At 35.5% G+C, this 72,089-nt stretch overlaps 5 protein-coding genes across 6 annotated transcripts; 1 reads left to right on the top strand and 4 right to left on the bottom strand.

Annotated features, from left to right (window-relative positions):
* Positions 1–16,453: 16,453 nt before the first annotated feature.
* Positions 16,454–18,030, bottom strand: LOC137005342 (protein FAM181B). The gene has a single exon (XM_067366188.1). It carries the CDS (start codon positions 17,906–17,908, stop codon positions 16,946–16,948), a length of 963 nt encoding a protein of 320 aa, XP_067222289.1. The 5' UTR covers positions 17,909–18,030; the 3' UTR covers positions 16,454–16,945.
* A 4,725-nt stretch (positions 18,031–22,755) lies between these two features.
* On the bottom strand, positions 22,756–46,140 carry prcp (prolylcarboxypeptidase (angiotensinase C)). Of its 2 annotated transcripts, XM_067365387.1 has the most exons (10): positions 46,053–46,140; positions 45,575–45,758; positions 37,605–37,745; positions 35,789–35,890; positions 35,516–35,697; positions 34,660–34,811; positions 32,755–32,927; positions 26,989–27,156; positions 26,199–26,386; positions 22,756–25,236 (listed from the first exon to the last, which is right to left on the bottom strand). In XM_067365387.1, exons 2-10 carry the CDS (start codon positions 45,722–45,724, stop codon positions 25,035–25,037), a joined length of 1,458 nt encoding a protein of 485 aa, XP_067221488.1. In that variant the 5' UTR covers positions 45,725–45,758; positions 46,053–46,140; the 3' UTR covers positions 22,756–25,034. The 2 variants fall into 2 exon arrangements, with proteins under 2 accessions (XP_067221488.1, XP_067221489.1); XM_067365388.1 differs by lacking the exon at positions 46,053–46,140 and having other exon boundaries at positions 45,575–46,033.
* Positions 46,141–46,598: 458 nt separating this feature from the next.
* rab30 (RAB30, member RAS oncogene family) lies at positions 46,599–61,288 on the bottom strand. The gene is made up of 5 exons (XM_067365452.1): positions 61,152–61,288; positions 59,837–59,935; positions 59,622–59,705; positions 55,932–56,115; positions 46,599–51,059 (listed from the first exon to the last, which is right to left on the bottom strand). The coding sequence occupies exons 2-5, from the start codon at positions 59,927–59,929 to the stop codon at positions 50,809–50,811; spliced, it is 612 nt and encodes a 203-aa protein (XP_067221553.1). The 5' UTR covers positions 59,930–59,935; positions 61,152–61,288; the 3' UTR covers positions 46,599–50,808.
* A 2,182-nt stretch (positions 61,289–63,470) lies between these two features.
* On the top strand, positions 63,471–64,928 carry ndufc2 (NADH:ubiquinone oxidoreductase subunit C2). The gene is made up of 3 exons (XM_067365654.1): positions 63,471–63,718; positions 64,452–64,595; positions 64,739–64,928. The coding sequence occupies exons 1-3, from the start codon at positions 63,580–63,582 to the stop codon at positions 64,786–64,788; spliced, it is 333 nt and encodes a 110-aa protein (XP_067221755.1). The 5' UTR covers positions 63,471–63,579; the 3' UTR covers positions 64,789–64,928.
* Positions 64,929–67,369: 2,441 nt separating this feature from the next.
* On the bottom strand, positions 67,370–67,979 carry thrsp (thyroid hormone responsive). The gene has a single exon (XM_067365254.1). It carries the CDS (start codon positions 67,897–67,899, stop codon positions 67,483–67,485), a length of 417 nt encoding a protein of 138 aa, XP_067221355.1. The 5' UTR covers positions 67,900–67,979; the 3' UTR covers positions 67,370–67,482.
* Between the last annotated feature and the right edge of the window lie 4,110 nt (positions 67,980–72,089).

The raw sequence follows: 72,089 nt of genomic DNA, 5'->3' as shown, positions 1-72,089 counted from the left end.
TTCAATGTTAATGTATGCTTTTTTTTGCCTGTTTTTGTACAAAAATAGGAATACAAAAATTGTGATTTTGATCATTTAGAAAAGTAATAACACACTTCTCAATTCAAGGTATCATTCATGTCTACAGCATAAACACTGCAGGAACAGTAATAGTGATACAAAGGCAAGTGTCGCTATGAACTGCAAAGGCACTGAACAGGGTTTTTAAAATTGAGGACTCAGAACTCTTTTCTCTCCAGATACATTATGGCAGATACATAATGAAGTGAATGCCGCTCACCTTCCTTTTGTCCTTGCTCCACTCTCGGCCACACTATGGGGTCCACTGAGCTCGAGCGCTCCACTTGCTGTCCGTCTCCCATTGTGCCGCCTCTGAACGGATGGATTTATCTCTATTTGATTAATACGCTTCTCTCTGCATTGTCAATATTGTTTCTCTCTGCATGTTATCTCTGGTCCAGAATGTGCATATCACCAGGCATGGTGAATATGATGAAATACATTCAGAGGATTTGCTGTGTACTAGTGCATATTGGTTTGAGATTCTTTTGAGGGCAAATAGATTCAGCCTTGATTGATTTTACAAGCAAAACCATTCAGATGGTATGCTTGCATTTGCTTTATGGAAAGTAAAAAGTTTCTGTCTTTATGAGCATTGTGTGGGTGCATTGTTTTGATACAATAAAGAATGAATTTTAGTACAGAACTGATGCCGCACATGCACAAAATGTTTGTGGGCAATTCCAGCGTTATGGACGTGACATTTGGAGTCAAAACTTGAAATATAAATGCTCAAAGAATGCATTTAATAGCAACATATTGAACCGTCTATTTATATATTCATAATCCCTTACCAAAGGAGTCCAGACATTAGAAAAATGTCAGTCTACTCAACTGTTTTATTTTTTAGATGAGGGAAATATACAGCGTTACGGACGTGACAAAAAAAGTCACTAAGTTTTGGGTGACAACATATTTTTTAAGAATTCTGTGAATTACATTGCGCAAACCAAAAGTAATACTGCCCACCGAATAAAGAAGGGTTGGCTCTCCACAGAGCATAAAATAATAATTTTATTTCATTTTTCGTGTTCGCATTAATGAGGAAAAAACAACGTTACGGATGTGACAGTTTTCCGTTACGGATGTGACCGGTCTGAAAGCGGCACAGAAGACTGCTTTAAAACTGCTTTAAAACTTTCACAGAGACCTCAAGCAAGCATGTACACCACCAAATATTGAAATCTGGGATACCAGTATGGTAAGACTCCACAATTGATCAACTTTTTACTAAACTTTATACAAATGTAACGTTATACTCTGTATTGCAAAAGGTTATAGATTAGACCTATTTCTCATGTTGACAAGCATGTGCGTTGTTCAAGAATCAATTTAGAGACCATGATTTTCCTTCTTACAGAACTGCATGCTAAAATACATTGACAAATATTAATGTTTATCATAAAGCAGTTTAAAATCGCATGTTTTCCCCACAGTCAGGTGAACCGATTGACACTATTGCCAATCGCAATCATGTCAGTTTTATGTTTTGTGTATGAATGACCACACGGTTTTTTTCGTCTAGTTTTCAGAGTTTAAAGCGGAGTCTTGAGTCAAAATGATCAAACTTTATTTCAAGTCAAAATTATTGCAATCGTATTATTTTCATTTTGTTTGATCGCGCGGATTGTGATCATTATAGGCTAGGCTATTCATTTTTAACCAACAGGTAACGCGACATCCCAATTCCCGAGGGAAGTGTCCTATGAGACACAATGCTCTTCTATAAGTTGTACTGTATCATATAGGCCTACCTTTTGATGTTCATATTTCGTTCTCTGGCAAGAGGAAGAGAAGATCGGTTCATGTGCGCCTGATCCGCCGCTTACAGGCGCTGCAGAAGCTAATCTGTCACACGCCGTAGGCTATTAAAGAGCGACATCTATTGTTTAATTTTTGAAAAAAAAAAAAATAATAAAATCGACTGAATTTGAAAGTTAAACCTTTTTCATATTAAAACTAACAAAGCACAAAGAGTATTGCGATTATTGGGTATGTTCTGATATGGTAAGCCTGAAACAGATGATAGCAATATAAAGAAGCAAACTCATAGGATTTAATATGAAGCGTCCGTAACGGTCACGTCCGTAACGCTTATTATGGTTGTTCACAGCAACGTAGTGAAATGAATTGTTGATCCTAATAAGCATAAACATAATTTAGCTTTGCATATAAAGTTTCAAGTTATTTGCATTTATAATTGTTATATGACATAAACTTAATCATTAAAACGTTACGGACGTGACAGAGCACTGAAGCGTCCTGACCTCTTTATTCTAGCCCTTATAAATTCATCAGGCAGTGCTGTTATGACTAAATGAGTGTATTTATTTCTCAGGCATGTATCCATCTTTCTACACAATGCTTACTGCTAAAATTAAAGTTTAAAAAATGGGGTCTTTGATCCCTTTTTTGAAAGCATGAAATATGGTTGGTTGAAAATTTAATTTAAGCATTGTTACTTACCACATATATTGTGGATAAACAAGGCAATTTTCTTAAAATTTCTGTTAGAGCACATTAATACAGTATATTACAGACCTAAATGGACAATTTAAAAAGGGTTTTGTTCTTTTGGTTAAAACTTTTTTTTTTCATAGTAAAGATGACCTTTGCGTGGAATTGCCCTTGTTTTTCTGCCTTAGATATATAATCTATCATTAACACTAAATTTACCATTATGTATGCGGGCATATCCTCAGAGACGAAGATGCAAATGTAGGAGAAATTTCCATAAAATTTGCATCTTTGCAAGGACATGAAAAGGTATTGTGTCTGTTCAACAAAGCAATGTATTTCGGTTCAATCACTTTAGGAGCAAAAATTAAATATGTCTTTGGAAGTCTTTGAAACTCTCTGCCTTTACAATTTAAGGACAAATACTAATCAGTAAAAGTATTTAAATACAAATATATGATAATTATAAAAATATCACCATATTAGTCATTTTCAATTAATAAATAAATGTATAAATTAATCATAATGGACCACAAAACCAGTCATAAGTCACATGGGTATATTTGTAGCAATAACCAACAATACATTGATTCTTCTTTTATGACAAAAATCATTAGGATATTAAGTAAAAATCATGTTCCATGAAGGTATTTTTTGTGAGTGGATATACATTGCTAAGGAGTTCATCTGGACAACTTTAAAGGCGGTTTTCTCAATTTTTTTTTGCACCCTCAGATTCAAAATTTTCAAATAATTGTATCTCGGCCAAATATTTTCCTATCCTAACAAACCATATATCAATGGGAAGCTTATTTGTTCAGCTTTTAGCTGATGTATAAATCCCAATTTCAAAAAAGTGACCCTTATGGTATATATATATATATATATATATATATATATATATATATATATATATATGTATATATATATATATATATATATATATTTATATATATATATATACAACTAATACATTTAAAGACAGATAGTGTTAGCAAAGACTAATCAAGTTGTCAATGTTAAACTAGTTCCCATGCATGACTCTTTGCAGCTGTGTCTTGTAACTGTCCTCAAAAAGAGAATTTTACAAGATGAGGTCACTTTGTTATAAAGTTTTACCACCGTCATTTACACTCGGCTTTAGTTTACAAGCCTCTTTGGTGTCTAACCTGATTAGAATGAAATCTAAATGCCAATCTGAGATCATTTTCCACTTCAGTGTAGCTCTTCCCATGAGAATAAATCTCCCTTTAATGTCACTGCTTATTAAAATGGACTATTTATAATTTCCAATTTATTAAGAAATTATGCACCTACTGTCAAGTGGATATAGACACATCTGATATTTCTAAAGTTTGTTGCGGTGAGGACATATTTACAGTAAGCTTAACATTTTATTAAAAGTCTTTTTGCACATTTTTTGATACATGTGATAACTTTGTATGTTCAGATTTGAAATTTAGTACAGAGCTTTATAATTAATGTGTTATTTGGCATAATGAAATGTATTAATGCCTGTTCCCTAAGAAACAAGGGCAGCGAGTTCACAAGACTCAAGACTGATTATGCATATGAAGAGACAAGCATTAATTCTGATTACAATGAGATACTTATTGCTGTCTAGCTCACCTTTTGGGAAAAAGTGGGCCTTTTCATTTAAAAAATGAACAAATTTGGTACTTTCAGTCTCAGAGAAGTCATGAAACTCTAGATGGCGCAGGCTGATAGGTCTTTTACATGCAATCTACAAGCAATCACATCATTACCACATGACACAAGCTCATTGGCCTCTGCTGATACTGTAGCCAGTGAGATTACTTGCTCAACATTTAAACAGTCTGGTTCATTGTTTGCTGTAAGCTAGCTCTGCAGAACGCTATCAGAGTTCCTCTGATCCCACCTCCTCCCCAGCTCCACCTGCCTAGATCTGCTAGGGGATTTATGTATGTCTATTTATGCAGCAGCAGCAGATCATACATGCTCACAGCAGAGTATCTGCATATGTATTAGCAGTAGCAAGTCCATACTTGCTCTACAGTAACAGCAGCAAAAACCAACAGCAGCAGCAGCATAGCAGATCTACTCTGCCAAGACCAATTATCACCGCCATATTCAATAACATACAAAAACTATTACAAGAGTTTTCATGATTGAAATCAATCAAAAATTTTGTTCAACAAAACTATGCAAAAAGGTCATCACAAATGAAGTTCTATTTCGTATCTGTCATACAATCAAATCACAAACATATTTCCAGTATTGTAACATTTCTGATATTCGGCTACTAAATTAACTTACTTTTCACCCAATCATTCAAATACTCAGTTCAGTTCATTCCAAAAACATTTTACTTTCTGCTCAGTTATCGGTTCTGATTCAGTAAGTCAGAGAGGTTCTGACTTGAGAACCACAGTATAAAAAAAATTATAATTTTCAAAGCTATGAATAGAACAAAGATAACTGGAGTACGTAGAAAATACTATTTTGGTCTTTCTACTTTCATTTCATGTAATAATTCAATGTGTTACTTGCTGTTTCTTTATGATTTTTTGTTAAATTTACTATTAATTTCTGAGTGAAAACTGTTTCTACACCAATGTTTTTTTTTTTTCTTTCTTTTTTCAGTGCACTTAGAACGATTCCGATTCATTGAAACTAGACAAATTGGACATCATCACTACTTTCCATAATTGTCAATGCCAGAAATCCCATTTCCGGCCAACTCACCCACCTGGTGACTAATCATTTGCAATGTCATGGTTAAAACCTGCTGTGATGTCTCGTTATTCATAGGCATCTTTCCATATTTCATTAGAAATAAGGCAAAGAAATGCATGTGCTAATGAGGACGGATTACACTATTCAGTATCAACGTCTTGGAAGGATTACCTTGAGCAGACAAAACGACATCTAGAGGTTGCACCCGGGGAAATTAATCTGTTTCAGACGATTGCACACATAAAGTGCCAGAGCATTATCAAAAAAATGAACTGGGAGCGAATTAAATGCTTCCCACTTTTTTGAATGTCATATTAGTGGAATGACGCAAAGGCAAATCCATTGCGGTCTGTGACATTCTTTCCTTCAAAATGAATACTGGCTAAATATCTGAGGCAGATGATGACAGCCATGTGATATGTGCCAGCCGTCGGGATGAGAGCCGAGAATCGCTGTCTTTGAATTAAGGAAGGCTCATACAGTTTTAAAGCGATAGTTCACCCTAAAATGGAAAGTCTGTCATCATTTTCTCAACCTCATATCATTTCAAACCTGTATGCTGTTTTTTCCCTCCCATGGAACACAAAAATAGAATTTTAGAAGAATTGTCAAACAGCCCTATTTCACACAACAAGATGTTTATACTGACCAATCAGCTCCAAATTGGACAAAAAACATCATAAAAGTGATCCAATGACTATGATAGTGAATAATTATGACAGAATTCTCCTTTATCAGTATTTTCTTATCTAGAACTATAAAGCCACATACATCTTGTCTTGAAGCTCAATAGGCAGTTTGATTCCAGAAAATGAGATTATCCTGACTATTATTTCATATGTCAGGTTTTACAGGGTTAAAGTTAGGAGACATAAAGCCACTGTAGATTTGCTACTTTATAAAATAATGAGGAAATAGCTTGACAATATTACCTGACAGGTGATCCAAACATTTAGTGAGGAAAAGCTGGCAACATCTCCAAGGGTTTTAAATATTTAGTTCAAAAAGCCATCAAAGATATTTGATTCATCCCACATATTTCATCTTGATTTCTGGAGTCTCACTGTTTCTGTTTTATGTTCACGATTACAAGAAACCTGGACTGAAACAAAACAGGCAGCTTTCAGATTTCTCTGTCAGCTTTCAGCAAACATCAAAAGCAATGTGCAACAAGGCGAGCTAGGTAAACAATTCATTAAAAGTGGAGGCTGCCCCCAATCCACAAACATGGGGTGGTTCAATGCCCCCGACAGGAAATGCAGAAATGGTGCCACAAACAGGCACTCCCATCTAATAGGTTCTATTCTTTTGAACATCAGCCAGATCAAGCTGAGTGATGTGAAAAATGCAGCAAATTTATGTTTTAAAGCTTGAGATTCACAGTGTTTGCACATGAATAATTAAAGCATTGCAATTACATCTTTATGGTGCAGCACCAGAGAATGTATAAGACCATAAACTGTGTTAAAATATATTAAATCTTACAACTTAAAGGTACACTATGTAGCCCCCTAGCAGTTGCACAGAACTGCATGCATTTTATGGAAGGACATTGTTTTGGTTGTGCTTCGGCTCCGCGTGACTGTGCAGATGAATAGGTTATCATACTGCTCAAAAAACATTCACTACAAAGCTTACAAGATATAACCAGTTTAGATGGAAAGGATCTCAAGCTGACTAGCTGAAGACGTTACTGTAGCTTTACCCATTAATAGACATGGTACTTCCTTGAAAATAAATTCCAGCACATAATGAAATGAGCCTTCACAACAGATATAATTAACTCTGTTCGAGAGCTACATATGGCAATTTATCTGTTCAATAAAATACCTTACTCTCCTGTTGAGCAATAAAAATGGCATCATCTCCGCATCGCTTTTACAACATTTGAAATCCCTCAGTTCTCGCCATCTTTGAAAAGCCAAGCCAATGTTGATTCATGTTTTATTACTAGCTCTTTTTTGCCAGAAGACTCTCCTCTGTTCTGTGTTTTTTAAAGGTCCACTGAAGTGCCTTGCATCTTTATTCATAATTTCCAATAAAAACAGGAAGACAGAGCAGGATATATCTTGAAGCTCCTCCCCTTTTTCAAAACAGCCAATGGTGTTTCGCCTAGATCACAGCTCAGCCAAAGCCGTTGATTAAACCGTTTTAATATAGCATTGTTTGTAGAAATTAAACGTGTCCGAATGTTTTGGGGTCTGTGTCGACTTGCGCGTATTGTTCTCATGACTGTGTTCGTTCTGCGGCGGTTCACGTGACACTAACGCGACAACGGACTTCATTCATGTCAATGGAAAGCATATTTACACTGAATCATTCCCTATCCTCTACATAGTGCACTATGTGCCATTCACCATATAGAAACTAGTAAATGTGTGAACAAATGACCGATTTCAGACGTAGCTTCAGTGTAGGAGGAGGTGGGACTTAAGATTCTAGAGAGCATTTGATTGGACAGAAGATCTGATGAGTCCGCAGTGATGTCACGAAAATCCATGATCCATTTTAACGGAAGTAAGAGACTAAGTTTTGAATGCTTTATCTCCTAAATATGAATTTTGTCATTGTTTTGGAATACACCAGTTTATTCATAACATTATGGCTAACATATTCATAAAAGCTAAAAACTTTTGACTTTATAGTGGGAGATTTGGCTTCTCCATGTCAACCTTTCTCACTCATTGTGACAACTAGGCTAACCTATGTCACTCCCAAACCATGCACGTCAAGTATATTTACAGATATGACGAGTCACACACAGGCGAGTGGCGTTATGTTCGCAATTTCCCATGAAAACAATCCTGCTAGGTCTAAAATATAAACAATTATAACAGGCTTACCATAGTGCATCAGGGTGAGACAAAAACAGGTTTTGAAAGAAGGATTTATGATGTATCGACACAATTAAATGTTGTTAATTTTGAACAAAAGTTACATAGTGTACCTTTAAAATAATATACAACTAAACCACAAAACCTAAAATGGTTTTACCAAAATCCCATAGGCTTACATCTGCCATGTTCAGACTGCCAGTCCAAATCCGATTTTTTGTGCATATCCACATGAAATCCTATTCCAATCACATTTCTGTAAATCTGCTTCTGTCTGACTGCTCTGATCGGATTTCGGTTTATCACTTTCTCACGCCACGTAAAATGTAAACATCAGACATTGTTATATGCTGAAAGTCACTGCAGAAAAAAGGTTGTGTAAAAATCCTTAATGGAATAAATATTTCTTCCAAATACAGACAGTATTTCTTTCACACAGGTGTACATCATTTTTTGATCATTAAATCACAATTGCATGTAAAGATTTATTAAGTAACAGCAATAATGGTAAAAAACAATTGTTAAAAAAAAAAAACATTATAAACAGAATAAACTATACTTCCTCAAAGAAGGAATAGATAAGATTTATATTTCATAAGCTACAGTCACACTATATCAGAATTCCAGATGCAAACTGTTTGTTGACTCTATGAATATACAAAATGACATACAGTATATTATAAAATGTGTGTCATTATCTTTAACTGCTGCCATTTTGGTTATTTTTACATGATGTCACAGCAGTCAAGTATTCAAACATGATTTATCCAGTCATGTTTTAGAGCTAAAAGCATATCTTTTCTTATAATTAATAATTAACTATGACTGTGAGAAGTGAGGGGTGAAGAAACTTACAAGTGTTTGACCACTGCTACTTTTTAAATTACATCTTTTTATCACGCTCACCTTTTAACCATCTTTTTCCGTTTAGTCTCACGCAGTGGATAATAAGAAGGTCTGAATTAATCCAATTAGTCATTAAAGATTATTAATACACACAGAATGACCATAAAATAGTTTTGAAGGACTTTAAGCTGAAAGTGAACTGGCCCACATTGAGTATTGTTGAGAAGAGAGCGTCCTTCACCTTTGAGAAGGGGCAGATCTGGTAATTACGAAGGAGAGGTCTATGATGGGGAATGGGATTTTCTGCACTTTTATAAGATCTTATTCCTCTCTAAGGACTCTTCAGGGTTATTAAAGCCCCTTTTCCAGAGGAGATCAGGACATCGTTTGCAATTTTAGATTGGATCTCGCTTTAAGCATGTACCGCAAGGAGGATGTGGACAATTTGCATTACATAAGAGCCAACACAGACTCAAAGTTGTTTATCATTCAAACCTAAAAGTCAATGTGAATAAGCTGTTCACAACTTATTTTAATTGTGTAATGTGACATTTTCAAGTGGCACATGACATTCATTGCTTTATTTTATCTATTGGGAATTGATTGGATTGTAAAAGAGGATTCAGAGCCATGAATTAAAACGATACCTTGTGGCATAATGTTGATTACCACTAAAATAAATTGGCATTTCTTTTAAAAAACACAGGTCTGAATTACAGTAGAAGTGAGAATAGAACTGTAAACGTTAAAATACTCACTGTATTAATAACCACACAATGTAAACAATATGTGTTAATGGAAAAAAAATAGTTTATTAACCATTTCTTGGAGTGTTTTTTTTTTTTTTTTTCTAATTTTACAACTTCACTGACAATACAATGGCTTAAACCCTAAAACTATCAAAAGACTGACAAGAACTTAACAGCTCAACTAATTCACAAATTTTAATAAAAGAATTAATGCAAGTTATTTTATAACATTTTGTATTTTATATGTCACATTTCTTTTAAATAATCCATAGATTGGCCCCTTCACTGCCATTATAAATGCCTCACTTTTTGTAACAAAAAATCTAACTTAGTAACTAGCAATGAACCTGGAATATTCCTTCAAGATATGTCTAGAAGAAGCAAGTGATTTTATAAAAATATTCCAAAACAACTGCCCACTTAACTTTAATTGAAATGCGTCTCTTTAACCTCGATTAACCTGAAAGTGAGTTTTTTTTTTTTTTTTTGGTAATCAACGTTATGTCATATCTTGCCAATTGAACTTGTATTGAACCTAGAAAATTCCTTCAAGTGATGTCAGCAGAAAGTAATTTCAGAGGCAAAGCAAGTTATTACATTATGATTAATGGTTACAAAGATATTTTAGAATATTGGGTAATTTGTATTATTTGGATTGTGCCACCAAATTGTTCACAATTAGACCAGAAATATGCATTAAAAATTTACATTTTGTTGTCACGTTGAACTTAAAATTTTTAAGATGCACATAATGTTCTTTGAAATAATCAGGATGACTTATTTCCTAACATTATTGTTAGGGCACATAATTTTTCTACACTACAATGGCTCTGTGGCACTGTGACACATGCAGTATATGATGATTTGAAGCACTGACTCTCTAATTTATAAACACACTGGAGAAATTTCTCATTTCTGCTGTTCTCACATAATGATATCCTTGACATTTATCTTACACCATGACCTTCCAGCATCGGGGCAGAAATTCGGCGTTCATTAAAGGTGTCATCTGAATCCACTGCCAGTTGTTAACAGCAAACAGGCAGCTTGTTACAATTACTTTCACTCCTCAGCAAATTAAACCGAAAGACAGATGCAGTAGATTGTTTATTTATCATTGCGCAACACTGCGGACAACTTGAAATAGAATTGGGAGACAATGCATTTAGGCATGAGGGTTTTTTTTGTCTTAAAAACCTGATTCAAACACATAGGAACATATTTTAATGTGAAATATTAGGTGTTCAGTAATGAATTAGAGGGCTCCAAATGGTGTCCAAATTTCACTGCTGTAAGAGCAAATCTCTCGCAAAGAAGCATTATGTATGTGTAAGAATGAAACAGAGTTTCCTCTATCTATGTTCTCTTATTTCTTTATGCTTTAGGATAGAAAAAGAAATCTGGCAGCTAGACAGGAAGAAGTATTTAGAGCAAGATTTATTAGTGTGATTTAGCCTGGAGGGTTGTGCCAGGCAGTTTAAAGGGGATTTGCTATTCCTGCTGTTTAGCAACATTTTCCTTTGATTGAGACAAAATTGCGGCAACAATAAAGACTTAAGGCCCTGTTTACACCTGGTATTAAGATGTGTTTTGGTCGATCGGATCACAAGTAGACGAGGGAGACAAATACCTGTTTACATCTGGTGTTTTAATCTGTCTCTTTTGTCCACTTCTAGCCTGATTTCTTCGAGGGGAGGTTCTATGGGCGGGTAAATGTATTAGTTTTTTCCAGATCGAATGGACAAAATAAGCTTGTGCAATTTACATATGAACACGGCAGGAGACGATGGAAAGACATACGGAGAGCATCAGCTTTCATTTTTGCTGTAACAGACACAAGACCACGCCGAACGCGGTGAGTGTGTGTTAAATATCAGGAATGGTGAGAGAACATTGTGCTTGGTACATTTTTCATCTTCAAACCAAACTTGCGCCTTCACCTGACAAAGTTTAAACCCCATCTGGCTAGCACGGTTCCCATAATGTTTACACATTAGGTCAGTAGGCGGAGAGTAGGTGGTCTTTTGTGGCTGTTCGAATGCATTTGACTACATGAGTGTCTACGCTATGAAAGCGATCTGGTCGAATGCGTTTTCGACTACCTCTGGAAGTGGTTGAAAGTGGACAAGCTCAAAATGTTTTGACCAAAACGCATCTTAATACCAGGTAGGGTTGGGCGATATATCGAATGCTTTTGTCACGCGCATTTCGTCAGTAAAGCCGGTTCCCCGATTGCCGCTAAATCGCCATCACCTGCTTTCAAATGAAGCGGCATTTAATAGACAGAGCCGTAGTTCACTGATAAGCCACGCAATATCGCGTTCAATATCGACGGCGATTCATATCGATATTGAACGCGATATTGCGTGGCTAATACCAGGTGTAAACAGAGCCTAAGATTGTTTCTACATGTAAAAATGCAAGCCCACAGCATTTATAAGTGCAATCACACCAGATAAGCCTGATTTGTGGTGGTCGTTAAACACTACTTAATCTTAAATTAAGGATTTATTAAAAAGTGTTAGTATTACACTTTGTACTGTGTTATTTGTCCGGACATGAATGATACCACAAGTCAAGAGATGTTACAAAGCTATCTGACTTAAGACGGGCCAATCCCATAGACTTATGGAATCAGGTGTTTTTATTTATGTTTGGGCTCACTGCATTTACACCATTTTGTTCAGCAGGCATCATCAGCATGTGATGTTTTTAGCACTTTGAAACAGAATCATTTTGAAAAGCAATTGGTTCAATTGATTCAAAGTTTCTAAAAGCTTGATTTCTCACATCACTACCGAGCAATGTTCAAACATCACCAAAGACTTTATATCTTAAAAGGATTTTGGTTTCACCCTGTAAAACCACACAACAACCAGAAATTATTATTGGGAGATAGGGTCCGTGGCTCTACCATTGGAGAAAGCGTAACAGATAATTTGGATCACCTGTACCTTGATAAGCAATCACCTTACAGCACTGACGTCAGCAAATTTCGTTCACAGTTGTGGGACCATCAATCACGGTTTGCGGATAACATAAAACTGAATGATTAGTGCTGTAAATTGAACCATACGTGTTGTCTGTGACTTCTCTTATAAAACAGCATTTTTTCAGTGTAAACTGTGTAAAAAAAGATCAATCCAAAATGAATGTTTAGGACGAAACACGTTGAGGATTAGGCTGTCGATTCATAAAATGATAAACCGTTTTCCCACAAAAGCAGCTTCACATAGTGAAGCCTCTCCTCCATTGACATCCATTAAAACAAATGAACCACAAAAAAAAACAAAAAACACCTCATCTCCTTCCCTGCTTACCGCAGCATTAGCAGGCATTACACTTTTTTTGCTAACCTTGCAGGCTTGCCTTCAAGTGGCTTTGCAACAACATCCCAGCAAGCAGCTAGAAAACTTTAACCATCCATAATAACCTACAGCAAATGCCTAACACGCAGACCAACCTAGCAATGCCTAAAAACAACAAAAACTCTATCAACAATGCCTTAGTAACCACTTAGCAATGTTCTAGCAACTAGCCACAACACCCAAGACAGTACGGAACCCCTGAAGGGACATGATAGTTGGGGCAAAAATTAGATGGAAGGAAAAAATACATTTGAATGCATTTGTGTTCTCTCGCAGAAGTTTTGTCTTACCCCAAGAAACTTTGCATTCGCAAAACTTTTGTGACGTGAATAATATATTCATCAAAAACATTAAATAGCAAATCATTTAATCATTCAAGCAAACTTAATTAGCAATGAATAACTTATTTAGCTTTTTTTTTTTTTTTTGCTATGTGTTCCACTATGCTAAATATCACATATGGAATAGCGAACTGTGGGTAGGCTATCACATGTGAGCTGTTGGAAACAAGTGAATGAGGTTTGTGGGGAAAAAAACTGTGAATGTCATGCTGTAAGACACATTGCAAACCACAAAATACAAACACTGCGGGTCAACAGGAGGTGAAGTGTGAAGACTGTCACTATAATTATGTCATATCAATGGAAAGGCGCTGATATCAGAATAGATCTTGGTGTTAAACAGCTCACCTGTGAATGTTTATGTGATTTTCTTTTCTCTCAGGGGAAATAAGTGAAGAGCAGCATCAAGTTTCTGTCATGTTTATGATAATCATCTTCATATGAGGCAGACAGAAATGAATACTTGTGTGGATATCCATAAAACTGGTACAGTTTCTTTGTTCTTGGATATTTTTTTTGCTGAAACTTCCTCCACTGTAACCCAGTCAAAATGGTGTATATTTGAGACTTTTTCAAACCAGATGAATTGAATCCGATTTCATATTGTAAAAGTACTGTTTATGTACCCTAAACTTTGGTATGCGATTCAAATATTAGTTTACGCGTCAGCGCATGCGCACTGCGTCAGTCGACACGTTCAGAAACGGAAAGAAAAAAAAATACCGCGAGAATATTACCGGAAACGTGAAATCTACCTTCGTTTGTATCCTTTAGATAAAACATTAATTTCCCCCCAAAAGAGAAATTGGATGTTAAGAAATTCTTGAACGCAAATGATGAGAGAACTCCTTATGATGCCTCGACATGATGGAAGACACGACAGGTGGGCCTCTGCCAATAAAACAGTTTATTAAACTGTTTATTAAAATAAAACTTCCATTTTGTATGACCAATAAAAGGATGATATGTATAAAATACCCAGTACGAAAGTCATAACAATCAGAATTATTGAAACAAAATTGCATTATTATCTTCATATTCTTTGAATTAAGTCCTATTTTCCCTATAGGTCTACACTTTATTAATTTCCTCTTACATGAAATAAAGATATGAAACATCAGTGGGATGAAGCAAACTTAAAAGAAATGTCTCATTTTAATTATAGTGTAGATATCAAAAGCACGTCCTGTTGTGGAGGAAGGATTTGCTTGAAGCACCACTGCCATCTTGTGTAAAAGAGAAAAACAACGACTAATTCTGCAACATTGTCAGGACATATCATGTAAATACTGGTGAGGTGTGTAAAATGTTGTAAGCATTTCACACCATTTAAGTTATGGAGGTGTAAAGCGTGTTAATGACCTTAAACAGGGGCTGAGAGATATAAGCTGGTAACACATAAAAACATTACTGTTTAATGGACCTAAAATCAGCTATTGCATTTGAATAATATGTGAACCCTGAGACCAATAATGTAGAATCCATTAAGGATTTTAGCAAGAAAAGGTGTTGCACAATAAAAATGCTTACAACATACAGTTGTGTACTAAATAAAAAGTCAGGATTGCAGTTAATTTCTAATGAAACACAAGACTGAGTGTCAAATGAGAATGGAGACGTTTATTGGCCAACAGAGGGTGCCATAACGTAAATAGTGTTGCACCCTTTTGTTTGCCAGTAAAATACTGAAATGGAATGAAATTGTTGTACCTGCACTTGTATCCCTTGTGATAAACAGAAAGGTTATCTGTCTTTATTATTGTTTTGAGTTTACTCATGCTGCACATTGAAATGTCTGCTTCTGATTAAAAAAAAAAATAGACATGCAAAGAAGGCTTTTCTTTAATAGACATAAAGACCAGCTTTATTTTGTCCCATTACTTTATGACCAAACAAAACTTCCATCCAGTGCCCCTGCAGTCCATAGATTTAGGTGTGCGATTCATTACCAATAAACAGACAAGTATCAGTTCTTGAAAAAGAAAATGTCAGAAAAACTGAATGTTGCTCTCACTTTTTTGTTTCTGTTCTTCAAACAATGTGAAGAGTAAGCATATAAATTACAAAACACAATTTTTTACTCTTGGCTGATGCTTCCCACATAAAATTCTTTAAAGACTACAGCTAAATATAAAATAATTCATTAGCTTAATTTATTTCAACTATTTGTTGCTTCCCAATGCAATTGGAGATGTCTGATTCCTAATTTAATTCTCTATCCTAAACCAATGAAAGGCAATAGTGTTACAAAATAATGTTGTATAGTTTTCAATGTTGTATAATATTGTATAGTTTTCATGTTGATCTCCTTTTTTGATGAACATGATCATTTGTGAACTGCAACTATTACACATTATTACCAATAGCTTATTTTGCACAATTTTACCACCTCCTTTTTATCCCGTTAGCTGTTTCATAGTTTTCCATTTCTTCCAGAATACCAAGAAACTCCAAAAAGCCAGATCTAGACCAACCTCAGAGAACTAAATAGTATATTCATTCAAACATTTACCTTAAGGGAACTGCAAGTCATTGATTTAGATGTGCAAACCTAATATTGCGTGTTAAGCAGTCAACAAACAATAGATGAACAAACAGTGATTAAAAAAATAAGAATGTAGGCAGATTGTCTTGTTTGCCACTGTTGTAGACTGTTGCATATGTATTTTTTGTTGTCTTGGCCCTAAAAAGTATTTTTACACTTATATATTATGCCATTAAATACAGAATATCAATGTAAGTGGCATTTATTTTTAAGAAAGATAGCACAAGCACATAAAGCATGCATATGGCAAAAAACTATTGTTTGGTTTTAAGTTAGAAAACAACCAAAAATTCTGTTTAAAATTAAGACTTGGTTGTTAAATGTTAAATGGATCATGTCCGTAGTTAATGTACTACACCTGTTGTTAGGACACTTCTTTGAACTTGAGAGGAATCGACTTCATACTGTTACAGCATTTGATTAAAAATGACTGAGAAGAAAAAAATCTAACATAATTTTGTTTGCAGATGCCACTTGATTTGATATTTTGTTATCTCATGGACATAAACCCATACATTTTAAGTGTGGATTAAGTGTTCAAATACTTAATGGGTATGCCTGTAACTATTTAGTCTGTGACATATTTAAACAAATTAGCAGAACCCCCTGAGATCAGCCCTGTAACAAATTGTTTCGAAAATTGTTAATATTGTCAATCAAACAATGCTCATATTAAAGAGTAAGAGGTTCAAAGTGTATCCATACATTAAGAAAACATTTTTGTTGTTGTTTTATTTACAGGGAACAGTAACATAAAAATCGGAGGCATAGTTTTGTTAATTTATGATTAGAAATGCATTCTGTTTTTATTCAATTTTGGAGAAAAGGCTTTTTTTAGATTGTAAGCTACTGTATATGTGTTATCCCATCAAGTGATGTTTTAAAAGGGTCCATTAGCTGGTTTTGAGGCAAATATTTCAGGATTAAAAGAGACATTTCATGTAGATAGCGTCCTTTGTCAATACCATACTGAAAATGCAAGTGTTTTTGTCCCAATGTAATGTCTGAGAAAAAGAAAATCTCTGGCTTAAAGAGAAGAAAAGCTCCCTCTGTTGTATCCGTTCGCCAGATCGTAGGAGACCGGCGGCGTGGAGCAGTCTGTAAAGAAGTTTGAAAAGGTAAGTGCACATGGCGAGCTCTGTTCCACAGGCAGGCTGCCAGAAAGGTCCGTGTGAGTATAAAGATTTGGCTGTACTGGTAGTGTCCGCATGTCTCCTGACTTTTTGGGGGTGTCGCTACAAGTGCCCCAAGGCTCGGTGTACAAAAACCCACCAGTTACAAAATGGTGGGAGTCATATGGCTCAGGGCCCATGGACACCTCCTGTTGAATCCTTATAGGTGCGGTGTGGAATAGATCCTGCTCTGAGACCATATTGCTGTAGTCAGGTCCGAGAAGCTCCAAGAACTCTGCTGCTTCCGGAGTCCCTCGCTCCAGGTCTTTGAGCGACATGCCAGAAGTAGATGTAACTCTGGAGCTGTTGGCTGGCTCCGTGAAAAAGGATGGAGGAAGGTTTCGATGCCGCAGTGGGGGCTTCTTGGCCCTCTCTCCTCGTACATCCTTCGCTGGGTTAAAGAGGGCAGCCAGGCTCTTGCTTTGCAGGTTGGCCTGCATCCCATCCTTCTTGGGTGTTTTGCTGGAGAGGTTGCTTGTTGGGTTTTGGGGCGAGCCTTGCCTCTTGCATGGCTCCTGAACAGGTGTGGTCCCTGGCGAGATGATCCCCGTGCACCTCTTAATCTGTTTCTGCAGGTACTTCCGGTGGTTGACCTTCCTCTTGGACTTAACAGGTTTGTCCAGCGCAAGTTTGATGTTGCTAGAAGCAGAGTCGATGAAGCTAAGCAGGTCCCTAGTGGTCTCCCGAAAGTCACCCTCACAGTCCACCTCGCCCAGGAGACCCCCTTCCAGACCCCTTTCCACCTCATAATCCATGACCGAGCCAGGAAAACAGAAGTTTAAGAACTGCGAGTTCATGATGGCAGCCTGAACAGCCATCTCTCTCTCTGCCACAAGCACAACTCCTTCGCACAGGATGTATGCAATTGTCTTCTAGAGACCCTAAAGCATATTTCCTATCTGCATTTCCAGGGTGGTTTGCTAACCCTTGGTCCTGTGCAGGACACCCTTACAGTTCGTCTGCACTCTGTCGAAAGCTGGAATTTGGGGGAAGGGAGGATTATTTTAGGGGGCAGGGCCAATGATGTCAGGACATCAAAGGGGAGGGGCTGAGGGACCCTGGGACTTAACTCTTTGCTCACGCCTGACCACCTGCAACTAAGAGGGATTTGTCTGAGGCATCCCACAGAGTAAAAAGACAATAGCCTCGGGTTCATCTGTCCTGGTCAAGTCTTCATGTACATGTCTATGTGAATAAACACATTTTATGATATGAAATCTTTGAGAGCAACTGTCCACAAGGGATTACTTCCATCTTATTTATGACAGAGTCTGTATATTAAACATCTGACTCAAAATGTTAGCACATGAATGACCAACTAGCAAATGTTTCCAGACACAACAATGTGTTTAAAGTCAGATAGTTAGTGTAAAATAAATTCTGAACCACTTGTGGAGCTCTTTAAATGATTATTAAAATAATTTATCTAGACATGTAAAACTTGATGGGAGATTTTATAGAAGATGTTTAGTTCTGGATTAAATAATACTGGACCTACGTTTTGTTTTCAATAAGTTGTGGCATTTTATTCCCCTGGAGAATTCAAGTTTCATGCATTGTGATCTACATTTTAGATACTTTTCTACAAGTCTCATAAAATACACCTCTTGAATTCGATTGCATATGTCATACAAACTTGACCAAACGTTGTCCTGTGCATGCTTTGGGACAAGTACTGTTTTTTTCTACATGTTCTTGTAACTTCCTACAACTATCTTAATCTGTTCGTAGTGGAAGTTGATTTCTCGTGCATTCCCGCACCAGTGGGAATTTTAGCCTCTGCCTGACAACTATTATAGGCTGCCTTTGACATACAGCCCTACATGGTCTAAATAGCTTCTATTCTTCCTTGAGCAGTGAAAGGGATCTTTGTGCCAGAGATTCATTAAACTGCACCTCACAGCCCCTTCGTAAAATGAGGCTCAATAATGAACAGTCGATTTAACTAGAAAAGCTGCCGGAGCTGTTAAATTAAAGGGGAATAAAGTGCAGTTCAAGCCCAGTGTGCCAGAAGAAATGTTGACCTTAAGAAATCCTGGGTATGAGTGAAATAGCCGCTGTAAACAATTCAGCATTTGCAGGAAGTTTCTTGGCCAGCAGTGAATACTGCAGAGGGGATCCAACACTGGGACTTTCGTAGGGGTCCGAACGGATCCTGATTTCAGTGAAAGCACTTAAAGGACGTCGCTCTGGTTTAGAACATGGTGGGCTTAGAAAGAAAACACTTGAGGATGTTGGGAGTGTTTGAATGTGGAGAGTATTGATATTAAAGATAATGTTTAATTCAAAAAGCTCAGAAACAACTATTTCCATGCTTATTGATACAGATAGTTTTTTGGCCCAAAACCCCATACAGTATATACTTTTTTCCCATCTTTCTTTTGAGATCCAACTGAGTAGACTTTTAAAGAATGTAAAGTCAGTTCAGATGTACTTAATCTGATCTAATTCCAATTCAGTCCACTAAACTGTACTTTCCCAGGCATTAAACACGTTTATAGCAGCCCTGACAAAGTTTCTTTTTATCGCATTCATTGCACTTTGCATGTTGTGAAATCACGTGCCAATGGACAGCTTCTGCCATACCCTTTTTCTCTCTCACGTTGAGAGGTTTTCCCAGGGATTTTTTTTAATTCCCACCCCATAAGTGCATTTTAAGGTGAGGCAGTGAATCATTTGGATGTTGGAAAGGGGGAAAAAGGAGAAAGTCTAAGCGCTTTTGAGAGAGGGGGACCATCGAGAGTGTTATTATCATGTAAATTGTGATGTAGAAAAGAGACAGTGAAACTGATAGCAGTGATCTAATTATCTGTAGCCCGGCTCTAGACCCGGTCCTGAATGGGGGTCCCAGAGAAGCTGCCATGGCCTCACAATAAACTGTTGTACCACAATAGAAAAACAGCAACAGTGTAAAAACAAGCATTTTTTTACAGGATTCGTCACCACGTTTCCAAAGTTAACGCAACTTTATAACATGCTAAAGTCCGTTTCCCTCTCACAGAATAGAAGTGACCACTATGATACTTTTAATTAGAAGGACAGTGGCTGAAAAAGGTCAGAAACCACGTCAATGACCTGCTGTCAATTATATATTATATATATGTGTGTGTATGTATATATATCTGAGCAGAATGCTGCTTTGACTAATCAGTTTTTAAGTTGTGTAATAAATTGACTTATTTCCACTTTTATGAATTAATACAAAGGCTGTGATTTGCACAAAAAAGCAATATCTTTAGGACTTAGTCCCTTGAATATATACTTGTCCCTTTAATTTTCCTTTTCAACAAGCCCACCCCTCTTTCTTTTGGAGCCTAATTTTGGCACTGTGACATCACCAGACTAATGGCTGATATTTTCTTCTCTTCCCGCACAGAGCTTTTGTACATGCTAGTCATTCACGTTTAAGGGCTTGACGCACTAATTCCGGAAACAAGTTTCTATGGCCACATAAAGGCCAAGGGGATCAAAGAGGGTGAGGAGTAGAATACTGACACCAAAAAAGAAGAAAGAATTGTGTGACATTAAAGAAAAGAGGCCAAAGGTATTCCTAAAAGTCTATTTTATACAGACCAGTCCAACACATGAGATGTTATATTTAAGATGTAAGCAAAATGTTTTATTTTCTTGATGGTTACACCACTTGACATATTTAATGTCATTAAATGAAAGGTTTCGATGAAATGGTGATACATTGACAGATCTAACTTTAATGAGATTTTTTTTTTCATTATCCTTGCCATTGACCCAAATACCTATTTGCCTCTAGAGCATCAGATGATTTGGTCCTTGCATGACAAGAAATAGAAAAACACTAGTGGAAAACAAATTATTAAGAAGCGAAAGAAATCAACAAGGTCAAACTAAGTTGAACAAACTCAGCAGGGGGAAGAACAAATGAGACGGCTGAGGGAACAACATTCATCTTTCCGCTTTCGATTCACGTCCATGGAAAGCTGCTTAAGCAAACGGACCATTGAAAGTGAGTATTGTTTGGTTATCGTTACACACCGCGCACCCCGCCCTCCACCCAGGGAATTTACAAACTCAGCACCCACTCTTTTTTTAACCCTGTTTTCCTTGGACTCCCTGCCCCCCCACAGACAGCATTTCCATGCTCTCCAGTACGACAGTGGGTTACACACACACACATTTTCCCATTGGTGTGTGTGGTCTCAGTGTAATCACATACACATCCAGAACTTAAGACTCTCGGTCAGCAAAATACTAGTAACATATTTGATTGATGAAACTGTCAGGTGAGAAGAAAGGATGTTTAATGGCAACAACAGGCTCCTTAGAAAAGTGCAATAGTGTTGAAACCCCCCACTTGCCCTTGATGTTTGTCTACATTTGTATGTTGTTAGTAACCATACATTATTCAGAATGGAAACTGAAGATTTTGTTCGCTCCACATTTTTGTGATATGTTAAGGTTATTTACGCTTGAACGACCAAATGAACATCCAATTAATAAATTTGATAACCATAATAATATTGTAACTGTCGTCTATATAAACATATACGGAGACTGAGTTGTTAAAAAATACTCTACATAAGTGCTTGGCCAAGTTCTAGACAAAGTCATAGATATCCCACTTCCAACAAAGTGTCCAGTTGGGACACTTTTCACTTTACAAGTAGGATTTTCAACCCTAAATAGACCTTGGGCCTCAATAATAAAATGTTACGTAGAATCCATCCTTCATTTGATCTAAGATCAGTTCTCAAATGTGTGTATGGGTGATTCAGAGAAACGAATGCATGCACAAAAAACACGCATCTCTTCCAGATGTGAAATCTATAAATCGCAAATTATCTTGTGCGCAGCTGAACGGTTTCAGATCTTCGCCTTGTAAACACACCCCATTTAATGTCATTAACATACACTGGCCAGCCAAAATAAAGGTCGCTGTTTGGATTTTAATAAGCAAATACTTAAGTATGGATCATCATTACAGTGATTAATATGTTTCTAGCATGTTTTATGTTTGGCAACTTTTCTTTTAACCCTAACAGTTGGAGTGTGTAGCTTTCTACACACAATTTTTCTTTCTTCACACTACTATTTCTTGAACAACCATGTAGGAAGACCCATCATGGCCATATTCCAGGATGACAATGTCAAGATTCATCAGGCTCAAAATGTCAAAGAATTGTTGGGAGGGAGCATGAAGAATCATTTTCACACATGGCACCTCTGAGCCCTGAACTTAAAATCAATGAAAGTCTTTGGGATGTGCTGGAGTAGACTTTACAGAGTGTTCACCTCTTGTATTGTCAATACAAGATCTTGAACAAAAATGGATGCACCTCTTGATGGAAATAAATGTTGTGATGTTATTTCCATCAAGAGGTGCATCAATTTTAGATAAAGATCTTGTATTGACAATGCAAGAGGTGAGCACTCTGTAAAGTCTACTCCAGCACATCCCAAACACTAAGGCTAAGGTCTGGACACAGAGGTGCCAGTTCATGTGAGAAAATGATTTGTCTTGCTCTCTGAACCATTCTTTCACAACTTTAACCCTGATGAATATGGCCATGATGTGTCTTCCTACATGGTTGTTTAAGAAATGAAAAGCTACACACTCCAATTAGGGTTAAAAGAACCTTTGCCAAACATAAAACATGCTAGAAACATAATCACTATAATAATGATTCATTCATAGATTCTTAAGTATTTGCATACAAGTATTACGTACTTTTTTTGGCCAGGCTGTGTGAGCACCAGTCACATCCAAATCCTTTACTTGAGAACGCGAGTGGCAAGAAATGCTTAGATTTCCAACTATCTGCAATATGAACGTTGGTTTGGATTTTAGTGTACATATACTCAAAGATCAAATCTGTGCAGATGGGCGAAACAAAGCTTTTTGAAACTTTTAATCAACTGAACCAATTGCTTCACAAAATGATTCACTGATTCACCACACTCTGGTGACCCCTATTGGTCAAAATGGTTTAAATGCAATGAAATTCAGCCAAAATGTGCATAAAACACTTTTACAAACCAATTGCAAATGTATAGTCTTGCAATTAACAAATCATGTAATACCATTATGTAAAGTGTCTGTATAATAGGGGTTATTTAATTGTAGAACTTGTTTTATGGAGAGCTTGGAAAGGGATCCCATTTCCCCAGTTTTTGCGTCTCTACACTGGCTTCCGGTGAAATACAGGATTCATTTTAAAGTTCTTATTTTTGTTTACAAGGCATTATATTAGTGACTTTTACACCTTTACTCTCCAACCAGAGCACTCAGGTCTTTTGACCAACTTTTCTTTAAGGTTCCTCATTGGCGTAACTGAGCCTCGTTAATTGAAATCACATGACTTTGGCAGTTTGATGTGCTCTTTGAATCACTGGTTCAAAACAAATGATTTGTAAATGTTTCTAAGCTTCACTAAGGCGCCCTCCTCTAAATTTACCTTTGAAGTTATTTTCAGACTATGCAGCAAATAACCAAAGAACAAAGAAATTGATGCAAAACACTGAACTGTTAATATTTCAGGGAACAACAAAGAGAAAATCATCATCCATCACCTCACACTCATCTATTCCTCCTCATGACCTTCCCCAACCCCACAAAACAACCTGCCCTGCACTCTGGCTGTGATATTAATAATAATATTAGCAGGAGGCAGCTCAGCACAGAGCAGACGATGTCTATGCACCGCAATTTGGAGAAGCAGGAGCTGCCAGCGAGTGAATGCAGGTCTGGTGGAGTCCTGCAGGCCCCCGCATGGGGCACAATCTCTGTGTTTTACATCGCATACCTCCCGCTGGCTACTTTATTGCTCGTTTTCTGTCTTTAGGTTTTCATTAAATCACACTGGAGCAGCGTTTGTGGAGGAACAGGAAATGGGACGTGTACGGTTACATCCGTTCATATGCATTTATTCTGAGGATCATGTTAATGCATCATTTCCTATAAAACAGTGCAAGATTAAGACCGTAACATTAGTACAATCAGAAGTGTAAACAGTTTGTTCAGAAAACAGAAGACTTGTGATTTTGTACAGACAATGAAAATAAAACTGATCACTGATATTAGGTCCAGCCAATTTCAGTGACTATCCAATTTCGGAATAGTAGAAATTATCCCTAAAACGTTGCAATTGAATAAAAGGAATAGTTTACCCCCTAAAAATGAAAATTCGGTTATCATTTACTCACAATCTCTTTTTTTCTGTGGCTCAACAAAGGAAGAATGTTTACGCTGCTGTCTTCAATTAACCAGAAAGCTCAAAAATGAAACATAAAACCAGCATAAAAGCTATTTATGTGACTATATTTCAAAACTTACTATACCTAAAAACAAATCAAAATGTATATTGGTTTGCACTTACATTTTAAGTTTGGTTCTTGCAAATCACAGCAGGCCACATTTGGAAAATGTAGAAACACAAATATAGTACAATAGTCATATGGAAAAATTTTATGGTGTCCTTTTTTTCCAATAGAAAATTTCATTCTGAGATCCATGGAAGAAAGGAAGTCATATGAGTTCAAAACAACATGAGGATGAATAAATGAGAGAATTTTCATTTCTGGTGAACTATTCCTTTAAAATGTAGCATACTTCAGTTAAAAACCCTAGCGATAGCGAATATGCATAGGATTATTACTGCTACAATTCAACTTTGAGACTTTGGCAAAGGACACCCTGAGTGGTTTTGCATTTGGTATTCATTCCATTTTGTCCAAAAAACATATTGATGATCCAAACGGCAACAAATTTAAAACTGTAATGGCAAAATTCTTGGTTTGCACACACACAATCACAAAAAAAAAAGAAGAACATCATGATGATAAACCAGGATTTCAAAAAGAACTTCCCATCCAATAAAACATTTTAAGTACCAAGGAAGAAACCACTAACTTTGGCAAACAGCAAGCAGAAATGGTTCATTTCGTCGGTCTTAAGTCCTCTTGTCATTTTCAATTAAATGTTGCCTGTTTGATCCACTTCATGAAGTAGTGTACTTCCAGCGCCCGTGTTGTGATAACAGACTCTGGGTCATACTCGTTGTTGTAGCGCAGATCGAGGTGGTGAGCACCTCCATTGATCATAATGGCGATCAGAGATTTTGAAAGACTCTTGGTCACTCCACCGCTCATCCATGGATCAAGATTTCCATTACTGAAAAAGAAGACACTTAGTACATTACACCTTTAGGATTTATAGGATCACAAAATATATAACTTTAATTATAGATTAATTATAGAATAAAAACACTAGCTCTGTTTCAAAACCTAGTGAGCCTTTTAGGGTGGCATTTATAGGCCCATAACAAGAAGTCAGATAAAACAAATCAGATAAAACAAGAAGATTGTTTAGATCTTTCTAAGCTATCTTGTGAGGGCCATACCAGAAGGCATTGCTATGGAAGCTTATTTCGACCAGGGAATAAAAATAAAAAGTTAAAAATTGCCTTTTTTTCACAATTCTGAATTTATATCTTGCAATTCAGACTTTATAACTAAAAAAAAAAGGATATATAAAAGATATAAACTTGCATTTCTGACTTTTTTCCATAGCTGGCAATTAGGATTTTTCTCAGATATAAACTAGCAAATGTGAATTATAAAGTTGAAAATTCTGACTTTTTTCTTTGCAATTTCAAGTTTATATTCAGCACTTCTAACTTTTTTCTCCGAATTGTGATATAAAGTCACAATTGTTGGATACAGAGTCCGAATTTTGAGACATAAACTCACATATCTGAGAAAAAAGTCAGAATTGTGAGATACAAAGTTGCAATTACCTAGAAGAAACAAGCTTCTATACATTGCAAAAAGACCAGCAATTTATTTTTTTATTTAAGATGATGGATGGATGTCCAAAATTTTTAGTCTGCGTTGTGTATTTATATGCCGAGTATTGCACCATTAGCTCAACAACATGCTAACATCAAACACTATTGGAATCGAGTGCGTTCCAAATCAGATATTTGTGAGATTCGTGACATTTAGGATGCTGTCCTAGAAGGTACTGCCTATATAGACAACTAGATACCAAAGCTTTTGGAACAGGACTAATATCTAAGCCCCATGTTATGAAAAATAAAGGCAATGCTCAATATTATACAAACACAAACCTACCTGAAGATGATGTTGCTGTGAGCACTGATGTTTCTCCCACCATATACAATTTCTGCCCAGTCTTCTCGTGGCCGCACTCCAAAAAGGTTGTAGCAATCATCGGAGAAGGCCTGGAAGTTCCATGGCTGTGGCTCAAACATGTCAGCGATTCCATCTGTACACATTGGCATCACCATCTCTGTACAGCTCTGCACAACGACAACCAGTGTTGGGGAAAGTTACTTTTAAAAGTAATGCATTACAACATTGTTACTCCCTGAAAAAGTAACTAACTGTGTTACCTAGTTACTTTTTAAGTAAAGTAATGTGTTACATTACTTTTGCGCAGGCCCGAATTGGCTATTCGGGAGCATGGGGAGAATTCCCGGTGGGCCGGTCTGTTTATTTAGTGTTGTCATGGCACTGGGTTGAAATATGGATGCTCTAGAAACTGCCGACGCGGCCAAATGTACTAAGCTGAGTAGCCCTTTTCTTTTAAACCAGTCAGTGACGGATTTAGGCATGGGCGACAGAATAGTGCGCAAGTATGTGAATTGGGATGCACTTGTCAGAATTTGTTTATGCAGCTCATGTGTTAAATTCCAAAGTCCAATGATAGCTTTAGGAGAAGAACAGACCAAGTGTGACCAAACAGACCAAAGATTTCCAAGCTAATTTTTTAGATGTGTTAAAAAAAAACTGTGTTAAAATTCTTCGACACTCTGAGACGAGAATAGAATTGTTTACATTTGTAAATGTGACCATATGGAGTCAAAATAACATCTCAATCCCAAACATCTTAATATTTTACCTGGTAGTACCAACCCATGAAGCCCAGATTCCCAGTAGCAGTTTGTGAGGTGTTGAGACAGACTGCATCTCCTGTGTAATTGTAGTACACTCTTACAGCTTTAGAGATGCCATTCAAAAGCTGCTTGTCTGATACGCCAGTATCAAACTTAAGATTCGCGCAGACCGCCTGAGAATCAGAGAAACACATGTAAATTGTCTATAAATCACAGAACAAACAGCTGGCTTTATGTTCAAAGAGATGACAACCGTTCTGCTTTATGGCATAACAAAGGCGCAAATTATAATTTCGATCTGCAAACAAGCAAAGCTTTATCCGTACAAAGATGTTTCATGTGTTCCAGAAAATCTTGCTGGCTGTGAAAATCCTCTATGCAGCTTTTTTCTGTGGAATCATCTGATTTGCATGTGAAATTGAGTGGAATGGAATTCAGCACAAGAATGGAATTTATCACAGTCAAGCTGGAACAAAGTAGTAAGAACGTTTTCAAAGACAAAAAAAAAAAACCTTGACAAACATATCAAGCTATGAGGTGATGCAAATAGTAATGCAAATATTTGTTGAAATTGTTAGGGTTGCCACAAGGGGCGCTATAGAGAGCATTAAAGTTTGATTTTATAAATGCATGTTATAGATCTTATTGTGAACAATTCATCCATTTATATGTTTAAACTTTTTTTTTTTAATTTACCTTGAAAACATCAAAATGTCATACCACCGTCAAACTTCTGTCCCAACAAAATTGGCTGCAAGTTCACATTAATTTTTAAGTGTAATGCCTGCATCTCAAAATATAATCAGCAAATGATAGAACCAAGTCCCCATCTTTTTTCTTTTCGATAATCCGTTACACTCGGATGTTCGTCACAATACAGAACAAAAGATCTATCGCTACTTCCGTTTCATCGTGACTTTAATGTAAATAGTCTCCTATGGCCGTTGTCTCTTTCAGTTCAACAACTGTAATGGTGAGCTAACAATTTTTATGTTTGCTAAATGGTATAGCTAAGCTAGCTTCCTGAATAACAAATTTGGTTTACTGGCATTAGAGCTGCACGATTCTGGACAAATTGAGAATCGCAATTTTTTGTTTTAAATGGAAATCACGATTCTGAACAGACAAGAGACAACTACGCAAAATAACATCTCGGCCTAATTTACTAGAGGTTTTGACAAAATATTAATCGCTGCAGTCTATTTAAATGTTTAATTAATTTGAATGAAACGGTTTAAATGAATGATTCAATGACTCACTTAGAAATACTTATTTCATTACTGGATGAATCAGCATTATTGAATGAATCTCTTGATGAATGATTCAATGGCAAACATTTTTAACTCACTTGTCACCACCTAGTGGCATATTAATGTAATTGATAAAATTGTTATTTGAAGCGCAAATTTTGATCGTTTGTGTAGACATCAGTGTTTATACCCAAGCTATAAACTTTTATCCCAGTACTTCTGTGATCATTTGAATATTTCTAACACAGAAATAACGATACTGTGTGGTTGAAAAGACGTTTGTGAAGCTGTTTCGTAGCTATACATGACAACTGCTCTCTCTGGCTCAATGTCAGCGTGAACACAGATTTGATTGTCCCGCTGGGATTTTGTCAAAGGTTTAATAGACACAGGGTAATTGGCATAGACACCCTAAGGTAACTCCATACACAGCTTGAGTTCAGTTGTTTATCGTCACAAATGGTAACCGTGTTTGTAGGCTGTTAGGTTGTTACAAACATGTATGAGTTTCAACACAAAAGAAGATATTTTAAAGAATGTTGGTAACCAGAGAGTTGACGGCACCTATTGTCTAGTAGGGGGGAAAAAATACTATGGAAGTCAATGAATGCCATCAAGTGTTTGGCTACCAACATTCCTTAAAATATCTTCTTTGGAGTTCAGCAGAAGAAAGAAACTCATACAGGTTTGGAACAACATGAGGGTGAATAAGTGATGACAAAATTCTCATTTCTGGGAGAACTATCCCTTTAACACACATCACATTTAACATGCTGATACCTGTCACGTCTGACTTAGAGTGGGTTTGAGAAGCTTGTTGCTAACCTTTTCTTCCGAGGTGGTGGTCTGTTTGTGAGATAAGCTACACGCATGTCCAAGCAAAGATTTATACTATGACAAAAACAGCAGAGGCTGTCCAAAGCACCTTCTCTCTGCTTTTCAGATGGGATTAGGCTTACACATTCATCTCCAGCAACAGATTTCCCGCTCCTAAGCCTTCAATACCCCCTTCTCTCAGTCACTCACATAATCACATTAGCTTTGTCATTAAAAAGCCTCCTCTTTGCACCCGCTGCCTAAACTGCTTTAACCACCCATAGGGGTTGCATACATTATCAGATTTGAGGGGAGAAAAAGAAAACTACTCAAAAGTAAACCAAGTCTACGCACTTTGCATATTCATATATGCAAGAAATAAGCTAGTTACTAACAAAAAAGCACTGAAAATAATGTACCTAAAAGTCCTACAGTGCATAAAATAATTAAAAAATTAAACTATTTCATCAAAAATTAAAGCTTTTTTGATTTTGATTTTTGATTGCCTACTGAGCTGCCTTGTAGTCGACTGTCTACCACGTCTGCCAGCCAGACACTATCTAACACAATGTCTATACCAGACGTGACGAGTATAGACAGCTTTGTTGATTACAATGGGAGCCGTCTGGCTTAGTCTTTGTGACTCATGTTCACCGTATTTATGAATCGAGTACAATTCATAGGTAAAAAACTATTATTTCAGCATGAAATCCACACCACACACAAAAGCACACGAGATGTTAGCATGTTGCTAAGCCAAAGACGCAATATTCGAATAAGCACAAAAATACACAACACACACAAATATTAGGTTTTAACTGGTTAGAACGGTGAACTATTTGTAACAATACTTTTTTTAGTACTGAACGAAATTTAAGTATATTTTGAGATATTTTTCTTGTCTCAGTCCACCATGATTCTGCTTCTTCTGGTCAAGCGTATGTGGGGTAAAGCAGCACTGTTTATCATATTAGATACATTTGAGTGTTGAAAGTTGTTATAGTGCTACTCTGTGTTTGCTCGGCAGCTGCTATGAGACATTTGTTGCTCACTGCAGTAAGCTAGGTTGATATTAGGCGTGGTAAAACATGGTACTTGCTGTAAATCAAGAAAACGAGATTTAAACAATACACTGTAAAAATATTCCGTAGTTTTTACAAAATAATTTTGGCAGCTGTGGTTGCCAGAATAATTTTGTAAAAAATACAGAAAACTGTAAACACATTTACAGAACAAACTGTAAATTTTACAGTATAAAACTGTAAACAAGAAAGTTTGAATGTAAACCAGTAAATTCAACAATGCACACTACAACTAAAATCTGTATTGTACCTTTAACATATACTGACAACCACCAAAACACTTACATAAGGCTAACATTCATTAAACAACAGAAGATGTAACATTAAACCCTAATGTACATAACTGATAACAAAAACTATAAAGAAACAATTTTTTAAACAAAATACTTTCACACAGGGAATTGTGGGAATATCAGTTTACAGTTTTTTACTGTAAATGATATATTGATTTGTTCTTTTTTATGTCTGAAAATTGTAAAATGAAAATTACAGAAAATGTCTGGTAAGAGCTTTTACAGTTTTTCCCTGTATATAGTACGGGAACTTACTGTTAAACTGTTTACATTTTTTTTTCCCGTAGCGCTTTTACAATATTTTACCTTTAAAATCGCATTCATTTTTTATTCAAGTTTTGTCTGCTCACAAAGGCTTAATTTATTTAACTAAAAATACAGTAAAAACAGTAATATTGTCAAAAATTATTACAATTTAAAATAACTGTTTTCAATTTGAATATATTTTAAAAAGTAATTTATTCCTGTGATGCAAAGCTGAATTTTCAGCATTATTACTCCAGTCTTCAGTGTCACATGATCCTTCAGAAATTATTCTAATATGATGATTAGTTCCTCAAGAAATATTTGTTATTATTTTCAATGTTGAAAACAGTTGTGTACTTTTTTTTCAGGATTCTTTGATGAATAGAGAGTTCAAAAGAACAGCATTTATCTGAAATACAAAGCTTCTGTAGCATTATACACTACCGTTCAAAAGTTTGGGGTCAGTAAGAATTTTTATTTTTTTTGAAAAGAAATTAAAGAAATTAATACTTTTATTCAGAAAGGATGCATTAAATCAATCAAAAGTGACAGTAAAGACATTTATAATGTTACAAAAGATTAGATTTCAGATAAACACTGTTCTTTTGAACTTTCTATTCATCAAATAATCCTGAAAAAAAAAAATTGTACACAAATATTTTGTGTATATAACAATATAACAATAAATGTTTCTTGAGCAGCAAATTGACATATTAGAATGATTTCTGAAGGATCATGTGACACTGAAGACTGGAGTAACGATGCTGAAAATTCAGCTTTGCCAACACAAGAATAAATTACATTTTAAAATATTTTCAAATAGAAAACAGTCATTTTAAATTGTAATAATATTTCACAATATTACTGTTTTTACTGTATTTTTAATTAAGTAAATGCACCCTTGGTTAGCAGACGAAACTTCTTTTAAAAACATAAAAAATCTTACCGATCCCAAACTTTTGAGCGGTAGTGTATAAAACATTATTAGTTTTCTGTCGATGAATGTATCTTAACAGTTGCTCACCTGTCTAATAAAACACATTAAAGCATATAAAGTGTTTTCATGGTTTCTACAAAATAAAATCAGAAATCGAGGGTAACGTGGGTATTGATAGGTGTAATTGCTGTCAATGATAGGCAACGCACAGACATGGTCCGTGTCCTGGTTAAAATTGCTTATTTTTTGGATTTAAACATTCTTGGAAACATTTTGGAAAATATAATTACACAAGTCAACAAAATATATAACATTGTTCTTGTGGTTTTTGGGTATTTTAATCCAAAAATCTTGCATACTGGGCCTTTGATTGAGTTCTGATAACACCTATGTCATTTACCTATGTCACCTGACCTCCACCTATGTCATTTAGACCACATGAAAACTGGATGTTGTTAAGCAGTGGGCAAATACATATTTAGGCATTGCTTTAGCAAACAAGCATTCAGTCTGGCTTCATCTTATATGTAATGCCAACATTAACTATCCTCTTTCGTTCTGAAATACATCAAATAGAAGTAAAATGTGTTGCGGATGGCAATTCAGATCGATTTAAATGCTTTCTAGGTAGGAAGCTTTAGACTAGCTTTAGGAGCAGAACGTATATTAGTTTCTTGTCATGCACACTAGGGCTCCTCATATTCAATTTTGCTTGCTTTGTAAGATAGATTTATTGAATGAAAATGCAGATGCCTCAGGAGTCTTGAAAATAAACATGTTTTCTGTCCACGCCACCCTCTAACCAAAACCAAACAAAAGCCTGAACAAAAGCTCAATTCTGAGGGTGAAAGAAATCAGAAGCTCTATGAATATGGATGAAGCTATTTGCATAATGATGTAAATGGGTACAACAACTGACTTATTATCAGAGGTGAGTCAGCATTAATGAGGAATTCATAGAGTGAGAGTGATTCATACCGAGTAGCTGTGAAATCCAGCTGCTGAAGTATAACTTTATTGTTAATGACTTTTGTTGTGTTTTAATTTTTGTAAAGTGTGTCATACATCATTTTAGACCATGTAAAAAAAGATCATTTTTACCACTTTATGTTCTGTATGGGAAACCTTGAAAGTGAATTTATCGTACCTTAACAGGCCAGGCTGGGAGTGGCTGAAGGAAGTTGGCTTCGTATGGATAATCCACCATGGCTAAGTTCACCCAGGTTTCCTGCAGCCAAGCCTTGAAGCCATACACTTCATCTGAAGACTTTAAAGGACTACACAGTCCAAACTCCTGAGAGAGCCACTGCAGACCCTCACCTACAAAAGAAAAACTAATCAAATGAGTCCAGGAAAACCCATAAGCTTCAATAAGAGAGTCTGTACAAAACCACGAAGGGTCACAAATGAACATGGAATTACAAAACCAGGAAATCAAAATCAGGAAAACAAAATTCAAGTACTTGGAATGTAAAGTCACCAAAAAAATCTAAATTGAGATATATATATATATATATATATATATATATATATATATATATATATATATATATATATATATATATATATATATATATATATATATATATATTTTTTTTTTTTTTTTTTTTAAATGGAATCTTGCAGTATTTACTATAAATGATTTATCAGTGCACATCATGTTTTTTTTGTTTTGTTTTAATTCATGAGCCTTGTAATCTTTAATCACAATAACTTCCCCTCCCTCTTGTAACGACATCTCTTCTCTTCTCTAATGACAAGGCGGACAACCTGTCACTCACATGCGATCTACCAATAGCAAACCACAAGCCTCAAATCAATTCCCCATAGACAAAATCAAGCCCCACCCTACATTTTTTCTTGTTCAACATGCCGTTTCATTCGGATAAGGTCACAACAGGGAGGAAAAGACTATCACAACTAATATTTCATGATGATTTTAAATACACATAATAACATTACATGTACTTTTTCATCATTACATATTGATTACCTATCAGGCAACGGCAACAAATTGGTTAATCGTTTACTGATTGTGTCCTACACTGGAAAAAAAATGCTGTCAATTGCTAGTAAATTTCCCAAAAAATTACAAAGAAATGGCAAGTAACACAATGAATTAAATGTGAAATTTTGAAGTAGAAAGATTTAGGATACGTTTACACTACAACAAAAAAAACAGAAAGGTTTTCCTTTGCGTTTTTCTCGTACAGACAACAACATTGTCAAAACAATCCCTGTTCACACGGATCTGCAAAAACAACTAAAACTACTGTATTATGCTGCCAGGCCAGTAGATGGCGATGTTACTTTGTAAAGAAACACTATGCACCTATAGACTGAACACTTAATTCACATACGCTTGACGTCACCATTTTCACAAATTCACCTTTTTGTAGTTTACACAGAAACGATGACGGCATCATTTTCCTAACTGTCCACTTTGAAACCTGTTTTCAAAAGTTTGCCATTTCAGGCCCCCAAAATGCTGTTGTCATGTAAATAAACGGTCGAAACGCATAAAAAGTTTTCCATTTTTAGCTGAAAATGGTGTCGTGTAAACACCCCCTGAAATAGTATTTTCACAATTCGTACTTTATAACTCACAGTTGCAAGTTTATATCTCACATTTGCAAGAAAAAAATATTTAATTATCGGATATAAACTCACAATTGCAAGAAAAAAAACAGAATTGTGAGACTGTGAGTTATAAACACTCTTTAATACACTAATAATACTCATTTATGCACTCTTTAAACTCTCAAATCTAACTTTTCTCATAATTTTCCTCAGAATTGTGAGGTATAAACTTGCAATAGTGGCGAAAAAAAGTATACTTATATTATTTTTGTATACTTAGTTAAAAGACTTAGGTCAAAAGTAATCATATTAGGTTTCCTAAAAAGTGTAATCTAAAAGATTATATTATTGATTATCAATTGTGTGTTTTGTAACCAGAGTACCAGATCTGCCAAACATTGTCAACAATATTATATTCACAAGCATAACATGATCATGAAAATTATGCACTATGGCAATCACATTCACCAACCTGTGTCTGAGACCCTGTCAATAGCGGCCCATGACCTCCTGATGTTGCTGCTGCAGTTGGTACCACTGATGTTGAAGTCATGGGTGACCACTTTGTAAAACTCTCCACATGGCACAATGAACTGCCAGATGGGAGCGGACGCAGCAAGAGCGCTGGAAACATCAGAAGGTCACAATTCATTTCACAGAACAGAAGAAAAATCAACCAATAATCATGAACCTCACGGCTGAATTATTTCACTTTCCTTAATTAAACACATGGTTACACACTATACTTAAGCCTTCTTAAATGCAAGATATTATTAAGTTTCAAGGCTTGATACTCCATTAAGTATGCATATACTGTACTTATGCATTTTTAATAGACTGATATTTAGCCGTGAACGTTGTGTTCAAAAAAATTTGCAGCGTCCTCTTCATTTCTTCATAGATTAATATATACAGGGTTAGAATTAATGCCGGCAGAAAATTCACAACATGAAAATTCAGCTTTGCCATCACAGGAATAAATTACATTTTAAAATATATTAGAATAGAAAACAATTGTTTTAAATTGTAATAATATTTCACAATATTAAGTGTTTAATTTTATTTTTGAATAAAAAAAAATGCCTTGGTGAAAAGAAGAGACTTCTTTCAACCCTAAAATAGTAGTATATATCTCATTTTATATATGATATTTGTTTCATTATTATTTATTATTAATATTCTGGTATATCTATATATATATATATATATATATATATATATATATATATATATATATATATATATATATATATTTCTCTACATAAAAATCAATTTAATTTCAATATTTTATAATATCATATACGAACATGAAGGCTGCAAACACTCACCCTACAACAGCACTGGGATACTTCATCCTCAGCCAGGCCGCCAGCATCCCGCCGTAGGAGCCGCCGATGGCGATGACTGAACTCTTCTGAGCTCCAGGCACATTTTTTTTCAGAGCTTTGATCAGCACTGCAAAGTCAGCTAAAGCCTGTTCTGAGGTCAGGTAGTTCAAATATTTTGCATTCTGGAGGAAAGGAAAAACAAGTCCAGAAGGTCAAGGACGGTGTTTGCTTAATGACCCTTATTGCTCGACATGAGCAGCGGTCTTGACTCACGCTGTAAGACTCCTTGCCGAACGGCATAGACTCTCCATAGTAGCGATGTTCAGCAAAAACCAGCATGGCTCCCAGCTCTTCTGCTACATCCCACATGAAACCCTTGGGAAGAAGCAGAGGTTTAGATGTGGAGCTTCTATTTTTACTAAAATTTTACAAAATGTTTTTTCTCTGGATGGCAATATTTCAAATGTTCAGCTTCACAGACTTGTCGATGTTGGTATTTTTAGTAAAGCTGTAATTCTGAAGTACATTATGCTGATACTGATGATCTATTGACACTGTGTTTGTTTATTATTATCATCAACTGTTGAAGTTGAAGTTCATAGTATCTGCGTCACTTAACAGGATATAGTGCAACAGTGCACCACCACTTTTTCAGCATCCTTGGTTCCTGGAAGTACTTTTTTTCCGTAGGGATTTTGCAAAAGACAAAAAGAGAAAGATACAAGACTGTGTACTCAATGAATATTTAAAGGTGCCCTAGAACTTTTTTAAAAAAGATGTAATATAAGTCTAAGGTGTCCCATGAATGTTTCTGTGAAGTTTCAGCTCAAAATACCCCATAGATTTTTTTTAAATTAATTTTTTAACTGCCTATTTTGGGGCATCATTATAAATGAGCCGATTCAGGGCTGCTGGCCCTTTAATTGCTCGTGCTCTCCGCCCCCAAGCTCTCGCTTGCCTTCAACAACATAAAAAAAAGTTCAAACAGCTAATATAACCCTCAAAATGGATCTTTATAAAGGTATTTGTAAAGGTATTTATTTTGATGTTTACATTTGGTTATGAATGAGTTTGATAGTGCTCCGTGGCTAACGGCTAATGCTACACTGTTGGAGAGATTTATAAAGAATGAAGTTGTGTTTATGAATTATACAGACTGCGTTTAAAAATGAAAATAGCGATGACTCTTGTCTCCGTGAATACAGTAAGAAACAATGGTAACTTTAACCACATTTAACAGTACATGCTAACAAACATTTAGAAAGATAATTTACAAATATCACTAAAAATATCATGATATCATGGATCATGTCAGTTATTATTCCTCCATCTGCCATTTTTCGCTGTTGTTCTTGCTTGCTTACCTAGTCTGATGATTCACCTGTGCAGATCCAGATGTTAATACTGGTTGCCCTTTTCTAATGCGTTTTATAATGTTGGGAACATGGGCTGGCATATATTCATATATATATTGGGGCGTACACCCCGATTGTTACGTAACAGTCGGTGTTATGTTGAGATTCGCCTGTTCTTCAGAGGTCTTTTAAACAAATTAGATTTATATAAGAAGGATGAAACAATGGTGTTTGAAACTCAGTGTATGTCTTTTCCATGTACTGAACTCTTGTTATTCAACTATGCCAAGATAAATTCAATTTTTCATTCGAGGGCACCTTTAAGTAGTTCAAGAGTGTAGGAAAACTGAATCGATGTCATTCGCAGTGCTTCATGGGGGTGTTTAGGGAATAAAGTGTTCTATTTGCATATTAATTTGGTGGAGATTTTTTGCAGAATAATGGGTAATGTGTGGTTTTTCCACCAGGAATTGTGTTGTTAAACACAATTATTTTGAAAAATATGGGGAAATAATGTGAGCTGATGGCTTCAACAAAAGCATACACCATTGCAAAATCCTCAAAAGAGAAAATTAGATTTTTACTTCTGGAACCTGGCGGTTGCACTCTATGCATGGATAATAACCGTTTCTCTGCTTGGAAAAATAGCTCCCTGTTTTGTCAGTTCCGCAATCCCTATGTCACAGAGAAGGATTCATACCATCTCTTCACATCTTCAGAAAATGCATACTTACAGTGTTGTTGCAGAACCATGTGATGTCTCCTTCATTGCCCGTGTAAAACAGGATTGGGCCTCCATCCTTGTGCCAGTGCTGGTCGTTGAGAAGGTACCTCTGCTTGAACGTGCCATTCTCCAAAAAGCCAAAATGGTCAATCTGTAATAAAATAACTCTGATTAAGACACACAAAAATAACTGCTCTTAGTTAAAAAAAGAGAAATTTTAATTACATTTAATGTAATTTGTCATGTAAAAGATGTCAAAAAGCAACTTGACAAAATGCGTTTTTTAATAAAACTATATATAAAACCTATACAGTAGAAAGGTGACTTTTTTTCAAAATCGATGCTACCTGACTAGAGAAAACAGAGAAAAAAGGCTGTTGTCTTTCCTTTTAACAAACTTCAACACTCATAATGCACTGGACATTTTGCCGTCCAATGCCACTCCCAGACTGCTATGGAGACGCTTACCAGAGTCAAATACTGCATTGCTTTAGTAGGAAATACTTCTTAGCAAACTTTTAGTCATAATGGTGTCTACTTGAATTGTTCCTAAGTGCAAGAATTCAAAGAGTAAACCTTTAGCAAGATTGAGTTACTTTTGGTTTCTGGTGCAAAGAATCGTGAATACGGAGAGTCTGTTTGTTTATTAAGTTTTTACGCCATGTTACCATGTGAATACGGAGAGAACGCCTAGATGGAAAAATCTGAAAAACCTCTGTATTTGTAGTCAACATTTCAAATTGGATGACCACGAACACAGTGTTTAGGTGAAACAGAGGAGAAAAACTAAAAGAAACTGCTATTTTGCGTCATCCTGTATACTTTTGCTGACAAATAAACATGAATTTCTCAGCTGAGCTAACACGGAGAATGAGTAAACATTGTTCATTTACATACAGTATACTACCGACATTGCAACAATAAAAATCAGGTTGAAAATAGGCGAAGTTACACTTTAAAATAGGCCACTTTTTCTTTATGTAAAATATAATTTCATGTTTAGGGGTATTAAATCAGGGTATTCCATTTTTGGCCCCATATTATATTAAGTGTGAAATAATGTATATTATTTGATACAATGTGATATATAGTGATACATGTTTTATGTAACTACATCTATAACACTGTTGACCCTTTCCTTACCTCTTAAACCACCACAAGTGTTTTGCAAAACAACATGATCACAGTAAGAACACTATACCTAACAATTTTCCTTTTTTGACATAAGTGCATAGTAGTTAAAAACCAAATCCTTAATAATGTTCGCTGCTGTTTTATGCATAACCAGTTTTAAAGGCTGTCTGTGCTTAACATACAGTAATGATACAACGCTGTCTTTATTCCTGGGTGTTCTCCTCAATCTTCTGGCTTTCAGCCATCTCATATTTATGAGCGTGAAACCTCAGAGCAGGATGGAGGGATAATTAGCCTCAATTTGTATTAAAATCTAGTGCCAGCGTCAGGGATGCCACATTAGTTCCGGTTTCAGCCGAATTGTGATATCCATTCATCCGGTTCAGAGCTCGTCCACTGTCTTCTACATTTCCATAAATTCTCCAAGTTTGAGGGAAGGAGTAAAAAGAATGTTAAAATTTCTTCCCAGAGCTGCAATTCTTAACAGTTCTCACTCTTCTTGAATCCCACCCAACACTTAATAAAGAATGTTCTCTCTAGTGTTTTGTTTTTTTGTAAATACCCTCTTTCTCCTCCCGTTGGCAACAAAAGAGGCAGAAATTTTATGAGCCAGTGACAGCAAAAGGACTCTGAGCGCTCACAGTTACATTCATTCAACAGCAGTCAGAGTCTGGCCGCAGGTCAAGCGAGTGTCAGCTATATTCACATGCTTTAGTGAGTTATTTTCTGTGTAAGCCGTTACGTCTGAAGCCTCGAGTTCGAGAAAATTGCCTTTTTACATCATTTATAAGTCTATTCATTTCATTTTCACTCAGAAACATTTCAACGATATTTTATCATGACAGTACATGCACGGTCTTATTAAATAAATGTAATAATATAAATAACATTAATAATACAAAATGATAAGGTAATTCATACTTTTTTATTATATTTTACTTTACATTTTTAAACATGTATTTTCTTTTTAAATGTAATAGTAACAGATTTTTCATGTTTTTAAAAGAAACTCTTCTGCTCACCAATGCTGCATTTATTTGAATAAAAATACAGTAAAAACAGTAATATTCTGAAATATTATTATAATTTAAAATAGCTGCTTTCTACTTGAATATCATTTAAAATGTAATTTATTCTTGTGATTCAAAGCTGAATTTTTAGCATCATTACTCCAGTCTTCAGTGTCACATGATACTTCAGAAATCATTCCAATATGCTTCATTTTTTTTTTCTTTTCATATTTTATTTTAGATGGAAATCTTTTGTAACATTATAAATGCCTTTACTGTCACATTTGATCAATTGAATGCTTCTTTGCTGGATAAATGTATTAATTTCTTTTCTTTAAAAAAAAAAAAAATCTTAATGACCCTAAACTTTTGAAAGGTATAGCTTCTTTTGTTATAAAATATCCTTATTCTGTTGTGAAATTACATGTGCAATGATATCATCTTTATCATAAGCTTTAAAATGACAGGCAGATTTGAGAACTGAACACAATCTCATGACTTGAACACAAAGCATGTGATTTTGGCTGCAAAGGTTAGATGAGTCGCATCATGGACACTGTGTTCACAGTGATTCAGAAACGCAGCGCCCCCTTCTGGCTGTTAGAAACTTAAAAAGTAAATGCACAACACGGGAATGGGAATTGAGAGTAAATCAATCTACTACCTGTTGCATGTCAAAATGTGGAAGAGTCAAATTGCTTGTTTTGTAACTTAATTTATCATGTGCAAAATCTTTTTACAGAGTCTTTTAAGAAGAACCTGATCTGCAGAAAAGCTGTGGCTATTTTCCAGCTGCTAAAACAGCCTTTAAACAGAAAGTTCACACAAAATGAAAATTCTTGCACAATTTTTCAATCTCAACACAAGTTTTGAACATTCACGTTGCTCTTTTCCATTACATTGAAAGTGGATGGTGGCCAAGGGCTGTCAGGCTCAAAAAAGCTCTATAAACGTAGTCTATATGAATCATGCACAACATCCAAAGTCTTCTGATAGCTTTGTAATGTAAATTTAAGTTGCATGACAACTGCGGCATCATTTAGTCTACTTAGGGAGGAGCAGTTTCACAATCCTTCCTCATATCTTTTGTGTTTCACAAAAAAAAAAAAAAATGAAAGTCATATATTACAAAAGACATGACAGGGAGTAAATTAAACTAATCCTGTAATCCTTTAAGTTTTATGTAGCCCATCTGCTTCGCGGTTGGATGTGTTGTACATTCAGAGATGCTCTTCTGAGCCTCAGTTAACCAGTGGTTATTTGAGTATGTTGTCTTTCGATCAGCTAGAACCAGTCTGGTCATTCTCCTCTGACCTCTGGCATCAACAAGGCATTTTCTCCCACAGAACTGCCACTCACTGGATATTTTCTTATTTCAGACTTATTTCTCTGTAAACCTTAGAGATGGTTGTGCATGAAAATCCCAGTAGATCAGCAGTTTCTGAAATACTCAGACCAGCCCGTCTGGCACCAACAACCATTCCACGTTCAAAGTCACTTAAATCACCATTCTTCCCCATTCTGATGCTCAGTTTGAACTTCAGTAGATCATTCTTTATTTATCATCAAGTTTAGGCTTACAATCAGGGTTCGGTTCTATATCAGTGTTATTCAACTATCATTTCCCTCTGATTTTAGGGATAACTTAAGGTTATGGTTATGGTTATGTTTAGGACTACATTTTCAGACAGGAATGTTGTTCCAGGTTCAACAAAATATGCTGACCCAGGAACGCATCTAACTCATCAAAATGAGGACGTGCGTAAACTATACAGGAAAACCCAACTGGTACAACATTATAATATTAAAGTCACCAAGAACCGGAAGTTACGATTGACTTTAATATTGTGACGTATTATCAGAGTGAAACAGAATATTGAATGAGAAAAATAGAGGGCGTGGCTTGTTTGTTCACAAAGACCCGCCCCCTTTAGGCCATGTGTCCACCAGAGCGTTTTTAGCCAGCTGAAATCGCTAGGCGCTCTGCTTAAAACGCCCGTCTGTGAGCGCTTGAGAGCGCTTCTGCAGCGTAGCGTTTTTTTCCGTTGAGACGCTTTGTTGTTATGATACTGAATATCAGTTGGCCAGTGTTGTATTTGTCCTGCCCCTCCTTCACTCTGATTGGATGGCTGGCTAAAAAGTGACACTGATGAGCGCAGCGTTTTACTCAAAGTTGAACATTCTTCAACTCGAGGCGACCGGTAAAAAACGCCCAGCTCTCAGCGCTTGAGCGTGAAAAGACGCTCAGCGCTTCGTTACGCTCTCTGCATTTAAAAAACGCGGCATTCCCATTGAAAACAATTGAAAAAGTACGCTAGCAGCTGGAAAAAAACGCTCTGGTGGACACACGGCCTTAGTTACTGTTGCTATGTCCGACAAGCAATGCAACTCTCATGCCAAACATCATGTTCTCACGCAGTGAAAAATACATCGTGGAGTAGGGTAAAGACGACGACACTGCCGACACAAATTTCAAATATTGTAATTTTTAAAGAAATTTAAACAATAAATAGCGTTTTGTGGCTCTTTAATGTGTCGTGACAGATCGCTGTAGTGCCTCAGTTCAAGCGGCTTGTGAACCAATCATCTCTGCCTATTAGTTAATCTATAGCATTAAAAAAATGATTAATGATTAATGAACATCAGAAGGAATGTCGTTTCAACTGCAGAAAGACGTCAGTACACACCATTTTAAGTTCAAGTCCACCCTGACTGCTTTGTCGGCCATAACGGCTGATTCTGCATTATGATTGGTTAGATCACATGTCAATCAAACTCCCAGCAAAGGTTCAATTGATTGTATCTAGAAAAGTAAACATTCCATTCAGTTTGCTGTCAAACATTTAAGTGGTGGCTGTCACAAAAATGTATTTATTCAAATATATACACTGAATATTAAAGAACAGGTTATGTAAAAATGCAATGCATACAGAATATTGTGCAAATATATATTTAGCAAAATATATGCACTTCAGTGATCTGTCGTCCCACAAGATCGCCAAAAAAGATCACGGCATGGCAAAACATTGTCTACGAATCATCAATAAGAAAATATTGAGATATTGTACCCCCTATTTTGTACACATTAATGCTTTTTGTACTGTCTAATGAATTTGAACACAGCTTTGCACTGGGTTGCTTATCAAACAGTACTCTCCATTTCATCATCCACAGCCAGCAACAGATGCTGAAAGGATATCCCACGACAACTGGCCAACCGCTCAACAAAGAGAATTAAAACACGACAGACTGCAGCTCAACTTGAGCAGGAATGTGAAATGATCCACAGATGGACCCATGTTTCATTTCCTCTACAGTTTGTATTTATATTCTTTCTAGATCCTCATTTTAAAAACCTCATCTGCGCTGCTACAACTGAAGGTTACCGTTTAAGGCATATTAAGTGCTGACAAGGACAAAACCAAGACAATGAGGAGCAAGAAAGCCAGGAAATGAGCCTAATCTTCCTGACGGCTCAGAGGATGAGTTGAACAGACACCGAGAAACAATTGCCTTCACTCTGGTGTGTCCCGGTCAAGAAGTAATTAGACTCAGAGTACAGCATAACAGGATTGTTTTTGTCTAAAACTAGACGCAGGGATTTTCCTGTGTCAGCTTTTCACACGGACAGCATGTAAAAGATTAACTGCTAAGCCACTCTTCAAGTTGAAAATGAGATTAAATGTCTCTTGAGGCGTAAATTATTAAATAACAGGCAGCATCATACCACTCTTTCAATATTATATACTAAAGAAACATGTTTTTTAGTCAATGCATGTTAGAACACCATCAGGATCTGACACACAAATACAAAATGAAGGGACTTTCAACACTTCACTTTCAGTTAAATCAAATGAAAAACGGGCAGATTGCCAATATATGCCTCTGCACAAGGGACCAATCCCAGAAGGGTAAAGGATCTGCTATTATTCTGTGGGGGCCACAAGGAAAAGGAAATTTCCTGCACACACAATACAGAACGGCACAGATTATGCACACATCAAATAAAGGAAATCCTTAAAGGAAGCCCAGTTGTAAGTTAATGAGCAGCCACACAACCAGATAAAACTGCTGTGGGCTGCAAAATAAGGCCTGGTGATGTGATCTATCACAAGCGTTTCTGATTGACAAGAGTGGATTGCAATGACAATGGTTTACAACTCTGATAAATGAGCTGCTGACAAGTGTGAAAACTGTCACATGAGATTCTGATTACAAGATCAAAGTTAGAGAAAGACAGTAATCGATGTAACCACTATTTTTACAGATATTTATTCTTTTGTACTTCTTTGGTTATTGAGTGCATTGATAAATTGTACTATTTGGTGAGTTTTATTTACTTATTTAATGTATTACAGTAACATAAATCACATAAAATGGTATACACAATAATAATAATAAAGATAATAATAATATTAAGAACAAAACATATGATTGTTATCGTTATTATTGAAAGCACAGCCATTGTGCATCTCTGAGCAACACTCATAAGTGTTTCATTACTAAATGAATCTGTGTTTTTGAATGAATCGGGTGAGTCGCTGATTCAATGGCTCATTTATAAAGATGCTCACTTGCTTCATTCCTGAATTAATCAGTCTTTTGAATGAATCGGTTGAATGAATGATTCAATGGGTTAGGGTTATTTATGTAGTTATAATTGCAGTGTAAATACATTCATGCATTTACGATTTTTATAGATATTTACTCTTTTGTACTTTACCAGTTATTGAGCGCACTGAAAAACTTCACTATATTTGGTTGGGTCTCATTTACGTATTTAATGTATTACTGTACCTGCATAAAGTCAATTATTTTCATAAAGTGAAACATTTTATGTACAACAGTAGACACGCAACATAGATGAAAATAAATCTGCAACCATTTAGATCGCAAACAACTTTGCATGAATAAAATGGTATAAACAATAATGATAATCATACAAATAAAACAAATGATTGTTATTGTTATGATTATTTATTATTTTTGTTGTTGTTTATACCATTTTATTAATGGAAAAGAAAACAGAACGTTGTTTGGAAAATAATATGCAAAGATGCATATTATGTTTTTTTCAGGGATGCACCAAAATGAAAATTTTTGTCCGATAACAACAACCGATAATTCATTATATTTGAAAGTCGATAATTGGCTGATAAATCTAAATCCATACTTTTATATAATTTTAAAGAGCCTAATTACAAAAACAAAGGTTTCACCATTAAAAGCCATATCCCAAGCACAAAATTATAATGTTCTCAATATAATATTATGTAGCCTATATTACAGACGTGTGCTGTACATTGTACTTAACTGTATTTTCCTTTTTGAAGTGATTTCAATCATATTTCAAGCAATTCAAAACCATCATGGCGAACAGTGCATATCTGAAGTGTCTCAGCTGAAGGAAACAATCCATTATTTATTGGCTTTAATAAATCGGCCAAATTTTCTTATTGGGCAGATAACGAAAACATTAAACATATATCAGCCGATACCGATATGTTGGCCAATATATCGTGCATTCATAGTTTTATTACAGTAGTCTGAAAATTATTTTAGTTTTTTTTTTTTTTATTATTATTATTATTATTTTAATATTATTTTAATTAGTTTTTACTGGGGAAAATCACATTTATCTTACAATTAACATGTAATTAACCTGTATCTGCCACACACACACACACACACACACACACACAAAATAATAATAACAGTGATCTCTAAACAAAGTAAACAAAGTTATTTCTTGGCATGCATTTAAGTCCTATTAAATTTAGATTTCTTATGCCCAGGAATCAGTTAGGTAAGACAAGCAATGAAATCAATAACTTACCTGTTGATCAAAATAGAAAGTTTTGTATGAGAGGGGTCTGTGATGAGAGTATGTTTGGACGGTGTGTCTGCCTAAGAGCTGCGGTTTGAGAGCCAGTGCATTACAGCTGATGATGAGGAGGAAGAGCAGAGCAGTGCTGGTCAGTCTCATGGCTGAATGAGTGAGTCCAGTCACACTAGGTCATCTGAAAATATGAAGCGATAGATCATTTGCATACGCGGAACGAGGAAGGATGTCAAATGACTCGTTGTTGTTATTCCGTGACGCAAACTTTTCAACTACAGTAAAATAAATTAATAATAAAAATGTAAAATAAAAACACAGAGATACAATGCAACGCCTTAAAATACAGAAAACACCGTGGTTTTAATGTCTCAAACTTCAGACAATTTTAGAAAATGATCGTGCAGTACGCTTGCAAAATCTGTTCGCCATGTGTGTATAGTGATTAAGAGTGTCTTTCTGTGTCTGTGCTCACTCAAAGCGGATTATGTCTTGTTTCTGTCGATAAACGGCATGTTTTGTTAACTTCATTTAACGATTCAATGTGCTTCCGTGTTGTAAACACGTGGTCGCCGCGATGCCTCATGGTTATTGTAGTTTCTTATTGTTTTTCTTATTATTTTAAAGTTACTACTGTAAAATCATATGGTATCCCTTTAATACGCACACACACAGTATATATTATATATATATATATATATATATATATATATATATATATATATATATATATATATATATATATATATATATTATAATAAATATTATATATATATATATATTATAATAAATATTATATATATATATATATTATAATAAATATTATATATATATATATATTATAATAAATATTATATATATATATATATATATATATATATATATATATATAATATATATTATAATAAATATTATATATATATATATATATATATATATATATATATATATATATATATATATATATATATATATATGTAATCAAAAATGTTTTACCTATGACAACGCAGATAGTGTCATAACCATGTTTATTTGGAGAAATGTATTAACTTGCAGTCTATACGCTGAGAATTAAAACACAAAGTTACACAAACAGAATTGCTCAAGAAAACATTCGCAATACTAAATTGCTGCAGTCGTGGGGTTTGTCTCTTTATGATAAATGTATCACAGATGATGCATCACAACTTATATACCGAAAGCACATAAATGTACAGCGGAAAAATTGAGTTTCATCTTCACTAGACAAAAGACTGTTACTCCTTGATGAATGTCTTTACATAATGACACGGACATAATAACATTGTCCATACAGAAAAATTAAGCGCTTAGTAATACAACTTATACTGAAAATTATGGCCTTTAACATAGAAAAGAAATTATTTTAGAGAGTCCCATTGGTACACAACGCAACACATTACAATATGGCAAGTATTTGTAAAACAAAACTAGACAAAAATACCTGACAGAGAAAATACTGTGCATGGCACGTCATGTAACATAGAAAGAAAACGGTTTATACAAAACTAGAAAAGGTTATCACTTTAAAATAAAATGTTAATAGAAAAGCTTAATATCATATAAGCAGCTATGCGTAAATATGAGGAAAATGCATTATACTGAAAAGTAATTGGCAACCACCAAAAAAAAAAAAAGAAAAAAGAAAGAAAGGTAAATCAATTGGTCCTCAAGTTAAACATTGTTTAGTGTTGGATTTTGCTGAGCGTTTAATAAAATCATTTTAAACAAAATCATTGAATCATCGTTATTACCAAGCACGCAGCATCTAAAACCTTAGATGTAATTCCATCAATTTTGTTAAAAAAAAAAAAAGGAAAGGAAAAAGCTCTGTAGCAGCAAGTAAAATACTGACAGTCTATAAAAGAGGAGATTCACAGTTCCATTGTAATGACACAGGTGCAAACAACCTTACAGCACAGCCAAGGTTGGAGGTTCAAGTTCCAACTGTTTAAAAGTCATTAAAATGCACAACACAGTTCCAGAACAGAAATCAGAATCACTGCATCACACCGTTAAACAACTCCATCGCCTTCTCCTCCATATAATGCACTGAAACACAAAGACCATTTGTGCAAGAACTCACTGAAACATCTATGGAATACATGATATCTCTCATTCACACAAAAACTACACACTCACACGGTGCTCTTGGCCTCTCAGGTGCCAAAAGCTTTAAACATCGCTACGGTTATTACAATACTAAAGCTGGACTCAATTTACTACAAAGCATCCTGGTATATTTCAGTTCTTGTAATATGTAATAATGCGTAAGAGGACAGAATGTCTCCACGTGGGAATCAGGAGAATTCCTAGTAAAAACAAACTCTTAATATGGAATGAAATAAGCATTTTAGACAGTGCATTATAACATTTAAGTTTTAGCATATAATGTGCAAAGCCACTAAAAATGTCTGGACCGGAAGATCTCACAAAATCTGTCAAGAACACGCCATTCAAACGTTTGAGGTCGGTAAGATTTTGTAATGTTTTTTGAGTCTCTTGTGCTCATCAGGGCTGTGTTTATTTGATTAAACAGTAATATTGTGAAATATTATTACAATCCTTCAGAAATCATTCTAATATGCTGATTTGAAGAAACATTTCTTATTATTATCAATGTTGAAAATAGTTGTGCTGCTTAACATTTTTGTGGAAACTGATACAAATTTTTCTTAAGTCTTTGATGAATACAAAAATTCAAAAGTGCATTTATTTGAAATAGAATTTTTTACCAATTTAATGCATCCTTGCTGAATAAAAGTATTAAAGGTGCATTGTGTAAATTTTAGCGACATCTAGAGTCGAGGTTGCGAACTGCAACTAACGGCGCACTCCCCTCCCTTTCAAGGAAGCTACGCTGGCCGACAGAACACAAAGATGTCGTCGATTGAGACAGCAGAATAGCCGTGTGAAGCAATGTTTCTTCTTACTTCTAACAAAGAACGGTCTCTGCTTCTAATAAACTAGTCGACTACTACTACTTCGTGCGAATTCAACGTAGTGACAATGCAAGCTGCCTCTAAAAACACGAACGATTTAAAAGCACAGCAACATAGTGACGAAAGCGCTCTGTAGAGTGTATGTCCATTAAAAGGATAGTTCACCCAAAATTTGATGTTTATCTGCTTACCCCCACACTCATTGAAGTATAAGCACGAGACATCACTGTTGTTGTCAGAGCGCGATCAGACCTCACTAAGCGAATGCTGAACGCAGATGGACATAGTGGTGTTTTAGAGGTAAAAAATAATATAAATACTGTTCGGTTTCTCGCACAAACCAATCGTTTCGTGTCTTAGGACATCAATGTGTCGTCACGAGCCGCAGGGTTTCATTTGAATTTGTCTATGCAAGGTTTTTCGACTCTTATTGATCCAAGTTCCCATTCACTCCCATTATTTGACTGACAGGCGGCAGTGGTTGGAGTTAAAAATCATCATTTATGTTCTACTGAAAAAACAAAGTCACCTGGGGGTAAGCAGATAAACATCAAATTTTCATTTTTGAGTGAACTATCCCTTCAAGGGCTACTGTAGAAACATGCCGGCGCATAATGCCAACTTGTCATGGAGGGGGACCCGTGATGTATGGAGATAGAAATGGCTCACTCTAAAAACATAACGGCTCATTATGTAAGGTCTTTATGAACCACATACATAAACATAGTTATGTATGTTATATTGCATTTCTGTCAATAGCTCCTCCCAAATTTTACACATTGCACCTTTTTTTTCTTTTTGAACAAATCTTACTGATCCCAAAATTTTGAACGGTTGTGTATTTCACTTCGAAATCTTAATCATAATTTTGCAAAGAAATTGTTTTGTGAACAATAACATTTTTACAGTGTGCTTAATTTCTATAAAAAATTATGCACATTTTCCCTACCTGCTCTAGTGACTGTAATGCAAAAATAAAAAAACATGTATATGTTATGGTAGAATACGTTATACTGTAAAGAAAAAAAGAAGAAATAAAAATATATATAACTGTGTCTGGACATGATTATTCCAATTAACTGTGTTGCGAATCTAATGAGAATTATTCTTAAAGTAATGAGAACAAATAAACATCCAGACCATTATACTGACATGATTTGAGTCATATTTTTAGGAGAAATATGCCCCAAACATGAGATTCCCCGGGGTGCTATGTAATGTATGTTGACAGGATGGAAATGGCAGAGGCACATTGGGTTTTTGCTGTGACTTATCAAAATGACATGGCCTTCATTGAGTATTAACAGCCAGACTTCCATCCGAGCAGTAAGGGTATTTTATATTCTCTGCGTAATAAATGAGGGTGTTTTACTTCACATCTTCCTGTCACAGATTATTGAAGGTAGCTGGCTGTCTGTTTGCATTGTTGACTTCTTCATTAAAAAAAGCATGCATAAGCAACCTCAAACGATCTCGCAAGCAATCAAGAAGTGCATTTTGTGCGAGTAATAAATGTGCATGTCAACACACCAGTTTTGCGGCAATGAGTCTTAAAGGAGCGGTTCACCCTAAAATGAAAATTCTCTCAGCATTTACTCACCCTCATTTCATTCCAAACCGTAAGCATCATATGGCTTCAGAGGACTTATAGAAATATAGCAGAAGACTTATAGAAGAAATATAGCGCACAAGTCATGTGGACTGCTTTGGTCACTGTATGCTTTCATTCAGGAAGGGAGCAGCGTGAGCATTCTTCAAAATATCTTCTTTTGTGTTCCACAGAAGAAAGGGAGTAATAAAGGTTTGGGATGACATGAGGGTGAATAAATGATGACAGAATGTTCATTTTTTAGATGAACTAGTCCTTCAAGTGGGTGAGATTAGGGCTGAAAACAAATCTCTAATATGACAAATACATTGGCTCTCAAGTCAGCAGGGAAATCCCAACTGTTGCATTGTATAGAAGTGTAGAAAATCTCATTGTCTGACCTACTAGCAAGCATTATTGTGTAACGAGGCCCTTTTATCTTGTCCAAAAGCATCTAGAAGCTTCAGACCCACCTCTTTAAAAGCAGCATCATCTTGTTATCATGTTTTTCCCGAATACAAGTTTTAAAATACCCAGGGATGTAAGAAGGGTAAAAGAAGTAGACGTCAACAACAGTGGCATAGTGGAACCACTGCAACTACGTAGTGGTCACCAACAATACAACCACTTTGTATGCAATCCATGTTGCGTCCTCCTCAGCCAGACATGGAGGCCAAGTCTACTTAGTTCATGCTGCAGCAACTCAAGTAATTGATGTTTTTCCCTTCTCCAGGCATGGGGGTGGAGTCGTTGTTGTCCAATGTGTTTTGCTTGGCCTCGCGGATCAGTTCGCAGGCCAGATCCAGAAAGAGCTTCTCCACGTTGTCCGATTCTTTGGCGGAGGTCTCCAGGTACAGCATGCTCTGTGCCTCCGCAAACTCCTCCGCTCGCTGCCGATGGACTTCTCGCTTATCGGCCAAGTCTATCTTGTTCCCTGTGAACAACAATAGCAGTGAATAGGGCTCAAATGCTCTGGTGACAAGGACATCCAACATACTGTATGTTGACAGCTAAAAGGTCTAATGTAAGCAAGTCAGTTTGCTCTGTGTTAACAAGCTGTTTGATTATTCAACAGCTCCAAAAATGTATTAATGTTGATAGACAATTTCCTACATCTGTATGAGAACCTTAAAGGAACACTCCACTTTTTTGAAAAATAAGCTCATTTTCCAACTCCCCTATAGTTAAACGGTTGAGTTTTACCGTTTTCGAATCCATTCAGCCTATCTCGGGGTCTGGCGGTACCACTTTTAGCACAGCTTAGCATAGTTCATTGAATCTGATTAGACCGTTAGTATCTCGCTCAAAAATGACCAAAGTATTTCAATATTTTTTCTATTTAAAACTTGACTTCTGTAGTTACATCATGTACCATGGGTGCAGCAGGCGCAATGAGATTATGCAGCGTCTCTCACAAATATCTCCATGGTTGCAAGGCATGCATCCCTGTGCAAACGGGGTCAAAGCCGCTTCGTAATATCATTGCACTGCTGCAGCCATGATACGGCAGCAAAGTTCCTTGATAATTACGCCGGAATGAGAGTATAGTTCCTAGCCATATCGGCCTAGAAAATCACAACTTTTCATTTTCCGTTGGTCTTAGTACACAATGTAACTACAGAAGAGTCAAGTTTTAAATAGGAGAAATATTGAAACTTATTTGGTCATTTTTGAGCAGGATGCTAGTGGTCTAATCAGATTCAATGAACTATGCTAAGCTATGCTAAAAATGGTACCGCCAGACCCGGAGATCGGCTAAATGGATTTGAAAACGTTAAAACTCAACTGTTTAACCGTAGGGGAGTTGGAAAATTAGCCTATTTTCAAAAAAAGTGGAGTGTTCCTTTAACCAGCAAGTATACAAAACTTTGCTGATAAACATTTTTGTAAATCACAGATGTTATGAAACTCTTGGCATTAAAATCAGGGTGAAACGGAAGTAGTGACGTAGAGAATTTTTTCTGTAATTATATATTGTTGGACGGATTTTGAGTTGTGGAGAAATGGAGGTAAATGAGCGTGAGTTCATGACAAAACAAATAAATGCAGTGGTTAAATAATTTTTTTTCTTTTTTTTTTTTTATTCATTTGCGATGCCTGGCAAAAGTATTTTTGTTAAAATTAAGAAAATTTAATTAATGAATCAATACATCTTCAGTCCTACCAAAAAATGTTTTTGTCCCACCCCTGATTCACTAAGGTAAGCCTATATTATAAGTTTTTACATTTTAAACATAGTGGGACAGTTTTCATGGGCAATTGTGTACATACTTCACTCGCCTGTGCGTGTCTCGTCATATCTGTAAATAGAGAAAAGTTGCCCCGGCTACTTTGATGTGTGTATGGTGTGGACGTGGCATAGGTTAGTTGTCACAACGAACGAGGAAGGTTGACATGGAGCAGCTAAATCTCCAACCTCCAGGGAATCACCCATTTTAAACAAACACCGAACAGAGGAGAGTCTTCTGGCTAAAAGAGAACACGTAATAAAACAAGAATCAACATTGGTTTGGCTTTTCAGAGATGGCAAGAACTGAGGGATTTGAAATGTAAAAGTGACGCAGAGATACGTTTTTATTACTCAATAGGTACTTTTTTTTTAAACGAACAGATAAATTGCCATATGTAGCTCGCAAACAAAGTTCATTGTAAAGCATCATCTATTATGAATCATCATATACATCCACAGTCACACAGTGGGCCCTATCATACACCCGGCGCAATGCAACACCAGTCGCAACGCAAGTGTTTTTGGCTAGTTTCAGCCAGACGCTGATGTTTAAATAGCAAATGCATTCGCACCCATTTGTTCGCCCATGGTGGTGCTGGTCTGAAAGCGAGGTGTGTTCAGATGCATTGTTGGCGTGTTGCTATTTTGAGGCGACTGAAATAGACTGCGCCATTGACCAACAAAACCTGGTCTAAAGTCAATGTCACAATATTTTTTTTGTTATTTAAAGGCCGCATTAGTAATATGCACCTATACGTGGGTGCACAATGCGCGTACACCCTGCTTGTTACAGACAAAAGGACGTGCAGCAGAACACAAACATGCCAAATATTAAAAATAAAAGGATTACAATGTAAAAGATTATTGTGTGCATAAAGATAAAAAAAATGTCTACATGTCATTATGGATAGTCGTTGCATATGTCAGAATTACCTATTTGCAGTAATGACGAATTAAATTGGCTAATTATTTGACCAATCATGGCAATACACACACATATTTAAACTGACTCGTCAGGTTGAGGGTGTCTGTATTCCGCCATGTAAATTGAAATCCGCTATGGTGCAAGCGCACCTGGCTTTTAAAGGGAATGGGAGATGAGACTCTGTTTGGTTTATTGTATATTATGCCCAAAACACACCCACGAGTTTGTTTTACCTTATTTATTGACATATGTACAGCACTTTGGTCAATCTTGGGTTGTTTTTAAATGTTTTATAAATAAACAATAAATAAATAAATGAGTTTGCAGGGGTGGGGTTGAAGTGGATTAAATGATTGGAGAAGTCCTGTATATATCACCAGAGAGAAGTATGGAAGATTGAGTTAGGACATTTTGATTAAATATTAGGAGATTTTATATATATATATATATATATATATATTATATATATAATTCAAGGGTTCACCAAAACATGAAAATTCTGTCATTGATTACTCATCCTCGTGTCGTTCATCTTCGAAACACAACGCAAATGCTTTTAATGAAATCGGAGATATTTCTGTCTCTTCATTGAAAGCCTATTTACTCAAAACTTTTGACGATTCAAAACATCCATAAATATTGTAAATTAAATCCATATGAATCGAGCGGTTTAATCCAAATCTTCTGAAAAGACGTGATCGATTTATATGATGAACAGATTTGATTTAGGCTTTTATTCACATATAAACACTGATATGCGAATGTACATTGAGCACTCAAATATGTTCAACAGAAGCTCAAACATTTTTGCTTGACACGCGAGAACCAACAGGGTTCATTCTCACATGTCAAGCAAGTACAGTTGAGCTTCCAATGTATGACCTCTCAGATTTAATTTAAAATGTCTTCATCTGCGTTTGTAAGATGAACAAAAGTATTACGGGTTTGGAACGACATGAGAGTGAGTAACCGATGACAGAATTTTTTTTATTTTAACACTAGAAGTCCCAGAGATTTGTAACCCTCCTTTAGCCAAGTGGATGCTAACTGGCTAGTCTTTTGGCTATCATTAGCATCAATTCATGTGTAAATATGGTCATTACCTGAGCAATCTGCAGGGGGGTTGGGGGTGTGTGTGTGAATGGTTGCTGGTGGCTTGTTTGTATGTGTGGGGGAGGGAGGGCTGCTAAAAGCAGAGAACTTGATTGACCATGGGCCGGTTTCAGAAAGGAGGTTAAGTGAAAACTCTGAGTATGTTAACCCTGAAATGAGGGAGTGCAAGTGATGTTTAAAAAGTTAACTCACTCATTCACACTGCAAAAATGCTTTTCATACTAAGTATTTTTTTATCCTATTTCAAGTAAATTTAAAAAAAAATCTTAAATCAAGATGGATTTTCTATATGAGAAAATTATATATGATATTTAGTCTTGTTTCCTGGGGGGATCTAAATTAAGTGCATTTTACTTAAGTAAAATGATCAATATCTGCCAGTGTGGTAATAAAAATAATCTTAATGCAAACGGAAAGTGTTGGAGTGTCTACCCAGGTGAAAAAAGTGCAGTAAAATACACTTTATTTTAGTACACTTTTACACTTCCATAATGTACAGTGCTCTATTTCCGTGCACTTATTTTGTACTTAATATACTAAAAGCTCTTCTTTAGTACTTCTTAAGATAATCTTAAGAACATCTAAGTGTACTCAACTGTGCTATTTTGAGACACCATGAATTTGAACTAAAATGTGCTTTTAACATACTATCTCTGTATAGAAAAATGTATTTAGTTACCACTTGTAGTACACTTGAACCCATCTTTCAAACACTTTTAAAAATGGACTTATGATGTATTTCAAATATAAGATTAATATATAATGAATATATACAAAATGTATTTATAATATATTACCAGGCAGTGCCAGGATTGTGAGTGATTGCTGGAATGTACTCACTCACTTTTTAATATTATTTGTAAATATGTGTACAAATGGTTGGTTTCTTTATTTTATTTTGTACTATTTTTATCAATAGATCTCAGCAACAAAGGAAAAAAAAAACATGGGTGTTGATTTCTCCCTAAGATGGCAAAGTGAAACACAAGTTTCCTTGAAGTGGCTCAGCATGGCCCCACATTGTTTACATAACAAAAGCAACTGTTCACAGCTGATTAAGGATATTAGCCTAAAGACTTCCAGCCCATCGGCTGTCCTGCGGGTTTTATAGGTAGAAAATCCAAATGGCTGCTCTCTGGGACTTCTAGTGTTAAACAGATGCACAGATTAATTATTCAAAGTAAGTTCAATATCAATAACATGCATTTAGAAAATAGATAAGGTGAATTTTCATTTCATGTTTGAAGGTTTATTAAGTTGTTTGTCAATTCACCAGTGAACAATAAGCTTACTGTACTTGTGTGCTCCTCAACTGAACAACTGTTTCTAAAATTAGCCTGTGGTCTATTGTGTAGGACAGTTAATCTGATAATCCTAAAGAAATATGATCTTTGTTGTTAGAGGACCGTGTGTTAGACATGACATTGATTTTAAAATGTGCATCATCATTCTATGTACTGTAGCTGAGAAAGAACGGCTAAAAGCCAAATACATTTTTTTAAATTAGAAAAATTATTTTTTGAAGCTCGAATACTCACCTACTAAGATTGTCACCACTTGGTTGTTGGCATACTGCTCGATCTCCCTCAGCCACTCAGGAAGGCACCGGAAGGAATCTTCACAGGTGATGTCGTAGGTGAGAATGAGGGCGTTGGCACTGCGGTAGTAACTCTGGGTAATTGAGCGGAACCTCTCCTGCCCGGCCGTGTCCCAGATCTGGAGCTGTGGGGATGAGCGGATCAAATAATCAGTGAAGTCACTTAGAACCCAACACAAACTGGAGCTTTCAGTCCATTTCATTAGCAGGAAGTGGAATGAAACGTATAATAATGCTCAGTGGTGCCTATAGATGCAAAAACACATGCTAAATCAGTCACAGTGTTCCAGTGGACTAAACTGATGCTTTCTATAATTCAACTCCATGTTTGGTCATATATAACCCATATTTTTTTTTTTATATATATAAGTCACGTTTTCTTATAAATGTGTTTAATGCAACTGACATCAAGCATGCAAAACATGCGCAAAGAGAGAAAAAAGAGGAGCGTGAGCCCAGGTTTATTTGTATAGGGCATTTCTCACACGCTATGTTCAGTTTAACTTTAAATTCATTTAGACTTGGTATTATATAAGTTGTTTATTATGAATGCCACTATAATTTATGTTTGTTTTATACTCATGTTTTTGTATTCCTGTTCTGTAAATTAAATTGAATTAAGAAAAAAGGGACTTGTAATGGAGTAAGCGGAACTAAAAAAGCATGTTTAGTGTTTAGAAAGTTTGTAAATGTTTTGTTTTATTTATTATGTATTTTGACATTATTTGTGAATTTAATATTAAAATGTGACTTGTACACTGATGCAAACTTGTCTTTTTGTGTGTGTGTGTGTGTGCGTTTTGTTTTTTTTGGCCCGGTGTGACTTGTATAGTATATATATTTGTAAAGCAAATTCCTACAGTCCTTTTCTTTAACATTGATTTTCCTAATATTTAATATCGGGCTTTATTTGTCCATGTTAAAAATCCTTCTTATGAAGGGCCCTATGAAAGCAGTTTTATTTTTTTCCCAAATTCCATTTAATTTTTTTCTGGACTCCATTTTTCACCCCATTTTTATTGTTTTGGACTCCATTTTAATGGTTATATTACATTTTTGTAATCAGAAACCATATCCAATTAAGTGAAATAATGAAACATACAATTTAACAACAGTTTATTAAATGTAAATTAAAACATGGAAGACAATTTGTGATTATTCAAAGTTTTATAATAATTTATTATTATTTTATTATTATTATTATTATTATTATTATTATGTGTTAGTATTATTATTAAACTGAGACGTAGCTAAATTATACAGTACAAAAGTAATATATTTCTGTCACAATTTATTTAAGTTAAACCGAACTTTTATTTTGACAGGTTGCCATGAAAACCTTTGAGTTTCTGTGCGTTTATGATATGACAATAGTTTTTCTCAAATGAAATGGCAAAATGTTCATGAAGTGACTTTCAGAGCAGTTCTGGAGATGGTTCATGCATTCATGTCCTTGTATAGTGAGGAGGCAGAGGCTGAAATCACTGCTAGCATCATGCGTGCCTCAGTGTGTGTGTGTGTGTGTGTGTGTGGGAAATGAAACCGCGCATCTGTGCCATTCATTAACACAGAACATGCAGGATTCATATTTATATAGTCTTTTATTGTTTAACACTCTGAGGTCTGACGGTATCGCCGGCGATACCACCGTGGTTTTTTTCTTATCAGTGTGAAAGAGACTCAAAATACTCCGTCAATGTTGCACATACAATTAAGAGTTATACACCATTTTAATCTGTGGAATATCTTCTTTCATTTGTGTACACTCAGAGTAAAAACAGAATTTTGTGCTTTTTGTAAAATAAAGAAAACTAACATGATGCGTGATTTCTCCTCTCCCTCTGAACGAACTCCAATCTGATAGTTCTCAGAAAATGAACTGTAACTTAGTGAATACTAATGACAAAAAAATTACACTTATGTCTAAAAAAACGTTAAGATGTCAGGTTTTAAATCATGTAAGTCAAATCGAAAACAAACCTTCTGTGTTTATGTAATCTGTATGAAAAGAGAGCCATGTCAGAAATCCGTGATTCAGCTCATTATCTGCTAATGCGGCCACGCCCACGGAGCCAGCGCTATTCAGACGCTAATTCAGTCAATACATGCATTTATTATCTCAATCGTGTATTTATTGTCTTGAAAAGTGTTTATCTGGATGTAAAAGTCATGGTTAGCGATCTCTAGAAGACATGCAGTTACTTCCTGTTTACTTGTCTTCTACAGATGAAGTTTAGATGAGTTTTTGTTTCTTTAGCGCCCTCCTGCTGCTGTATGTATTGGAAACTCCATTCATGGAATAGCCTCTTCTTCTTTTAGATGAATTTGTGGACTAAAATGCACAGAGCGCCCTCCGACTTCAAGGATGAATTGAAAACACCAGCGCTCATAGTAATGACAGTGAATATTAAATAAAAATAACTCCTCTGTATAGAAAATTGACATAAGCATATGAGAATCCAATATTTCTCCAAATGTGCATGCTTTTAAACTAAAAGCCTATATTCAGACTCTTTGCATCACAGAAATACATTATATTTTAAAGTATAATATAAAACCATTACTTTATATTGTAATAATATTTTTCTGTATGTTTCATATATCATAATGAGCTTGAGACATCACAGAAGGTTTTTTTTCACAGCCTACCTGACTGAAATGCCTCATTAATATGCAAGTCATTTCAGCTCATTACTATCCAATTCTTTTGTCTTCTCAGGTGAGAATGGCCCATTTTCAGTGGTGATTCACGCCTCCTTGCATACTGTGTTTCTTGGCAAAAGTGTCTTACAAAAACTAAATCAATATATTGTTAAATATGAAGGAGTAGGCAGCATAATTTTTACATAATTTTGAAGCAAAAACTCTAGTCTACAACCTCCAATACCCTAAAGTCTTATGAACACAGATTTATTATACTTTTTTTGGCCTTATTTCAGTGACTTAAGTTTTTTGTTTTTTCAACAACCACGCATAAATGTTATTCCTTCAAAAACACAAACATGTACATACATGTTCCTCACATATTATTGTAGCCTAGTTTGTGCTGAATACAGTGTAATGACACTTTTTCCATTAATATGTTTATGAACAACTGAAAAAAGCACAAATGTCAGGGCATGTCAAAAGTTCTCCAGGCCCCAAATCAGCCTCAGACTCCAGAGGGTTAATATTCACAGAAACTAGTCTATATTGTGATTTGATTTTAAGTGTACTGATCTAATTTTTATATATTCATAAAAAAAAATTGACAAATTCCGTGAAATTCCGCATTATACAGTAAATTCCGTTTTAAAATCCGACTGGATTCTGCCCACGTTTTCTGCATCGCAGAAATCATAGGGCCCTAGTTATGTCACTCCCAAAATCTACCAACTGACTTGTCAATCGATAGTAATTAAAAAACAAGTTATTTATTATTAATTGTATTATTATTGTTGTGAATATGTGAATAAAAGCCTAAATTCCATCTGTTTATCAAATAAAGCAATTGAGTCTCTTCAGAAAATACTAAATAAAGACTGAAAACTAAACTATATATATATCACTTTTCACATTTCTTTATGAATAAGCAATAAAAACTTTATTTCAAATAAATTCCCACAGTTGCCTCAAAATGAGTCACACCCACCTTCACCTTCACCCCTTTTATTTCCACAGTCTTGATCATAAAATCGACTCCAATTGTGGCGCCTTGTCCAGGAGGGAACAACCCCTAGATAATGAAAGATATAGAAGTTTAAATGCAATGATTATTATGAAATTATAATTATCAAGGACTGTCAATTCTGTAGATACACTGCAAACCTCTAATGCTGCTGTGTTACAGGAAATTTTTCCACACACCTGAGTGAAGCGTCGGACGAGGCAGGTTTTGCCCACTCCTGCATTTCCTATCAGCACAATTTTGAATAAGTAGTCATAATCCTCCATACTCATGCTCAGCTGAGGGAACGTGAATTAAGACAGAGAGAGAGAGAGACAGATAATATGTGGGTGTTAAAAACTGCGATGCAAAATACACACGGCTGAGCAACATCCTTCTGATAAAACCCTGTTTGAAGTAACAGAGCCCCAGCAGCCCTTACAGAACAAACATTTCAATGACACCAGTGATGCATTACTGAGAACAAACGAGGGAATAAACTACGCCTGATGTCTCTAGGGACCATTTTTTTTGCTTTCCATTCTTTAATTTATTAGATCAACAGTGCCTCTGTATTTCAGCACACACATTAGCTGTGTTTGTTTCTGAAGTGTTGCTATAGGAGAAGCTGCTATGCATGTGCTCAAGCGCTGCTGTTGCCAAGGCCTATGGCAGGATGCTGAGAGGAGCGCAATAAAGACACAAGGAATAAAGAGCAACTCCCAGAGGCCTGTCAACTCACATGCATGCAGGCGAACACTCATTCAACAGCTGATTCAGAATGACGCTGGACATAAGCATATGCAACTTAAAAGAAATGCAATTGAAAATGTGCATAAACTCCCCTTAATTCCACTGTAAACAAACTTCATCTCACATTTATTTTGAATGTAATTAATATATATAAAATGAACAATTGAGTTGAGTTTGTGATCAGAGTCTTAATGCACATATATGCAATTTATGGCATATACATATTTTTGTTGTTTTATAGCCATTGATTTGCATTGAAAATGTTGTTTATCCCACATAATGCAACAGCATGAGCACAACTTTTTACTCTCATATCATAGAATGAATAACAAAAATATATTTCATTTTGATCCAGAAATAAATGTTGAAAATTGATAAAATATAACTTTACTATTCCTTTACATGACATATTAAACATTATGGCATTAATTATGTAGGGGGAAACCTATGCAAAAATAAAAGATATTAAAATCACAGAACAGAAACGAAATTATTTATTGATCCCCACTCGGAAAAAGATCTGCAATATCTCCAAGCAGAAAACTGAAATCTGATATGCAATATATCCCTGGGCAGAGGAGAAGGAGAAAAGACACAGACGTGGCCTAAATCATGTTTTTTTTCCTATTAAGAGCCTTTATAAATAGTGAAAACTACGCATTTTATTTTATGATGAAATAAAAGCAGCAGACAATGTTCTCCATTAGCTATAGCAGGATGCTCTGCACATTAAAGGTCACATTAAATCATATTTACACTCACCAAAAACAGGGGATTCACCCCAATGCTTCTATTATTCCGAATGCATTCAGTCTTTTCTTCAGGCTCTTAATCTAAACGATAATAGCAATCGTGCACCGCCAACAGCAACCTCGGCAGATTTTCGGCTCCAGTGTTGCACAATGATCGCAGAGTTTCCTCGGTTTTTTGATAATGACGTCATGTTGCTTCCCCAGTGGAAGCCCGAGTCCGGAACAAACCGCCGCTGCATTCTGGGATTTGGAGTTCTGCTTCTCCACGCAGACACTTTACTGCGAAAATGGCAAAACAGAATTGCAGAAAAGCTAATAAGTCGATTTTTATATCTAAGGAAACTTTCCAAGGTTTCCGCCAAGGGGAATTTTTTTTTTAAAGTTGGCCTACTGAAACTCTTATCTCACAATTCTGACTTCTCGCTTTTGCGAGCTTACATCTCACATTAAGGTATAAACTCATAATTGCAGGTCTACATCTCACAACCAGCTGACTTTTTCCCTGAGATTTCTGTGTTTACATCCCACAATTTTGACTTTTTTATCTGGATTTTCAGTTTACTTCTCGCAATTGCTTTTTTCCCGCCACAAAATAATAAAATAAAAAAGGTAATTGCTACTTCTCACTATTCTGACTTTTTCTCACGATTGTGAGATCATGTAGTTCAGATTTTTTTCTCCTCAGAATTGTGAGGAAAAAAGTCAAAATTGAGATAAAAAATTTCCAATTACCATTTTATTATTATACTCAGTGGTGGAAACAGGCAGGGTTGCCAGATTTTCACACCAAAACCCGGTCAGTTGCTCCTCAAAACTAGCCCAAAACTAGCCCAATCACATTTCAAGAGGGGTCCCATGGTAAAAATTGCGTTCTGGGGGTAAAATCTGCGTTTTTGGTACAATTCGCACTACAGGGGCTAAATATCACATTATTTGGGGTCGATTTAACCTGCGGACATGAAAAACAACCCGCGGCAACAGTGTAAAAGTAGCCCAATTCCGCGGGAAAACCGCAGACTTGGCAAAACTGTCCATTGGATTCATCCAAAATGACATACTCTCTTGAGTGGGTAATTATTTTGAATAAATCACTTCACGGCCGTTAAAAAGTACATTTTAGAATGAACGTGTGTAGTATGAATTTAATCTGTACGTACTACATCCGGCATGTTGTCATTATCATGTGACCAATGTCAGTTGTGTCGCTTCACTGCTATTCACAAATCCTCTCCCGTGGCCTCATGGGATCCGGGTACTTTTTCCCTACTCCTTTATGAGTACTGTGAATTCGGCATTCTCCTTTTGTCAAGATGCTGTGTTCAACCACATACTAGCATACTCTTACTAATTTTACAACATCATTCTATAGCAGAAGTAGTATGAGCAGCATATTGATCAGCCATATTGTTTTTCATCTACTGTATAGTAGTACAGAAGTAGAGGAGTGGGGGAAAACGCCCCTTTGGGGTAAATGTCCCCCAAACTGTCTTTCGCAAAATAACCACTGGATTGAGTCAAGATATGTTTTTGTTGTTGCTATGGACTATGTTGACAAGAGTGATGTACAAGTATTTACTGTGATGCTTTAACTGGCGACGTACTTCGGATGGATTTCTCGTTAAGTTATTTTCAGCAGTAAGAAAATAAGTGTTTTAAAGCTTGATGTTTTGCAGAACATCACAGTTATATAACATGAGAATAAAGCCTGTAGTTGGGAAGTACATGGAATTTAAGGAATATATATATATATATATATATATATATATATATATATATATATATATTTTTTTTTTTTTTTTTTTTTTTTTAGAATGACAACTTTTTTTTTTTTTAAAACACTATCTATAGGGTAAAACACCCCCTTCTCGCTATCATAATTACTGTTCTGAACATCAAATTCTTTGTTTTTTCATCAAATATAATCTAACTAGGTGGTTGAATAAAAGTATTTGGACTTTATATTTAAAAATTACCTCAAGTTAGCATCAGCCTCAGCTAATACTTTTCAAATAGTCTATCATAATTTTCTAATTCATAATTATTGGTTATGGTTAAGACTTCATTACTGATTTAGTTTTGCTGTAAATGTATTACCAAATAGTTTTGACAGAGTGATACAAATGTATTTTTTGCTAAAAATCAAATAACATGAAAACTCTGGACATACTTGGTTTATAATTTATATAATTGTCACTACAACTATGATAACTATTCCGGACACATTTAACTTTTGTGTCATCTAAAAGAATTACAAAGTCCTTAAAGGGGGAAGGGCGTTTTCCCCCACTTTACCCTATCTCCGGAACTCTTGTAATTCGCCATTTGTTTCTCCCCGGACCGGTTTCCATTTCCGCCTAAACATTGCCCTTGATTTCCTCTAGGAGGTGATATGGAAAGTTAAGTGTTCTGACTTCAGAAAAAGCCTGTTATCTGGGAACATGGGGCTTCTGCCTGATGAAGCGAAACGTCTGTCTCCTCCGGGGATCGTTAACAGAAACTCGGTGTGGCTCGGGCTGTGCGGCTGGGCGTCCGCGATGCTGCACAACAGCTTGAACCGCAGGCCTGCACTCAAAGCCGGTGAGAGAACATGTATCTGCACCAATACACTTCTAATAAATTATACTGTAACACACACATTCTGATATGACTCCATAGTAATATCAAATGAATACGATTTGACTTTGCATCCCTTACACAAATGGACTTTGGTTGTTCAGACATGGAGGTAGTTTGACAGTAGTGAATGAAAAACACATTCATATACCTTTTTATTTACATGGTACTATGTCAAAATAAATAAATACATACATGCATACATACATACATACATAAGTAAAATACCATGTTTACTGAGACTCGTGGAATTACTATTGCGCTCGTTCTTATCACCTCAGCCAATAATGTTGCTTGTTGTGACTATATAATTTGCATTTTAGCACTATATATCGAGTCCGTTATTAGCTTAAATGTTAAAATGTGATGATTTGTGAAAGTGATGCAACAGTTATACCAGCTTTAAAGTTTTTTTTTTTTTTTCTCTCTCTCTACTGTGACATATATCTGATTGAAAGTGTTTTGCAAACAAGAAAAAAATGTAGGGTGGGAAACTTATTTTTTTCCCATTGGGATGGATTAAGAATTTTCCATTTTGATTTCATGGTGACTTAATACATATAAAAAAATGTGCCTTATACCAGTAAAGTCAACAGAATTTGAATGAAAATTAAAACATCAGTAAACCGCAAGCATGCAAACATATTTTGTGTTGTGCTTTGACTTTCTGCTGTTTTTCATATGTATATATATACAGGTGTTCACCGCCAAGCACTATTTATAACCGTTGGATGGTTCATTGGCTATCATCTCACAAAGTATGAGAATTACAAATATGCCACATTGGACAGAGACATGAATGAGTACATCCGGCTGCATCCTGAGGAGTTTCAAGAGAAAGGTAACCGCACATGGAAATCCAGCCACGCCAATGTGTTGCTTTCTGCCGCATTAGTGTGTTTTCTTCAAATATTTAAATGACTGTGTATGTTGCCACAATACTTTCATTCCTTTTAACTTTTTCATTTCTCTTTCTCAAACCAGAACGGAAAACATTTGCCGAAATTGTGGAGCCATTTAATCCAATCCGTTGAATGGATTTAGTTGTCACAAGGAGTGTGAAGACTATAGTTGAAAATCTGGTTTAACAGGCTTTTCTGTTATAAATACTCTTGTATTGATTTATCAAGTTGTGTACTTAATGTCATTAAACTATTTAAAAAGAAAATCTGATTTCTTTATGTGGGCTTTCATTTGTTTTCCAATGCACATTCAGTTTTTACATAATCAGATTAGTTTGATTTTAGGGACAGTCAACACAAAATGAAACCATTATTTACCCACCCTGAAAAAAACAAGATTAACTGCACTTCAAAATGTATAATCTGTGGAAGATGTGACATAAGGGTGATTAAATGATTGCAGATTTTTTTTTTTTTTTTTAGGTGAACTGTTCCTTTCACAGTTTAATTTTTTAATGCATATGTCAATGTAGGATACTGATTATGTAGTTGAAGCCTTTTAAAGTGTGTATGGTATAATGTCAAAAGACATATTGCATCAATCGAGGACATACTGGTCACCAGAATCCCTGAAATGACCTTACAAATGATTGTGACACGACTGTCAATAGACCATTTGGGAGCAGACGTTACAGTTGCATCACTGCAGCTGCTCGCACATTGTGGTGGCAGAAAAACAGACATTCAGAATAATGAAAACACGTAATATTCACATAATACATAAAAAATACATAATATTCACATTTGCATATCATAGGGGACATAATGTACATTAGCCTTACAGTTACAGCATGAAGTCATTTTTAACATTTTACATGAATAACATTTAAACCTGTAACATTTTAATTGCACAGTTCAGACTTATACCTCACACTTGCGAGTTTATATCACAATTCTGAGAAAACAATTTTAGAATTTCAAGATAAACTCTCAATTCTAAAGGAATATCAACAGAATATCAAGTTTATATCTCGCATGTCGCAATTCTGATTTTTCTTCTCTGATATAAATTTGGAATTGCGAGAAAAGAAAATCAGAACTGTGAGATATAAACTTGAAATGACCTTTTTTAATCTTTCATTCCGTAGACTGCTAGTGCAGAACTGTCATTTTCTGCCACCAGGTAGGCTCCGCCCACAAAACACATCATCGCTGTTTGCAAACACTCAAATGGTCTATGACAGGGCTGTCCAAACTCAGTCCTGGAGGGCCACACCTGACTGGAAGTTTCTAGTATGCCTAGGAAGACCTTGATCAGCTGGTTCAGGTGTGTTTATTTGGGGTTGGAGCTAAACTTTGCAGGACAGTGGCCCTCCAGGAGCAGGATTGGACACCCCTAGACTCTGACATTTGAGTCTGTTCTTTCATTTCATACATAATATATTTATTTTCTGATCATTTTTTAACTGATATGCTTTTAAAAGAGACATGAGTTGTATAAGAAAAATGTACACAATGCCCATACATTTTAAACTGTTGTTCATTTGTCCCTAAGAGGGTGGACATTTTTTGCACTAACATTTCATTGATTTTGTTTAATAAATGGTTAAACTTATTTACCCGAGCTTGACCAAAATCATTTTTCAAATGTTTTACATGACTGTATCGTAACATAGCATTTGATTTTCCAAACTGTATGATGTCCAAAAGGCACCGAATGCCAGAAACGATCCAAACGATTTCAGATAGACTTTGGCATGGATATTGTACAGATAGCACATCTTATGCAACAATGCACAATCCCAGGAGTTTTGCAACAGATTCAGTTGCTCATGGTTTACTTTGGAAGGTTTCATCTATTTCTCTCGTGTCATAAATTCACAGTTAGAAGCAAGATTATTCCAGTAAACTGACAGGACTTTGTATAAAGTGTGTACTTTAGGGTTATCATTAATCAAACCGAAAACTATATTGTTTAAAATAAATAAAGCTGTAAATATTAGATGGAAAACCTAAACTGAAATGAAAAATTGAAAATGTACTAAAATTTACCTAAAAAAAAAAAAAAAATTAAGCTAAATAGTAATATTTTAAAAAATAATAATTATAATAAAATGGCAAAATCTTAACAAATTTACTAAAAAATTATAGGATATAAATGATACTAAAAAGCACTGGTGTATATACAGTAATTTTGCAAAATTTACTTTTATTGAGAATTTAGCAAAATTGTCTTTTATTGGCTTATATTTGTTGCATTTGAGTGATGATTTCACTAGCACATGTACTGGTTATTATGGCTGACAAGTCATATATGTAATATATACAGAGTAATTTTGCAATATTGACATGAATTGTCTTTTATTAGCTTATATTTGTTGCATCTCTGTGATAATTTCACTTGCACATGTACTGGTTATAATGGCTGACATGACACATGAAGTCATATGTAATATACAAATTATGTCTTCTGAAGCTCTTTAATAAGTGTTTCCATTATCTTGATTACAAAATTGTGTTTATTAAAAATGAATGACAACTTTTTATTCTGCAACCTCTCATATTTAAGAAGAATAGTTCACTAATAATAATTACCAAACTAATATTACAAGCCAAATGCAATGGATGAAAAAATAACAGAACTGTTAGGAGACATTTAAATTATTTAAATATTAAAGAAGAAATTCTTTTAAATAAAATTCTAAAACAAAAATTATTTTTCAGATTTTTTATTGCATGTCACACAGATAGTGACAAGGATGTAAACAGCTTTCCAGGTAATTGCTTCCACCTCAAGATGGATTCTTCTTCAAGATGTGCTGGATCCTAATGGCTGACCCCAATGATGTCTAAGTATTTCTCAGTCAAGTTCTGGGACTTCTTTGCGAGCGTAGCCATGACTGTGAACAGGCCTCCCAGATGGAAGTGGAAAAGCGCCTCAGGTTGGGCCTCCAGCAGGGGCTCCAGGCCTTTGTGCAGGGCGGCTTGACTCTTGGCCTTGGCGTCGTCGTGGGGGATGAGACCGCTCTCCACCGTGTTCTTGATGGCTTTCAGCATAAGGTAGTACTCGTACAGGTCCATGTTGTTGTCGGCGGCCTCGCAGTCTGCAGCCTCGTCGTACGGCACATCCCTCAGGAGACTGGGAAGCAGGACGGTCTGCTCCATATCACGCACCACTGAGCTGTAGCGCCTCAGGGCCAGCTGAAGGGAGCTTCGGCTGAGCTTAGCGTCGGCAGACTGCATGGTTTCTCCGGTGGGTTTCAGGCTGAGGGCGTCTTTTGGTAAGATGGTAAAGTTGCCGGGGCCTGGATGCAGTGCAAGTTCTGGAGAAACACGCTCTTTTTATAGTGTGTCTAGGGGACAGTTATGCAACACAGTGGCCTGATCTGGCTACAGCTAAAGCATCCCCTTGAGCTAACACACCCCTCCCCAAAGTTTATTTCTTCACAGCATGATATTCTGGCTGCCATGCTGAGACTGAGCAGTTTACAGAAGGACACTGACCCCGAAATGGTGGTGTACATCAGAACCTCCCGTGGGTAAAAGAAGTGCGATAACTGAATGTGCAATTGTGGTGTACTTCAAACTTATAAGTATATTTTGTAATAAACTGTACTTGCAGAAAATATTATATTATATATATATATATATATATATATATATATATATATATATATATATATATATATATATATATATATATATATATATATATATTTATTATAAAAAGCCACTTAAGAGTACTTAAAGAGAGCACATTTTCAAGTTTCTTAACAGACTTATGTACAGTTTTAAAAAGTGTACTTAAAATTGTCAAATTAAAAGTATTACTGTAAAGTACATTTTAAAACATTGTTTTAATAAACGTTTGTAGTGCTTTACAAAAGTACACTTATTTTATTGTGTTGACTATTGTACTAAACCACATGTAAAGTGCTTGATTAAAATATTAACTGTAGTATGTTATTTGATATTTAAAGTAAATATATATTATATTATCAGTTGGGTAACATTACAAGTAAAGTGAGTTATGTTATCAGATTACTTTTTTAAAGTAACTAGTAAAGTAATGGATTACTTTTAAATTGTCGTTTTCAAATGAGTAACACAAGTTACTTTGTTTTGCCATTTGCAGTGCAGAGGTGTTGTGTGAGCTGTGTGAACATGATGGTTATTGTAGATCTAGACTAATGTGAGCATCTCATTTGCACAAAAACAGATTCAGTATTCCTCAAAATGAATAAAAACAGTGAAATGCAAACTCGGAATATTAGAAAAATCTGCAATAAATACAGTAAATTACACAAATATAGCCTACTTTATGTATTTACTCTTATCTTGCTTTATTAACCAATGTCTTTGCTGCTGACCTTCAATGATTCAATTCACCCATAATTTAGTTTTAGATAAACATCATATTTATGATGTGACATTTGAAGCCAGAGCTTTAAAGCTTGTCTTCAAAGCAGGTGTCAAATGTCATTTGCTTTTTTTTATAATTATTATACGTACTGATAATAAATATTGATAATAAATATGTGTAGTTTTGTGCATATTCAGTTTTTATTAATTCCCAGTTCATGTACATCAACTGACCATTCTATGAAAATCATCATTTATTTTGATAATGTATGCCCAAGTTTGCCTATTTTTCCCCCAAAACTATTTATTCACATTCATTTATTCAAACTATGTAAGTAAAATGACAATTTTTTAATATAGACTAATTATTTTCATAGTTTTATACGCTTTTCATAGCACACATGAAACAGTCCAAAATGGCTGGGTCGTCTGGGACGCAAAGGCAGCTTTTTCCAACATTTGACCACAAGATGTCGTTAGTGTGCACCGTTTTGAAAAGCTTTGAGTAATGAACCTTTTTACGATACAGTTGAGGAGAAAGCCTCGGTGCTTCGCAAAGCTTCATTTCGCCATCACTACATCATATGTGTTTCTTTTCTTCTTCTTTTTTTTATTGCTAAAATAGAGTACCTTCTTCCCCTGGCTCCTATTCTTCTGCAGTCCAGAATGGCAGCACAGCTTAAAGCAGAACTAAGTAACTTTTTTTACCTTCATAAATAGTTTTCTAACCATCTTACGATGGTTAATTGACTTGAAGTGGTGTGTTTGAGGCGTTTACTAACCCCCTCTGGCACGTCTACGCCACAATACAGCACTTGCAAGTTGAGCCGCGCCGACCCGACACAATCTCGCCTCGTGTTCACATTAACGCGAGAGTGACAAAATGCTTTATGGTAATTCAAAAACAATGTATATATTATGACTTTATAAGACAATTTCGAAAATTACCCACCTCCATCGAGTGTACTGTATTTGCAAATTACCCACCTCCTCTTTCTTGTACTGTATTTGCAAAACTACTGCGCTGGTGAGCGTTGTAGTCGTTGTAGTCCAGAGCTGCGCTTGGAATATTTACGACAGTGTCATTCACTGAAGGAAACTGTAGGGGGAGCTTCGCAAATCTTACTGAGTTCCGCTTTAAAGCTTTTTTTTTTTTTTTTTAGCTGCGCCTTCTACTGTACAGACTTGGTTTTGCATTTCTTTCAGACTCAGACTTTTGTTTTACTTTTGGTATGAAAGGACCATTTTGCCAAAAAATACAACTTTTTTCATTATTAAAAAACCAAGCAATTCCAGCCCAGGTGAGTAACGTAATGCATTAAAGTAACTATGCAATTAGTTACTTTTTAGGGAGTAATGCAATATTGTAATGTAACTTTTAAAAGGAACTTTCCCCAACACTGACTATTAATATATTGCTATCACTTTACAATAAGTTTCCATTTGTAAACATTGGTTAACATGAACCAATAATGAAAAATTCTTCTAATGCATTTATTAATCATATATTTTAATTTCAACATTTACTAATAAATTATTAAAATCAAAAGATGCATCTATTAATATTATTTAAAGATGCAGTCTGTAACTTTTTTGGTTAAAAATGATCTAAAATCAATTTTTGAGCAAGTATATAACCACCCAGTGTTCAAAAGTATCTCCTTACCTTAGCCTGATTCACAATGGTAAACTTGTAATAATGTTTTCTAATTCAGGTGGTACTGGTGGGAAATTCAAGCATGCAGCCATTCATCTTTGTGTCATTACGTTACGTCTGTTTAAATAAAGAACGAGTCCCAGCTAGTAGACTATGGCATGCAATGCTGCTTTAGCGGATCATTTATAGCCTTTTCTCACAGTAGCTGGAATAATTAAATTTATCATTTTGATGGTGGATTATAATCCAGGTCCTCAGATGACAGTCATCAGTGACAACTGGAGATTCACTCGTGGTCAAAAGCAAAAGACGTCAGACTGCAGAGTGGCTACAGAAATTGAAATATAGATTCGAAAATAATCGAAATTGAAAAGTTGAAGATGTAGAATCTGTAATTAAGAAGTAGTATCCACACTGATGTGGTGACTGACAGTAAACATTGGATTCATCCGCGCTGAACAGATGAACTGCCATATGTAGCTCTCTAATATAGTTTATTGTAAAGCATTATCTATTGTGAAGGGTCACTTCATTATGGTTGTTGAGGTGCTAGAATTTATTTTCAAGGAAGTACCGTGTCTACTAATGGGTAAAGCAACAGTTACGTCTTCAGCTAGTCAGCTTGAGATTCTTTCCATCTAAACTGGTTTTATCTCTTAAGCCTAGTAGTGAATGTTTTATGAGCGGTACTACGCAGAGCCGAAGCACAACCAAAAAAATTTTCTTCTGCAAAATTCATGCAGTTTCAGTTTAAAGTAAGATAGTGTACCTTTAAAATATATATATTATACAAGTATGCTTAAATTTACTTTTTCACAAGGGATTTAATTCCTCAAATCGATCACAATAAGTGACGACACTGTATCATCTGATAACTAAAGTGGTTAAGTACACAAACGCTGCTTTAAAAGTGTGCGTTATATTCGAAAAAATATGGTTTGAGAAATTTTCACATCACTGAAAGGCTATGAATGGAAAAATAAATATAATCAGACTATATTTCTGATCAATTAAAGTGCAATGACATTCAAGGTCTGATCTGTTTGGATTGGCTCTGATCTGTGATTGTGCATGCATCTTACTGCTGCTATCAATGCAACCAGACTGTACAACATCATTCATGTTTGCAAAGGACAGTCAGACTGTTTACACAATGTCTGTGATGAAATACAATTTCAGACTTTATCATTTTTAGGAACATAAAATGGGGTTATGAAATCTATTTGAACAGACATTTGGCATTGCGAGTCAAAGTTCATTTCTAAGAGTTAACTTCACTTTAACTTCAGCGCATATCATTCCATATCATCCCAAAACCCAATATAATATTTAAATTTCTGTATAATATATTTAAGATTGCGCTGTGACATACCTCAGACACATATAATCAGTGAAAATGATTGGGAAAGTTAGT

Source organism: Chanodichthys erythropterus, chromosome 17, assembly GCF_024489055.1.
Source record: "Chanodichthys erythropterus isolate Z2021 chromosome 17, ASM2448905v1, whole genome shotgun sequence".
Classification (NCBI taxonomy): Eukaryota; Metazoa; Chordata; class Actinopteri; order Cypriniformes; family Xenocyprididae; genus Chanodichthys; species Chanodichthys erythropterus.
The sequence above is the reverse complement of the archived record's forward strand: the minus strand, read 5'-3'. Positions and strand labels throughout refer to the sequence as shown.

What these genes read in the sequence shown, in the direction of transcription:
- ndufc2 (XM_067365654.1), top strand. Translation starts at nt 63,580, where the DNA reads ATGGGGCTTCTGCCTGATGAAGCGAAACGTCTGTCTCCTCCGGGGATC. An exon ending in CAGGCCTGCACTCAAAGCCG is followed by an intron (nt 63,719 to 64,451) that starts GTGAGAGAACAT and finishes ATATATATACAG; the next exon opens with GTGTTCACCGCCAAGCACTA. An exon ending in TGAGGAGTTTCAAGAGAAAG is followed by an intron (nt 64,596 to 64,738) that starts GTAACCGCACAT and finishes TTCTCAAACCAG; the next exon opens with AACGGAAAACATTTGCCGAA.
- rab30 (XM_067365452.1), bottom strand. Translation starts at nt 59,929, where the DNA reads ATGAGTATGGAGGATTATGACTACTTATTCAAAATTGTGCTGATAGGA. An exon ending in TCGTCCGACGCTTCACTCAG is followed by an intron (nt 59,706 to 59,836) that starts GTGTGTGGAAAA and finishes TTCATTATCTAG; the next exon opens with GGGTTGTTCCCTCCTGGACA. An exon ending in AGTGGTGACAATCTTAGTAG is followed by an intron (nt 51,060 to 55,931) that starts GTGAGTATTCGA and finishes TGTTGTTCACAG; the next exon opens with GGAACAAGATAGACTTGGCC.
- LOC137005342 (XM_067366188.1), bottom strand. Translation starts at nt 17,908, where the DNA reads ATGGCTGTTCAGGCTGCCATCATGAACTCGCAGTTCTTAAACTTCTGT.
- thrsp (XM_067365254.1), bottom strand. Translation starts at nt 67,899, where the DNA reads ATGCAGTCTGCCGACGCTAAGCTCAGCCGAAGCTCCCTTCAGCTGGCC.
- prcp (XM_067365387.1), bottom strand. Translation starts at nt 45,724, where the DNA reads ATGAGACTGACCAGCACTGCTCTGCTCTTCCTCCTCATCATCAGCTGT. An exon ending in TATCCCAGTGCTGTTGTAGG is followed by an intron (nt 34,812 to 35,515) that starts GTGAGTGTTTGC and finishes TGATGTTTCCAG; the next exon opens with CGCTCTTGCTGCGTCCGCTC. An exon ending in TCATGGGTTGGTACTACCAG is followed by an intron (nt 26,387 to 26,988) that starts GTAAAATATTAA and finishes GTCGTTGTGCAG; the next exon opens with AGCTGTACAGAGATGGTGAT.